The 72089-nt window shown below is 34.2% G+C and overlaps 5 protein-coding genes and 3 pseudogenes across 8 annotated transcripts in view; 3 read left to right on the top strand and 5 right to left on the bottom strand.

The window, feature by feature from the left end:
* LOC120169105 (probable LRR receptor-like serine/threonine-protein kinase At2g16250) overlaps positions 1–1365 on the bottom strand; it is a 4749-nt gene extending 3384 nt beyond the window's left edge. For 2 of the 3 annotated variants that reach the window (XM_039177322.1, XM_039177324.1), the window contains exons 1-2: positions 851–1365; positions 1–732 (exon numbers count right to left, since the gene is read on the bottom strand). The exon at positions 1–732 is cut by the window's left edge. In XM_039177322.1, the coding sequence (XP_039033253.1) occupies positions 1–680 (680 nt within the window). In that variant the 5' untranslated portion in view covers positions 681–732; positions 851–1365. The remainder of the gene's footprint in view (positions 733–850) is intronic. The other variant, XM_039177323.1, reaches the window with a different exon arrangement.
* A 20676-nt stretch (positions 1366–22041) lies between these two features.
* On the top strand, positions 22042–25160 carry LOC120169106. The gene is made up of 2 exons (XM_039177325.1): positions 22042–23332; positions 23932–25160. The coding sequence occupies exons 1-2, from the start codon at positions 22238–22240 to the stop codon at positions 24985–24987; spliced, it is 2151 nt and encodes a 716-aa protein (XP_039033256.1). The 5' UTR covers positions 22042–22237; the 3' UTR covers positions 24988–25160.
* Positions 25161–25234: 74 nt separating this feature from the next.
* On the bottom strand, positions 25235–26803 carry LOC120169109 (CBS domain-containing protein CBSX3, mitochondrial-like). The gene is made up of 6 exons (XM_039177329.1): positions 26590–26803; positions 26243–26495; positions 26080–26161; positions 25940–26013; positions 25801–25861; positions 25235–25377 (listed from the first exon to the last, which is right to left on the bottom strand). The coding sequence occupies exons 2-6, from the start codon at positions 26483–26485 to the stop codon at positions 25235–25237; spliced, it is 603 nt and encodes a 200-aa protein (XP_039033260.1). The 5' UTR covers positions 26486–26495; positions 26590–26803.
* A 523-nt stretch (positions 26804–27326) lies between these two features.
* On the top strand, positions 27327–28040 carry LOC120169108. Its single transcript, XM_039177328.1, has one exon. The coding sequence runs from the start codon at positions 27404–27406 to the stop codon at positions 28022–28024; it is 621 nt and encodes a 206-aa protein (XP_039033259.1). The 5' UTR covers positions 27327–27403; the 3' UTR covers positions 28025–28040.
* A 188-nt stretch (positions 28041–28228) lies between these two features.
* Positions 28229–29286, top strand: LOC120169037 (annotated as a pseudogene).
* Positions 29287–29393: 107 nt separating this feature from the next.
* Positions 29394–31377, bottom strand: LOC120169107 (tubby-like F-box protein 5). Of its 2 annotated transcripts, none has more exons than XM_039177326.1 (5): positions 31137–31377; positions 30705–31059; positions 30538–30646; positions 30299–30431; positions 29394–30209 (listed from the first exon to the last, which is right to left on the bottom strand). In XM_039177326.1, the coding sequence occupies exons 2-5, from the start codon at positions 31050–31052 to the stop codon at positions 29546–29548; spliced, it is 1254 nt and encodes a 417-aa protein (XP_039033257.1). In that variant the 5' UTR covers positions 31053–31059; positions 31137–31377; the 3' UTR covers positions 29394–29545. The 2 variants fall into 2 exon arrangements, with proteins under 2 accessions (XP_039033257.1, XP_039033258.1); XM_039177327.1 differs by having other exon boundaries at positions 30538–30625; positions 31137–31376.
* Positions 31378–53661: 22284 nt separating this feature from the next.
* Positions 53662–54452, bottom strand: LOC120169035 (annotated as a pseudogene).
* A 15527-nt stretch (positions 54453–69979) lies between these two features.
* The window catches only part of LOC120169029, a 2251-nt pseudogene continuing 141 nt past the window's right edge, over positions 69980–72089 (bottom strand).

Below are 72089 nucleotides of genomic sequence, written 5' to 3'. Positions count from 1 at the left end.
ACTCGAAGACCTTTTAAAGAACCTAAACCAGGAGGAATTGGCCCAGATAAGTAATTTGAACCAAGGTCAAGCCTTTCAATGTTTGCAAGAGACCCAAAACTTGAAGGAATTGACCCAGTAAGCGAATTTCCCGAAAGTTCAAGAAATTTTAAGTTGCTTAACTGTCCCAGTGCCAAAGGAATAGAACCAGCAAGATTGTTATTACCAAGATACAAAGAAGTGAGTCGACTCGAGTTGCCGAGTGAAGCAGGGATAGAACCGGAGACATTGCATGATCGGAGATCAAGAACCTCGAGATGGACCAACTGGCTTCCGAACAAATCGGGTATTGACCCGGGAAGCGGGAAGCCGGAAGCATTGAAAGAAACTAATTGGGTCAAATTAACCAAAGAATCGACATTGAACCGGGGGCTCAGCCGTCCGAGTCTGGTTCTTCTTAAACCGGAAACGGTGATGTTCCTGACGGTGCCGTTTTGACATTGGACGCCGAACCACGATGTGCAAGGGTCCGCCTTGATCGGCCATTCTTTCGCTCGGAGACCCAACGATGACCGAAGGTCGAGCAATGCCCACCGTTCGATTTGAGAACTTATCGAAACTCCCTGAGCTACCACGCACTGGATCAAGAACAAGATTACAGCTATAAACAAAATTGGTAGCCCATTTCTTTGAGCTTCCATCGGTAATGTGAAAGCTAATTAATCCTCATGAAGCTCTTTAAAGGCTAAGTCTCTGAAAATAATACAATAAAAATAAAACTATTAGATTTCTATGTTCTCCATTACCGTTACTACCAAAATGAAAAAAATAATTGAACTTTTTCTTCGTCTTCTTCTTCGTAAATTCTTACCTCCAATCACGAGCTATGATTCTGCACTCGATGTTGTTCCTTTGTTACCGCCGACCCAAAATTAATAACTTACCAATAAAAAAGATTAATTTGAACTGCATGTGATTAAGTCCAGAAACAGAAAAAACGTAGGATTTATAAACGCTAATCTTCAAGATTAAGCCAAGTAGCTAACATGCTAAAAAGGGTAGTTGTCTGCTTCTAGAGAAAAAAAGAAAAAAGAATGAATGATGGCACGAGCTTTTAAGAGAGAGGGTCAGAGGACATTAATGAGGGAAAAATAACATTTTTTTCGCCGAACCGCCGGATCTTTTGCCAACACTGCGTCGCTTTCGCTATCCACCGGAGCTATTTAATAAAACTCGGCCTATCAACGAACTCTAAAAGATTATCATTACTAACGCAGCAAGCAAGCAACGAGTTTTTGAACCAGATTTCTGCTTCAATGGTGGATGGACTTTTATGATTGATTCATTGACGTGGAAGAAAGGTTGCGCCCCGGCCTTGGTCGTGAATGTCCGCTCGGGTAAACTACAAATTTGCCGTGGTATTCATATAAAAACAAGGAATCATTTCACGTCATTATCATTCAATATGTTTCACGATCAATCAAACAGTGGAATTCTTCTTTTTACTACGTATTTATTTGATTTGGATTAATTTTGGTTTACTCCTCTCTGTTAATCATTTTATTTTAGTTTAGTCCTTTTACTTTTATAATATCATTAGTAGATCCAAAGTTGTAACTTTGTTGGTTCTAAAGTGGTGATCTGAAACTTTTTAAATAGCTTTAAATATTAGATTAATATGTAAATTTGTTATTAATTTAACGTGATTGAATTAATGTTCACGTAATCTTAATTATATGCCCGAATAACATTATAAAGAAATTCCGTATTAACTAGTTCATCTATTATATTATATGCTTGTTTTATAATATTATTTTTAATAATTTGTTAATAATATAACAAATTATTATCTAATACATGAACTTTTATTTGTTGAACGTAATATTTGTTTTGCTTGCTACTACTATTCTTTTGCACATAGGTAAACTAACATTTGAAATATGTTTAGAGATAAGGAAGTCTAGGTGAAAGTTGGTGTACAATGAAACGCACAATTGAACTTTGTGATTTATTGTACATTTATATCATGATGTGTTCTATTAGAAAGAGTTGGTAAGGCAGATTGTTAGCAGTAATTTAATATTTTAATTTTGGTATAACCACGGGTATTTGATCTATTGATAGATTAATTCGGATCGGTTATTACAGAGGCAAGGTCGACCCTTCTAACCCAGTTTACTCCATTTGCAATCGTCAGGATTTGAACCCATGACCTTGCTTAAGGGATCTAGTGTCTCGTTCCACTAGACGAACTGGTTAATATCGCTACTCTATAGAAATTCAGTTGGTCTTATTTGAAGATATTACGACCTTTTTTTAATAAAATTGATTAGTACCAACTGGGGGTTGGTTTAAGTGGTAAGCAGTTTGATATCGCTTAAGCAATGTCTCGGGTTTGAATCTTTGTGTATGCATAAAATCCCTGCTGGAAGACTCATCCACCATAATCAGATATATGATGCATGTCGATTCAAATTAATCAAGACATAAATAAAACTGATTAGTGATTTATTCTTCAAAAATTTTATTTTCTTATAAAGTTCACTTCATTTTAGTCCTATGTAACCTTTATTTGTTCTTGTAGTAAGTCGTAGATTTTTAGGGTTTGATTTGATGTTGTATCCCCAGTTGGTGTTTAATTGTCGATCTATCCCTATTTTGGACCGTCAAGTTTATTCTTTTTTTTTATTAGTAGGGTTGACAATCATCAATAATTGGATGTGGTCGAATTGTAATAAAATTAATTTATTAACGTGCCATTATTGTTATATATATTTTTTATGTTACTATAGATAATGTTTTTCTTTTATCGTAGATATTGATATTTGTTTATATCCATAAGCTTTTTAAGTTTTTTGGTCGAGTTATTAACACATTCTTTGTGTGATTCTGTTTTATCCCTTAATAGTTAATTTGTATACTTTGATGATTAAAGCAAATGACTACTTAAAATAATTCAGTGTACCCTAAACTTGTAAATTATTCTTTTAACTGTGATATATTTATTCTTAATTAAAAAGAAACTATACTAATTATAAATTCCTATATTAATTATAAATTCTCAATTAAAGTTGTGAATTTATAATATTATTATTATTAGATCTTGAGTTCGAACAGTTACGTCTGTAGTGTGTATACATGTTGTTAATAGCGAAAAAAGATTTTAAACAAATATATATTATAATTATCTCGTACTATAAAAAAAAGGGACAATAAACTAAAAATGCTTGCAATTTGGAACTATAATAATATAAGTAAATTTCACACATAGCAGAGACTAAAACCACAGTTATACTTGCACGAACGAACGTATCTCAGCGATTAAAGAAATCGTAGTTTTTCCTAGAGGTCACGGGTTCGAGCACCAACAGCTGTAACAAGGGTGATTGAGAGTTCATTATCAAATGATTGTTAATATTTAGAACAGATACTACTTTGTGATCACCTTATCTTTAATAATAATAAAAAAAACCCACTGATATACCTTTTAATTTTGATTTTGTTTTCATGAAATGAATATATCAATGGAGTTTCTTTCTTTTGGCCCACATTTGCTCTCGTCCAATCCGGAGTTGTCACCTTGGATTTCTAACTTTAGAAATTTCAATTGGATCGTTTGTGTTTTAAGTTAGACGTCAATATTTTGTGATATATATATATATATATATATATATTGTAAAATATATATATTTTTATAGTTATTATGCGTTACATATTGAATTTTTAAACTAAAATATAATAATTTGTTTTAGTTTATCCATCAGCTTTAGCATTAAATTAGTTTGAATTTGACAAGATTATTTCTTTAAAACTTATAGATTAATAATATTTTTACCAACAACCAGTTGGTCTAGTGGGATGAGGCATTAAGTCCCTTAAATAAGTTCAGCGGTTCAAATCCTGGCGTTTGTGAATGAAGCAAACTGGGTTGAGAGGATCGCTCTCGCCTCTGCATTACCCAATCTGAATTAGTCGATCAATAGATCGGATACTAGTGATTAATTCAAAAAAAAAATAAAGGTAACCTACACTATTTTTCACTAAACTTTACTTTCTTATTTCATTAATTGTTTTTTAATTTTTTTAATTTACTCACTGAACTTTCGAATTGCTTATGTGTTGATCACCTTGAATTATTTATTATTATTTTCATATGACATGATATTTTATTATTATTATTTAATATAAAAATAATCTTATTATTGTTTTAAAGGTCGATGGCGGGTGATGATTATTTTAAGTCTTTTTAAATTTAATAATAAAAAAATATTATTTTATATTTATTTTAAATTATTTTTCATATTAAATATTAATAATAAGATGTCACATCATACATAAATAATAATAAAATAATCCAGAGTGATCAAAACAAGAGCAATTCAAAAATTCAATGAATGAAAGAGAGTAAAATTCAACGAGTAATTATATAATTTACTCTATTTTTAAACACATCATAGTTAAACCGGCAATTAAAAGTAAAGTGACAATTAAATTTATAGGAAGACATTAATTGGACGGCTTAATAATTTTTTTTTGAAATTAAAGGATTAATGTAGAAATTCTCCTATAGTTTAGGGGTGCATAATGAAGTTAACCTTTGGAATTTCATTATGCAAGCAACTATCGGGATTTATGGTCAAATGTCTAATCCAAAGTATTTTTTCCATCAACAATAATTAGACGAAATAAAAAAATAACAATAAAAAGAATTATAAAGTGAAAAAACAGATAAGATAATGATTGACGTGGCAACTTTCAACACGGATTCCGACGTGAACCCCCCAGCCAACGCGTTTCATATAATTTTTTTGGTTAAGAAAATAATTTCAGTAATAAAAAATGTCTTATAATATACGATTTTAATCAATTTTTTTTGAATTTGTCAAAATGACCAACTAAATCAAAATGCGATCGATAATTCGCAATGCGATCTCCGGTATCGCAAATCAGTTTTCAGATTCGCAACTACCACGACCACGACCACGACCACGACCCGACCCGAGACGAGACGAGCGGCGGCGGCGGCGCGCGAGAGTCCCCCTTATTCTCTATCACTCAACAAGGAAGTGGGAAAGCCAAGCCTTAAATACCATTCCCAATAGTGTTTCCAATACTATGTAGGATTGAGCATTACCAACCATTGTTCCCAATACTATGTGATTATTCAGGAAACAATTAACAATCATGCACCTTAAAATAACTGAATCAACAACCAATTGCATTAGTATTATACGATTAAATATGTCATAATTAAAAGCCAATCTACAATCAATCGTGATTATTGCAATTTTAAGCAAAACATTCAAAAAAAAACTTGCATCACTCGCGAGAATAAAAAAAATTGTTATCGTGCAATTACAATCAATTGAAAATAAATTAGAATTGCATGAAAACTAAACGAACCACAAATACTTTTCATACAAATATTAAAATCATTAACTATAATTCACAAATAATATCACTATTTAAGGCTCTATCCCACATAGTATTGGGAACAAGTGTTGGTAATGCTCAATCCCACATAGTATTGGAAATACTATTGGGAAATGGTATTTAAGGCTTGGCTTTCCCACTTCCTTGTTGAGTGATAGAGAACAAGGAGGACTCTCGCGTGCCGTCGCCGTCCGTCTCGTCTCGTCTCTTTTCGGGTCGTCTCGGGTCGTGGTCGTGGTCTTGGTAATACGTGTATTCGACACGTTCGCGTGAATACTATCTTTTTAGAGAGAATTCTTAAGAAACAAATGCAATACCACTAGTCGTTGCGATTTTGGACTATCGCAACGAACTTAGAATAAATCGCAACGCGAACTTCGACTATCGGAACGAATTTGGAATACATCGCAACGCGAACTTCGACTATCGCAACGAACTTGGAATAAATCGTAACGCGAACTTCGACTATCGCAACGAACTTGGAATAAATCGCAACGCGAACTTTGACCATCGCAACGAACTTGGAATAAATCGCAACGCAAACTTCGACTATCGCAACGAACTTGGACTATCGCAACGCGAATTTGGAATAAATCGCAACGCGAACTTGGACTATCGCAACGAATTTGGAAAATCGCATTGCGATAGTCGATGTTCGCGTTGCGAATCTGGAAACTGATTTGTGATACCGGAGATCGCGTTGCGAATTATCGATCGCATTACGATTTAGTTGGTCATTTTGGCAAATCCAAAAAAAGTTGGTTAAAATAGTATATTATAAGACATTTTTTGTCACTGAGATTATTTTCTCTTTTTGGTTTAACTACACGGATTATCACTTATGTTTATTTTATCTACTTTTAGTCGTCGATTTCAAAATACATAAGATATGGTCATTTTCGTTCTTATTTAATTAAGATGTGATCATCACAAGTTAATTTTATTTAAATATTTTTATATAATCTCACATTTGATTCTCGTTATTTACATATTATCTCAATGTAGTCATACTTTAAATTTATTAAAATAAATTTAATCATTCAATAAAATGATATCACTACTATGGGTTTCACGTGTCATGTCGTCTCGTGTCATGAGTTACCATTCTTTTAGAAGACCAAATTTAGTTTAATTTATATTATTTTAATTTAACAAAATAAAGTGGTGGAAAATAAATATATTAAATTAAAATAAAGTTAATCCTCCAACCAAATGGTGATACGCGACACGACACATGACACCAGTGACAAGTGATATAATTCGGTTGGAGAATTAAATTTATTTTAATTTATTAAAAACATGACTAAATTGAGGGAATATATAAGTAATAGGAAACAAATGTGTGATTATACCAAAATATCACATCACATATTATGTTAATTGTTAACGAAAGTTAAACCGTGGTGACCACGTCTCAAATAAATAAAAATAAAAGTGATCATATCTTAATTAAATAAAAACAAAGACGGTCATATCTTATGTATTTTTGAAATCAGTAACAAAAAAATAGATAAAACAAAAACATAAGTGATCATTCATGTAGTTAACCCTAATTTTTTATGTAACCTAAAGTATTCCAAACTTTAATAAAATAAAATAAATAAAATAATTTATTCCAAACTTTATCCTTAATAACGACAAGTTATTAGCTCATGTGTAACATCAAACCCCACTTTCTTTTATATGCTTAGTCAATATTAGGACTGAATTTAAATTATTTATTTAATTTAAAATCGTTCACATGTGAATGATTTATTGGTGAAATATAGATTTGAAAGCAAAAGATTTGTTTTTAAATGAGAAAAAAAAAAGAGACTTCACATTATTTTTTTCTTCAGCCGACGTTATATAATTTTCGTAGATATTTTCACTCATTTATCTATATTAATATTATTTATATTGCAATTATGTTTAAAGTGTATATATTTGTAATTGCCAAAAATAATAATAATAACATTGAACTTCACAGCTTAATTTAAATAAACCTTTATATTCTTGCTAAATCTAAAAAGGCCCTCTAACCTTTCACAAGTCCTAATATTTAATGCATCAAAAAAAAAGTCCTAATATTTAATTATTCAAAAAATGGTCTTAATATTTAATTTACACATAAATAAACAACAATCGGTATAATAATTTTGAGTAAGAATTTAGTCCAATACATTATGATTTATTTAAAATGCAGTAAAGATATTCGAATCGTTTTTATTCTTTGAAGTCTCGGATTCGAGCTCCACAAATGTCAGGGTGTGAACGTTAAATACCAAATGATTAAGAGTCGTCTATAAACATATATATTATATTATACTTACTCTAGATTAATAAAAAAGAATTATTACTCGGTGGTAATAAATTGTTTAGATTTAGACAAACAAATAAAGAAAAAGAAGAATGAAAATTACGGGTCTAAGGTGCCACTAAAACAAAAACGGAAAAATGGAATAAAGCTACGCGTGAGACAGTTCGATGTGGGCCAACCCATTTGGCGCGAACGAAAGAGCCGAAGCCTTATCGAATCATCAACAGTGTCCACGTGGTATTATCCGAAGAGCTGAAGAGTACTACCTACGGTAGCCGCCACGAAAATGAGAGCATGTTCTTGACTTGGTCTCGCCGGGTAGTTCTGCGGTGCGACGCTTAAAAAACGGTTAATATATAACGTGATCGGTTAAATAATTGATCGGTTAAAATTTATACCGGTTATGTTATATTATTTAACCGGAAATATTATAAAGTACAATAACATACTAGGTAGCGCTTATATAATGTAATAGGTAGCGCTTATATTTATCTATTTTATAAGTAATCCGGTATATTTATACCGATAGTATTGCAAATTTACCTATTACATTATATTATATTAAAAGTGTCCATACTTTTTATAAAAAGGATCGATACTTCTTTTAAAGTTATGTAATTTATGTTTCAATTTTTTTTACTAGTGTTTCATGTTTTTCACCTACAATATTAATTTAATAATTTCATTTGCACAAAAAATTATTTGATTATTTGATATTTTATAAAATATTATTTAGAATTTTTAATTTAATAATAATATATATCGTAACGTAAAAAATAAATCATTAGACGCCTATAATTACTAAATTAATATCTTAAAACTCACTCAAAAGATAACCTTAAATTAATGTTTTCCACAGTGAAAAAAGTATTGACACTTTTATAAAAAGGATAGACACTTTACAATATAACCACTACCTATTACATTATATAAACGATACCTATTACATTATATAAGCGCTACCTATTACATCATATTTTTACCTATTATATTGAAAGTGTCCATACTTTTTATCTCAAGGATCGACACAATTCCCTTCGAATAGGTCGATCCCTTACTCCGATCAACGATCCAAAACCTATTTCTCCCAGCACATTCAACTGACCCTTCTCCTTAAGGTGTTTAATTAATAAATTCACCCTTTTAATGCTGCATCTTGTCGACACTTCCTACATTTTTTAACAATATATAATGTTATAGTTCTTATATATTTTGTATCAACGTATTTACAAGTTTAATGAATACCTTATTTTCATGTGCTTTCCTCCGTTCTTTGTATTCTTTACTATCATTCCTTGACTGTGTGATGTAAGGTTCCTTTTCAGCATCACTCATTGAATTCCATTTGGACCTCACATCTTTATTCACCTAATATTAAACATAAACGTTTCTTAATCAATACATTAACACTAAATACTAATACTACTCAATGTTAATTTCATTTTACATACCGAACCGCTCTGTGTGCCATCTCCCTTCATCCTTTTGCATTCAGCCATACTGTTAACATTTAAAATTTATAATCAATTTAAAGTTTATCGATACTTTAATCCAATTACCATTTCAACAATAATAACAAAAGGACATTGATACTTACTAGAAGTACATATATCCACCCTTTGGTTGCTTTCGAGTCTCGGCCTCAATTTCAAAGTCATCTGCTCCACCAACAATTTTCCAACCCATTGACTCCATTTTTCCTTCATATATCAGTTTACGCAAATCAAATTATTTTGTTACATACACTTTATTCAATATACAAATATAGATAACTACTCTTGTGGTAAAACGGTTTTCTTCAAAAGAATTTGAATGGCCACACCAAAATGTGTCGGCACATTTATACAACCTATAATATCATTTTCTACCTATAATATTTAATAAAAGTATCGACATTTATATTTTTCCTTGAATATCTATTTCTACCTGCAATCGGTCCCAAATGCTTCCTTACTCCAAAACCCCAAACAACACATAAAAAACCCTATCGCGATTACTGTAATAATAAAAAATTAGGGTTTCGACAACATACTTTTCGATTCGACTGCAGTAACAAACAAACAAACTTCGCTTTAGAAACGCCTTCTGAAATGCAGCAACAATTACGCTTCGATTTCAAAAACTCGTCCGTTCTATCTTTTTTCAGAGGATATTTAGCTATGGCCTTTATATTTTCATCGGATATATTATTTATATTTAATCGATACAAATACAAAAGTGTCGATACTTTTATGTCAGGTGTCGATACTTTCGAAAGGATAATTACCTATTTCTTTGAAAGTGTCGATAATTTATTACACGTACTTACGAAAGTATCGACACTTTCAATATATCCGGTATCATTTTACCGGTTTTATCATTTTGATACCGGCTTTATCATATTTTTACCTGTTATATCGTTGTGGATCGATATATTTTTTTAAAGTATCGACACATTATAGGCGCTATAACTGCTTCTCTTTTAAATTCACAAAGTGTCGATCCTTATATAAAGTATCGACACTTTTAATATATCCGGTAACGTTTTACCGGTTTTATCATTCTTTTACCGGTTTTATCATATTTTTACCTGGTATATCGTTTTGGATCGATACATTTTTTAAAAGTATCGACACTTTATAGGATTTAAAACTGCTTCTCTTTTAAATTCACGAAGTGTCGATCCTTATATTAAAGTACCGATACTTTAAATGTATCCGGTAGCGCTTGACCGGTTTTATCATTTCTATACCGGTTTTGTCATAGTTTTACCTGTTATATCGTTTTGGATCGACACATTTTTAATTTGGATCGACACGAACCGGTAGCACAATTTTTTAATATTTCTTCATGACTTAGACCTACTTTTATAAGTATGAACACTTTTATAAAAATGATATATACTTTTTTTAAAGTTATGTAATTTATGTTTCAATTTATTTAATAGTGTTTCATGTTTTCCACCTACAATATTAATTTAATAATTTAATTTACACAAAATATTATTTGATTGTTTTGATATTTTATAAAATATTATTTAGAATTTAAATTTAACAATATTAACCAAATATAATAATAAATATGTTTTCAACAGTGAAATAAGTATGGACACTTTTATAAAAATGATATATACTTTTTTGAAAGTTATGTAATTTATGTTTCAATTTTTTTAATAGTGTTTCATGTTTTCCACCTACAATATTAATTTAATAATTTCATTTACACAAAAATTATTTGATTGTTTTGATATTTTATAAAATATTATTTAGATTTTAAATTTAACAATATTAACTAAAGATAATAATAAATATATTTTCACAGTGAAATAAGTATGAACACTTTTATAAAAATGATAGATAATTTACAATATAACAGGTAAAAATATTACAAAACCAGATTCATTATGACAAAACCGGTAAAATTTACTTGATATGTTAAAAGTATGGACACTTTTATAAAAAGGATAGATACTTACCGATAACCAAAGTTTACCGGTTACCAAATTTTTTAATAGTTTTTCATATTTTCTACCTAAAACATTATTAGTTGTCAACATAATAGGTACCGCTAAACCGAATTTATTAAATACATTTTAATGTATCCGGTAATGCTGTATATTAACCGTATATTAACCCGCCTTTCCTGAGACATTCCCGGTCTCGCCAAACATTTCCCGACAAAAGTTTTGAACCGTTAGAAAATTACGTATAATTATACAATTAAATATAATAAAGCAATAATAATACCTTAAATCTTATATTTACGAATGACAACGGAGCAGGTTTTGCTCTCCTGTTTCTGTCCCCGAAATGAGTCCCCGTCCCATTTTCCGTCGGGTTTTTATCGGGTGCCCTGTCGAAGATTTTTTTACCCCGTCCCCGAACCCGACCCGAAATGTTGTACCCGAATTCGAGAAAAACCGAGCAACCGTAGTTTTCATAAAAAATAGAAAAAATGATCACAAAAAATGAAAAATTAGTCTACATGGTTTACAATTCAAACTACATTCACAAATTCAAACTCAATTCTAAATAATTGTCTAAAATCCAAAATAAAACACATACATAATTAAATACAAACTTGTTCCGATATTCAAATCATACAACGAAGATGCATATGTAATATTAAGTCAAAGGGGATAGCAAATAAAAAGGGGAAAGTGGGAACTAGGTTAAATGTTTTGTTTGTATTATATATAATTAATATAAAAATCCCCGAACCCGAAAAAATCCCCGAATTTTACCCCGGTACCCGATCTAATATTATTCAAACCCGAACTTAGTCGGGTTTCCCCGTCGGGTTCAGATCGTTCTACCATTCCTATTTACGATAATTGTTTTAACGAAAAGTAGGGATGATGTGAAAATTTATGTAGAGATAAATTTTTAAAATTTTATATTATAGAGATAAAATTTTAAGTAAGACGAATTTATAAAGTTCTAATAGAAGTAAAAAAATAAATTATTAACAGAGAATATAAATAAAAATTTAAAATATATGTGTCGTAACCGTCTTTCGGTTGGGTCCCGGAATTGGGCTTCGACTTGAAAAATGTGGATTGGAGTCGCCACCGATCATTTATTTAAAACAAATGGGTTGATCGGATACCCTATTTCTTACCTGATCTAAGTCTTTCCAAAGATGTGTCGGGTTCGGGAGTCAGTTACGGTCAAGGAAGGATTAGCACCCTTGAACCGCCCTTTCGGTACTACGTAATTTCTAGTTGTCTTTGATTAAGAAAATTGCAAGTTAAATTAAAAAGTAAAATTTGATCCGAATTACTTACCCTTAATGAGTTGAAAGCGTACTCTTTAAAAGTCCAATGATGTATTAGATGGAAAAATGAAAAAGAAAGTAAAAAGGAATAAAATAAAGAAAATAAACATAAATGCAATAAATTAGAGAAAATAATACATGCAAAGAAAAATGTAAGCAAGACAAAAAAAAACAACTATGAATAAAGATATATATAAATAAAATGCATAGCATAAAGGAAATAATAACAATACAAAAGAAAATGGAAGACTTTAAGAAACAATAATAAAGTGAAATTTATCAAATAATAAATTTACATAACATGTAATAATAACGATAAAGAAATAATATAAATAATAATAACAATAATAACGGAAAAAGAATAATAAGAAAATGAAAATAGTATAAAAAAGAAAAATAGTAGAAAAACATATATGTATATATATAAATATAGGATATATAAATATAGGATATAAAATAGATAATATAAGTATATATATATATACAATACTAATTATATAAATCTATATATAGTCAAATTAATAAAACGTGATATGCATATATATTTATATAAATAAAATAACATATGTAAATAAATAAATAAAAATTAAAAAAAAAGAATTGAAATTTAATAACCAAATTGAAGTTCGTCGGGATTAAATTGAAAAGGAAGGAAAATATAGTGGCCAAATTAGAAAGAAAATTCAATGTGAAAATTAAATTTTGGGTCCAAACGAGGTCTTTTGAAATAGAAAGGGACCGAAACGCGATTTACCCTTCTTATAACGAAAACACGCAGGTCGTATGGCATTGGGTCGGGTCGATGGATCGAATCTGGGCTTACTATATAACTTAAAAAAACAAAAAAAAACCTTTATTTGTTTCATTTTGAAAACCAGAGTCATCCCCTTCTCCCATTTTCTCTATAATGTTATTGAGTCTCCAAGAACAGGGGTCGTGCGCCACCGCCTCGCCGCCGCTCATCGGCGGTGATCCACCACAAAACCCGCCGTTTTTAAAAATCATTCTCTTTCCACAGTCCAAAAATCCAAGTGGTTTTTCAAAAATCGGCTTAAAAAAACGCAGATCTAGGAAATAAGCTTCGAAAAATAAAGGTCTCACTCTGTTCATCGGCCAAAAAAATGTTTTTTGGGGTCGTTTCCAAGCTGAATCTCCTGCAATATTCAACATGCAAAAGTGAAAGAATCGAAAAAACGAAGGTAAAAGGATGCTACCTTTTTATTTCTCCTCAAACTCGTTACAAATGCTTCGAGATTACAATCTATTTACTCGTATTACGTATGGTAATTTCGTGTCAACCATCTCTGGTATCTCTCTGTGTTTCGTGTGATTTTCTTGTGGCTTTGTGTGCGTGTAATCGTGTTTCTTTCGCGTACCCCCTTTGTGCTCAGTTTACATCCATTTATAAGTAAAAAAAAAATCCTATTTTTAGGCTATATTGAGCGTTTGATTCCGAGTATAACACTGATGCTTGTTGTTTGTGCGTGCGCCGGGGGTTGCTGGACTGTTGGAGGAGAGTGACGTGCGGCCGTGAAACACGGAGAGGAAGGCGTGAGGCGTGAGACTCTCGACCATGGGTGATGACTCCATGCGGCGCTGGTGAGCAGATGGGGCTAGGGTTTCCAACCAACCCTAATCTAAATCAAGTTATGGGATCGGGGTGCACTGTTAGGTTGTATTTTTTATTTGTATTTGGGCCTAAGGCCTGATCCTGTAAATAAAATAATAAATAAATTAGTATATAATATAATCAATCATATATTATATATAATATATTTTATAATAAAATGATTATGGACGAAAAATGTGTGTATACAATATGATGATTTAAAATTTTAAAGAAAGTGTTTAAAATTTTAAAGAAAGAGTGTCTCAATTGTTCTCCTTTATCCGTGTCGAATGGATTCTCTAAGTTAATTAAAAATCTTATAAATTACTATTATACGTAGTTTTCATTATTGAATTGATCTTACTGGTTGATAAACACTAGAACTCAATTAGAAGTTGTTAATAGTTATAGTTAAGTGGAAATGTTTCTATAGAAATTAATCTCGAAGTTAACTCTAAATTTAGGGTTTAAAAGCGGTTAAAAGAGATTATTAAGTTTATAAAAAGATCCATCAATTGAATAAGCCATACCTTTTAACTTTTCTAATAAACCCTCCACCTTTTAACTTAGGATAAAGTACGTAAATAATCCCCATGATTATAGAGCTTAACTATAGAACATTATTTTATTGAGTATTTGATTATTAAAAGTTACAAAACGTCAACTCGGCTATTCATATGTTCTAAACTCGTCATTTTGTATATTCAATCCATTGTTTAATTTTTAGATAATTCGGTTCAAATATTAAAAAAAAGTCGAATAATCGAATAGGATACATATCAATGAAAGTGTAATTTGAGATTATTCAAAAATCCCAAAAAAAATAGCTCTGAGTTCTAGGCCCAATCCCCAAGCGCCCCACGCGCCACTGCCCTAGTACCGCCCCAATGCCCCTAACCAGCCAGTTTTTATTTTTTATATTTCAAATTTCAAATTATTTGTTTTTTAAAGCTTATAAATATTTTTTTAAAATTATTTAAGTATGTTTCGATAAATATATAATAGAAGTATAGAATATATTGTATAAAATTATAAAATATTAAATTTTAAGTTAAATTATTTATTTATTTATTTTTGAACAGGAATTGCCAATCTTATTGCATGTAAAGGAAGTGTCAAACACCCAGAAGAAGTTCAACAGACTAACAAACAAAAGCAAAATAGCTAACGAGCAAAAACAAAGCCAAAACAAAAATTAAAACCCAATAACTAAAGGAAAAAACGATTGGCACTTCAAATCATTACTGAAGAAGTAGAAAAAAAATGTGATACACTCAGTTACAAGGAACCAAATAAAAAACTCGAGCCTTTAATAGGTTTCTGCTTCCCAATGATGTCTCATCTTCCAACGCATGCGTTGTTGTATTGCCACTGTGATGTGTGAAACAGGAAGAGCACAAGCGAAGACAAGTTGCATGACCCTTTATCTCATCCATTATAACACTACTTTCTGAGAGATCAGTCTTCGGTGATCGCAATTTATCAATGACCGATTTAGAATCACCTTCGACTATGATATCCGCAAAACCCAAATCAATAGCAAACAAGACCGCGTGGAGAGCAGCGATGGCTTCTTCCAAGAAACCAAAGGTAATTTTTTGCACACATCTTCTGCTCGCTCATAAAATAAACCCACAATTATCTCTAATAACAATTGTTGTGCATGCCTTGTATAAACCGTGCATCAAAATTAATTTTGACTGTTGGAGCTTTCCACCAGACAAGGATGAGCTGTTGCGGACCATAAATAATTCTATTTGTATTCTCAAAATCATTGCACTAAGTCTTAACAAGGGTAAGCACATCCTCCTTCCTGTGTCTCTTGCCTTGATGACGCTGTAAATTTCTCGCATACCATAAAGCCCAAATGGCTACAAGAATCTCAACATGTTTATTTACTGAATATTTCAAAAATAAAAAATTCAACCAGGCTATAAAATCATCTGCTAAATTAAGACCGAACCACGAATACTGTAAATCAGACCATGCTAATTGCGCTATAACACAATCACGTATGATATGCAGTCCATTCTCAGCATATGTATTGCATCGCGGACAAATGGGATTATTAACAACTCAATTTTCGTACAAACATTGTAAGGATGGGATGCAATTAAGAATGAATCGCCATACCTGTAATATGATTTTTCTTTGACAAAAACTAGCCCAAATGTGTTTAAACACGACTTTCATTGTCGGCGACACACTCCCCTCCTCCAATAACAGCCTATATCCACTACGAACACTAAAAATCCCCGATTTCTCTCCACCCTAAATTTTTTATCGTGTTGACTATAAACAGAGAGTGGAATGTCTAGTACTAGCTCTACTTCCACATCGTTGAAAATTTATCTAATAAGCTGCTCCTTCCATTTCATAATGCTATCATCAATTAAATCCGAAACATTTTCTACCGTATCGTCCCTTGATGATTCAACAAATCTCGGCTAACTTAGAGGGATCCAAAAATCATTCCAGATAGAGATCATCCTCCTCGATCCCATATTTCAACGTAAGTCTTTCTCAAGCAGCCCTTTGCGCTACAGATACTCCTCCAAATGTATGAAGGAGCCCAACCAAGGTGAGGGGATTAAAAATCACCTGTTGGGAAATATTTTGCCTTCAATAGTCTTGCAAACTGCGATGGTGGATTTTGAAACAACCGTCAACTTTGTTTTGCAAGTAGGACGATATTAAATTTTTATACATCTTGAAACCCAAGTCATTCATTTTCCTTAAGTTTACATAAATCTTTCCATTGACACATGTATTCCGCATTTTTCAACAGATTTTTGCCACCATAACCGAGCCATGATTCATTCCAGCTCCATACACAAACATTTCGGCAACAAGAAACACGACATGGCATACAAAGGGATCGCCTAAAGAACGGACTTAATAAACACTTCTTTACCTCCCTGTGAAAGGGCTCTGATGCACCACCCCTAACTCTAATCTGAAATCTATCTTGAAGATAAACAAATGCCACTTTTTTTTATTTATGCCAACTATGGTCGGTAACCCCAGATATTTTTCTAGGTTCAAAGTACTGAGACTCTCATTATACATCGAACATCCCCTCTGTTTTCTTCAATTACATTTGAGCTAAAAAAGAGAGTCGGCTTATCAAAATTGATTGCTTGACCTGAATACTCTCCATATACACGAAGAATCTCCTTGATTTGAACGACTACAGTTGTCACTGCCTCTCTAAAGATTAGATTGTCATCTGCAAAGAATAGGTGAGAAATCGACTGAGCAAATCTATTAATACGAACACCCTAAAACAAACCCAGATCAATAGAAAAACGATGCAAGGAAGATAAGCCTTCACTACAAATTACAAATAATTATGGACTGAGGGGATCTCTCTGTCTCAAACCTCATTATGGACTAAAAGAAGCATCGGGCACCCAATTTAGAACAACTGAGTATGTAACATAACATAAACAATTTCTTATCATTTGCACTTAATGAGCGAAAAAAACCATTTTCTCCATTACTTCCCACAAGAAACACCACTCCACTCTGTCATAGGCCTTGCTCATGTCAAGTTTCAATGAGAAATATCCCTTTTTGCCCTCCCTTTTGTGTATAAACAAATGAAGTAATTCATAGGTTATGACTATATTATCTGTAATCAGATGCCCCGATACAAAAGCACTATGAGTTTCGTCAATACATGAATGTAAAGAGCTCTGCATTCTCTTAACCAACATCTTAGACACAATCTTGTAGAGGATATTACAGAGACTAATAGGACGAAAATGAGCCATTTTTGTTGGATTAAATATCTTTGGTAACAATACAATGTGATTATTGTTTATAGTTCTCATATCAAAACGTTACCCCAGAAGACTAATGTAAAAATCAGCAACTTCACCACCTATCAAATAACAAAATCGTTGATAAAACAACTCACTAAGTCTATCCTCACCCACTGCCTTAAGTGGGCTTATCAATTTCACCGTTTGCGAAACTTCTTCAATTGTAAAAGGTCGAAGCAACTCAATATTCATGTCAGTCGTAATGCTAGTGGCTATTCCATTCATAATTCTATCATCCATCAGCCTCACATTGGATGTGAATAAAGTCAAGAAATAATCTCTAGCAACATCTCCTATTCCAACCTCTGTATCAATAATTAAACCATCATCCATTTCGAGGGCTATTATTTTATTCTTACGTCGTATATTGGAAGAAAAATGATGAAAGAAAGTAGTGTTGTTATCACCAAACCTTAGCCAATTCACCCTGGCACGTTGTTCCCAGTACAATTCAGATTTGTCCAACTCGAGATTAAGTTGCAATTTTATGTTTATTATTTCACCCAATACCTTGTATGTTGGTTCTAATTCAACCATGGCCTTCAATTTCATCTTAAGAACAGTAGCAGTGAAACACCTCTTTTTACATATCCCTTTGAACCACTCATCAAGACTATAACTCACGAAATTGAGCCTTTCCGACAAACAACCAATATACTTATTCCATAATTGTTGTACTTCGTCCTCACAAGAGTTTTCCAACATCCAAGAAGCCTCAAACCTGAAATGACACCTACAGAGCATACCACCATGAACAACCGTTTCTAGTAACAAGGGACAGTGTGATCCGATAAAAAATGGTTAAGGTGTCTTAATTCATAGTATGGGAAAAGAGTCTTTCACGTAATATTTGCCAAACCCCAATCCAAACATTCTCTAATATTATTTTCTGCCGTGCGACCTCTCTCCCAAGTAAACTAGGTGCCCGTGTACCCAACATCCATAAGATTACAACAATCTAAAGCCTCACGAAAATTAGCCATTTGTATTTCATTACGAACGAGGCCAAATTCCTTTTCAAATGTGAACAAAATTTCATTAAAGTACCCAATGATTAACCAAGAGGTATTTTGGTTATCATCGAGTTGTCGTAGAAGATCCCATGACTCTCGACGACGATTCTCCTCTGGTGCCCCGTAAAACCCAATACACTGCCACTGGAATCCGTCTGTATCAGTTATAAAAACATTAATGTGCGACCTAGAAAAAGATCTCAAAACAACATCACAAGTGTGCTTCCACGCAAAACATAGCCCTCCATTAGAGCCTTATGAATCCACTTATATTTCATTTACAAAACCCCATGACTTTCGTACCTTCTTCATCCATAAACCTTGTAACTTTGTTTATATAAAGAAAACAACCTGAGGATTAATGTCTCATAGATCCTTCCGGAGACGTTGAACAGTCCGGGTCATCCCCAACCTCCAGATATTCCAACTCAAAAGTTTCATTATGCCCGCTAGCCTGATCATTCAGGCCTGTCGATATAACTTCACCTCCAGCATTTAATTCTACAACACCAGACGAGGCTGCTGGACCGTTTCTATGTCGCTTTACATATTCTGCATGTAAATGCTATTCTCCTCATCCACCGCCACCATTGTGACATCCCCAATATGTTCTCCTCTCCTACCACATTAGCTGCCGGGAAAGATCGAGACACCCAAGATTTTATTTGCTCTTTGGCACCTAAGCCCTGATATAAAATCTGATTAGGATTAGCCACCCTAGATGCCCCGACTTCTCCATTCCCCTGTTCCTCACACAACCATGGGCTCGTAGTAATCCCCCTCATTCGTGGAACAACACGAATTGAATCATCCCACAACAGCGCCTGATCCTTCTTATCATGCATAATTCGAAGTGGGTAATATTTTTCACCATGCCCTAATTTACCACACCTAAAACAAAATAATATCAATTGTTCATACTGAAATTGAGTATAAGTGAAGGACTCGTTTCGCAACACAATCTTTTTCCTTCTCTTTAAAGGTTTCCGAGTATCCAACAGAATTCTTACCCCAATGCTCCCTTTATACTCAACGCATAAGTGAAGAATTATACTCTTAGTTTTTCGTACTGAAATTGAGCATAAGTGAAGGACCCAACGCAATAGCCGCAGAATTATACTCAACAAATTTACCAATAAAATTCCCAAATTGTTGTGCAACATGTTCAGAAAAATACCCAACCGGTAGGTAATTGATTATAATCCAAAACGCACCCCAATTTAGCTTCACCGTCATCGAATCTTCCCCATGTTTCATCCTGTGCATGACTAAGAGATGAGAATTAAAGTGTCATGGACCATCCATTTCTATTCGATTCACGCCATCCTCATGGAATAACCGAAATAAAAATCTACTATCACCCAATTCAGTGATAGAAATCCCCCAATTGGTTGCCAACTATTCGCTAAAGTCACTCTCATTGCCTGAAAATTCACCATGCTCGCCGACAAGAAACATCCCACAAAATAATGATCAAAAGAAATAAAAGTGAGAGATGGCGATGAAACTAGGACCAGACTAACCTTCTCCTCTTCACCCAGGGTCAAATCCTCTAAATCACGCAGAATTTCCCCCATGTCAAACCTACAAACACAGAAATCAGACTTAAACAACTGATAAAACATAATTTTAAGTGATCCAAATTTTGGATCGAATAATAATATCCTTATCAAAAAATGCATACCCCTAGTTTGAACATAGAGCTATTTTAGCTTCACCTCTTGAAGAATAAAGAACATTTATATATTTTGTACGATAAAACGATATAAGAGAGAATTTATCCTCTTTTACTGTCACTATTTGGGTCATAATAAACATATTTTATTAGTCTACTAACTGCTTAAGGGTTCTAAATCAAATTTATGAAGATTAGACATTTTTCGATAAAACAAACATTATATTTTACGGATCAAATATATATTTAGGAGGTCAAAAAATAATAAAGTGAAAAGTCTAGGATTCAACAATTGTCGAAAACAGTGGTTAACGATGATCGATGATGAAAATCGACAGTGACCGATGATGGTGATGAGCGGTGATCAATAGTGAGAACTTTGATTGGATTCACGGATCAAATATATATTTTATCTAAAGATTAATAATTAAATTAATATTTTATCTAAAATTTAAGTTAAAATTAGTATTTTGTTTAAAACTTAAAGATCAAGTTAAAATTTATCCATTTTTACTAACATGTCCTATCTTCAAACTAATTGAAGTTAACGACTCAGCGACAAAATCGAAAATAAAATGGCCAAAAACGTAATTTTTGAAAATGGATGACCAAAATAAGACATACCAAAAACGAAATGAACAAATCCTGTGATTTACTCTTAATATTTTGGAAAGAAAAAGAAAAAGCCGTTTAGAAAACTCTCCCCCCCCCCCAAAATAAAGGCAAAAAGAAAGCCCAACCCCATTAATTGAATTAGGCTGCACCGAAACTGTCCGTTTGCCGCTCTACTAGGGGTGTAAATGAGTCGAGTCGAGTTCGAGTACTGTTGAGCTCGACTCGATTCGAAAACTTTGAAATGAAGTTCGACTCGATTCGAAAACTCGCGAGCTTAAAATTTTCAAACTCGAACTCGAAATCCTAAACTGAAGCTCGTGAGCAGCTCGAAAAGGCTCGAAATAAAAAAAATTATTAAACTTAACTCGATTGAAGCCTCAAACTCAAACTCGAACATAAACCTTAAATACAAAAAATCTTATTGTATTTTGTTTTATAAAAAAATCAATACATAAATATTAATATTATTAATAATTTATTTCTAAAAAAATAAAATCTTAATATATTATATTTTCGAGTTGCTCACGAGCTTTTTGAGTCGAATATCGAATAGCTCGTTTCGGCTCGTTAAGAACTCGAGTCGAGCTCGAGCTCAAGTCGAGTCCATTCGATCCGAGTATTTATCGAACTTTGATCGAATCAATCTCAAATAACTCACAATCTATCTCGTCTCATTTTCATTCCTACGCCCTACTGACTACTAATAATCTTCTCTAACAAAAACAAAAAACAATGAGTAGCAGAAGCCCTAGTCATCTCATCTCCCCTTCCGATCTGTCCCTCTACTAAACCCTTCAAATCTAAGCCGTCCATTTCAACACTTTACTTTCAGGGCAAACTTCGTCTGCGCCCGCGCCCACCTTTCTCGAGAACCAAACAGATTGGCTCATCTCCCTTAATCGCCTTGCTTCATTTCACCCCTAACTGTTTATTTCCCAGGTATTTGCATTTTATAATCAGTATTTTCATTGGTCTTCTTTAAGTTTCTGAGGAATTCGGCATCAGTTTATTGGTTTCTATTGTAGAGTAAACATGAACTTGAAGCATTCAGTTTTTAGGAAAACAATCAATAATTTATCAAAAATCAATGCAAAACCAGATTCTGTTAAGTCCAAGGGTTTGTCAACCATTTCAGCCGCAATATCTCCATCCCTCCATCCAGTAAGTAGCGGTCAAAGCTATGCTTATCTTCAAAACCCTAAAAACCATATACCCACTTGCCCTTTTCTTAGATATATTCACTCAACCCGAGAAACTAGGCTAAGTTATGCTGGTGTTGAAGCAAAACTTGTGTCTAATGACTCTGATGATGAGGAGGATGGAACTGTGAACGAGTTCTTATCTCGATTCATTTGGATAATGAGAGGGAAGTTAACTGAAGTATACACGGATTGTAATAAGGAGACAATTGATGGGATGCTTTTAGTTATTGTGGAGAAGGTTGTGGAAGAGATGGAGAAGGGTGGTATTAAGCAGATGGTCGGTTCGACAGTGGGGATGCCGTCGCAGGAATTTAGTGAAGATTTATGGAGGACTGTATGGGAAGTGAGTAATATGGTGTTGGAGGATATGGAGAAGGCGAGGAAGAAGGAGAAGATGAAACTGTTTTTGCAATCGGATGAAGTGAAAGAAATGTGTAGGTTTGCGGGTGAAGTTGGGATTCGTGGGGATTTGTTGAGGGAACTTCGATTCAAATGGGCAAAAGAGAAGATGGAGGAGAAAGATTTTTATGAGAGTTTGGAACGGTTTAGGCATAAAAAGCAAGAGAAGGTTGGAAATGTTTTAGATAAACATGCTGTTGCAACAGAGGATAAACCAAAGGTTGCATCTCTTCCGAAAAGAAAGGGAAATATTAAGTATAAGATATACGGACTTGATATGTCGGATCCTAAGTGGGCTGAAGTGGCTGATAAAATCCATGAGAGGGAGGAAATGATTTGGCCTAAGGAACCAAAGCCAATATCTGGGAAGTGTAAATTGGTCTTGGAAAAAATCCTTTCATTAAAAAAGGAGGATGATCCTTCACAGCTTTTGGCTGAATGGATAGAACTTCTGCAACCAACTCGTGTTGACTGGATCAATTTGCTTGAAAAGTTGGAACAACAAAATCCCGACGTACACTTGAAGGTATAGTTTTTCTCTTGTCCGGCCCGTGCCTTCACAATAACTTGCTTGATACTTTCCTGTTATTACATAATTTATAAGTCTTATTATCGATTATCGGTATTGAGTTTTTGTTTTTCTATGCAAGTTTGTGATATATTATAATATATGTGTGCGCAAGTTCATAGCTATGTGTTATTGTTGAAACACTTTTATCTGCTCATAACAGCTAGAGAATCGGGCCTAATACCGTAAGTTCTTTCCTTCTGAATTCCTCTTTATTATTACACTCCATCATTGATATTGTTGTGCTTTTCATATTGATCGTTTTAATAATATTTTTATTTTGAAAATTATCAAGTGGCGGTATTAGTTGAGTTTTGCGCTTAATGGAAAGGGTCCAGTGAATTTGGTTTCTAGGCATATGCATTTCTATTTCACGTTTCATAAATTATATGTATATTTTTAATCAAAATTTCTCTAATTTTAGGCTGTATTTAATCGGAAGTGTTTTCTATTCTTGATCTATTTGAATAAGACATTTAAAGATGAGCATTTGCGTTGTAAAATGTGAGTTGACCAACAAATTCTGAACTTGTTATTATGATGTTGAATATTCATAGATTGCAGAACTGGTCCTGCGTGAAGAATCTTTCCAAACAAGTGCTAGTGACTATACCAAACTGATTGATGCATATGCTAAAGAGACTGATGTAGAAGGTGCCGAGAGAATCCTTAGGAAGATGGTTGAAAGTGGCAAAATGCCTGATAGTTTAACTGCCACAATTCTTGTTCACATGTATAGCAAGGTGGGTAATGTTGACCGTGCTAAAGAAGCGTTTGAAAGCTTGAGGAGCTATGGCTTCCTGCCGGATATGAAGATCTACAGCTCAATGATAACGGCATACATTAATGCTGGTGAACCTCGACGTGGTCAGTCTTTGCTTAAAGAGATGGAAACAAGAGACATCAAACCTTCGGAGGAGATTCACATGGCTTTACTCCGGTCTTTTGCTCACAGTGGTGATTGTATGGGAGCTGTTCAAATTGCGAATACCATGCAGTTTTCCAGATTCCAACTTAATAAAGAGTATTTTTCACTACTTGTTGAGGCACATGGGAAAGGTGGTGATCCTGATCAAGCTAGGAGCAACTTTGACAACATGATAAAACATGGCCACAAACCAGATGACAAGTGCACTGCCAACATGATCGCAGCATATGAGAAGAAAAATTTATTGGAGAAGGGCTTAGACCTTCTCATGCAGCTGGAGAAGGATGGTTTCGAACCCGGGATAGCAACATATTCTGTTCTCCTGGATTGGTTTGGCAAATTGGAACTGGTTGATGAGGTCGAACAACTATTGGGCAAGATTGCGGAACTTGGTGAAGTTCCTCCTCTAAAGGTCCATGTAAGCCTCTGTGATATGTACTCGAGGGCTGGAATCGAGAAAAAAGCTCTTCAGGCTCTTGGAGTTTTGGAAGCTAGGAAGGATGAATTGGGTCCCCATGAGTTTGAGAGAACTATAAATGCACTTGTTGCTGGCGGATTTGTGCACGATGCTCGAAGGATACATGGGATAATGGAGGCGAAGGGCTTTAAGGTATCGGAGCAATTGAAGATGGCCTTAATGGCATCTCAGACTTTCAGCCAGAGAAGAAGACCCTCAAATAGATAACCTAGTCGTTAGAATCCTTTGCTTGCAAGAGATGAATAAGATGGTTAGCTAAATTTCCCAGTACACCCAGTAGCAAGTGGGTATGTAATTGATGAACTAGTGAGATAAAGCTCTGATTGTTTGTTTGTCAACCTAATTTCTTTTGAGGCATTGAACATGGCTTTCATTTTTTTTTATTGATCTACTGTTGCAATGCATTGCACAATTTTCGACGTTATTGATTTATACATTTAAAAAAAAAGTAATTTTAGTAGTAATCTCCTTTGATGAAGCTGTTGAGTCGGTTCAATTCTCCATTTTGTTGTTCCACCACAGCCCGGACAACGTCTACTATAGAAACCATGCCCACTAGTCTCCCATCTATCACCGGAACATGCCGTATGTGATTGTCTGGTTGCCAAATCAAAGTGAAACTGAGTTGATATGCTCGAATAAGTCTAAAATACAATCGATTAATATAAGGTTAAAAAAATAAATCGGTTGTAACGGAAAAATATTACATTAGAATAAACTTATTAAGAGGGTTACTTTTTAGAACAAATTGGGTAATATTTTATTTTGAAACCGAAAATATTACGTTCTCCGTAACAAATCATAAAACTTGCGTAATTATTGAAGAAATTTTCGGTTGTAACTGAAATTAATACCATTTGTATAACTTTTAGAGAAGAAAACTACCATTTAAGGTCAAAACTTACTACAATATAACATTTTAAGTTAAAATTTATCGTAAATTAACTTTAGGTTAAGCCGTTGTATAACAAAACTACAAGACATTCTCTCATAAATTACCATCCAATACACAAACCTTACCTGTCATAAGTTGCATTGCTTGAAGAATGCTTGTATCAGATTTCACCGTGATTAGCTTCTCCTGTTTCACAAATGCCAGGTCTAATGGTAGCAAAAACACCAATAAAGAAAAAAAAGTGTTTGGAAAGAGAGAAAATACCTCATTGGTCATGATTTCCCCCACTCTCGTGTATTTTGGCGATCTTCCTTGCCCAATGATCTTCCTCAGGTAGTCTACCAAGTTAAGACGATAATTATATTCATACTGAAACTCCTTGTTATGCTAATTATTTGTTTTACCTCTTTCAGTGATGATCCCTGCAATATGTTGTTGATCTCCCGGTTTTAACACCACCAATGACCCAATGTTGTGTTGTGCCATCTGCAAAACTTGCTTCCTTTTAATAACAATATTCCACAGCAGAGCAGAGGGTGGTAGTTGTAATGGATGCATGGTACTTACATTCTTCATGGCATCATCGACATTGTCATTGATGCGACACGAAATCCATGACCCGACGGTCGCTTCACCTTTTGTCATCAACACATCTGCTACCGTCATGTTCTCTAATCCCTTCTCTTCCATTTCCATGGATTGAGAAGACATCATGGTTTTACTGCTACTAGTGCCTCCTGAATGCCTTATAATTGCTACCTTAATCCTTTCCTGCCAGCATGATCTTAGTCCTTGGATCAGCCCTTGCATTATGTTGCCACTGTAAACCAATGATCAGTTACAAACATACATACATACATATAACTTTTAAAAGTGTATATATATGTTTTACGTTGTAATTCAGAATTGCATACCTTAGAAAAGAAAAGCAGCTTCTATCGGTACTATGGAAGTTGCCTTTGACAATTGACAATGAAGCTGATGGCCCTTTCTATCCAAGAATACTGCCTTGAAGTTTCTTAAATTTAAGGAAAGGAATTCTTGCTTGATTAACTAGACAAAGGAAAACCGAAACCTTGCTCTGCTTTTGCTTTTTCCGGGAAGGTTCTTTTCCTTGCTTCCATGGAATTAAAGCATGAAACCAACAATACATGTTGAACGGATCTCTACGCTTGTTTACATTGCAGTATTATTGTTATTAGATGTAATTGAGGTTTCAATCCTTCTGCTATTCTGAAATCCAAGATTCGATCCCTCTACTTATAATTCAGCATAATCTGATCCCTCTGTTAGTATATACCAAATCCCAATTGATATAAATGTTTACTGCTGACTTTAAAATGAAATTTTCTTATAATAAAATACATGCCATCACGTTAGCCATAGTTGTTTTGCTTATAACATTATAAGAGCAAATGGATCAAATTATGACAAATTTAAGTAGAAGAATTCAATCTCAAATTTTAGGTTTGTAGAGGAATTAAAACCATAATTAGGCCAAATTATGACAAATAAGGCTATGTTGATCTTATCCTTAAAGATGCTCGTGAGAGAAACATGACTCACGTGGGTGGAACTGTGATTTATGCCTGTAAGAAAAGAATAACAGAGATATGGAACGTAAGTAACTATGCCTATGAAGGCAACAATGAACAAACACCAGATGCTATCCCTTTCAGACAAGACAAGATACAAGCTTACTTTAAGAATCCAGAATGTTTCATAAAAATGATATGCCCTTTTGTAATAGCAGGAAGAAAGTTACATTCCAAGGCATCAGACTCAAACCTATATATGCATACCCCACACCATATGGAGTTTTATCATCCTCAAACACCATCCATCTTGATTCTCATTCATTGTTTTCTCTTCTTTCTTTCCGATTTCTTGCTATCATACATGGGAGAGCAGAGGCAATTTCTCTGTTTTCGACTCTCGTGGCTGTCATCAGCTGCGGCTGCCCGTCCTGTAGCTGCTGCACATCCTGCAGCTCAAACTGAAACCCCTTCCCAGCCGAAGATTACGATCCCTGTCCAACAACCACCATTTCGGCCTGCAGGGACTGTCCCAAAACAGACCCCTCCGACCCATGCTCAAGCACCCACCCGAAAGAAAGAACCTCAGCCGGTATCAGCATCTCGTGGAGCAATTCAAACTCTGGACACCTCGCAAACCCGAACACCGTCTTGGGTACCCAGACAAGCAAGGGCTGTCTCGGTCCCTCCATCTCGCATTGTTTCCCAGCCACAATCAACAGAACAGACAGTCTCCAAGCAACGATCTTCATCCCATTTGACATCTCCGCCAACAGGCCAAACATCTCCGCAGTCTTCTTCTCCATCACATTGAGCCAATCAAGTGAAAACATTGTCTCCACCAAATAAATCTCCAACAACTGAGACGAAAAAAAGTTGCACCAATTACTGGCACAACTACAGAAACACCTTCAGCATCATTAAAGCCGAAAGGAAGGGCAGAAAGGAAGACGGATGCGGAAGAATGCAGGAAAGAAACAGCAAAGGCTTCAACTCATGAAGAGCCCAAGTAGAGAACAGTTACTAAACTCCTTGCTGCAGCAAATGATGGTGAGATGAAAACCAGAGAGCAGTTAGAGGCTGCCCCGGAGATAGGAAAACGGCACCAGCAAAAGCAGGAAGGAATTGGAACAAAGAAGAGATTGACAACACCAAGCACTGATGAAAAACAAATGAAAACTATGCTGAATCCAAAAAATGAGAGCACACCAAATAAAGCTCATCAAAAGCATGCCTCTTCAAATTGGAAACAAGTTCCCTTGCATGACGAGATAAGGGAAGATATTTCTAAGTTTGTTCATAAAACTCACCACAGGGCAGCCACAGCTGCCTACAGAACAACAATCGATCAGTGTTCTAACCCTTGCAGGTGAGGATAGAGGAGCGTCTTTTCACTTGGGTTCAGAATCAAGCAAAAAGTGTGGATTAGTGCACATTCACCGGGGTCATAAGATCAACCCAGATGACAGCCCTGATGCTACCACTGATGGAGAAGGAAGCTCGAGGGGAAGGACGCCTAAGGATTCAGCAACCAAAGAAAATCCAGCATCAAGAGCATATGTCAATAATAACATACAAAGCATCGATAATTCAATTGTGTCTGAAAGTTCAGTGAATGCACAAAATTCAGGTGTTCATCTTGAACTTTTACACAATTTAGCAGAATTAATCAAGTCCAGTACAAAGGCAGAGCATACTGAACCACGCAAGGCTGAATTTAATATTACATCAGCGGAGAAGCTTACACGTGAGCCTACAGCAAGAAGAAGATGCCTCAGAGCTCTTTTTGCAGAATCAAGTGACTCAGACCCAGATAATCCCATAAAGCCTCGAAGACATGGTTGCCGCTACAGCTGTGAGGGGAAGAACAAACAAAAGGAGAAAGGGTTCTATGGTAACATAAATTGCAACTCTGTAATAAATACTTACCAGTTTGCAGACAGCATAGGCAAACAAGATATAGAGAATGACTATTATACACACAATAAAGATGTTATATTGTCCATAATCAAGCTCCAGACCCATAGTGCCTTCTGTATTTTCATGATTTATTGGATATTTCGTAATATTAAATAAATATAAAGGCTGCAGAATGTGATGAAGCTATATGCTCAGAGGGGATGTTTGGTCCTCTGGAGTTTGCCTTCCAAAAATATCTACAGATACCCAAATTTAGCAGATGTTTGTAGTCCTAATTACAGAATTGTAGAGTAACAAAGGTAGTTGCCTATGAAATGGCTAGCCTAAAGTACAACCAAAGAGAATATTTACAAATTACAACCGCATTGTAGTGAACGCTAGAATGATCGTGCCAGTACAAGGAACAAGAGAACTGTTATTCACATACAGGTTTTGTGTCAAAGCTGCTTAAGCAGATTGCAAAGGCTTGAAAGGCAGAGAGTGGATAACGATAATCCATGGTGAAAATGTCCTTGCCAATCTTCCCGAATTGCAGAATCACGTTTTCTTGTTCAGCTACTGTAACATTTTGACTAGGCTCCACAGCAGCAACCAACTGAAAATTCTTCACAGAGGCCACCGTAACTCGTCCTTTAAAATTTAGGCACCAACACTGCAATTGTTCATGCCATCTAGGAACTTTATTTTTCAAGACTAAGGGTGCATATGTCATTGACTTAAGTGTGGTACAATTGCCAGTTGAATCGGATCCAACTTGTGGTCTTATTCCTGTTGAATCTAACAAGGAAGAAGAATGCTCAAGGCAGTTTGTAACTGCCATAGGTGTAGGAGCAATTTCTCTTTCTTCAATGGCTGAGACGGGGATCGAGTGCATGGTACACTGCATTCTCCTTGGACCTCTCGTGCGAAGAACATTGAGCTGATAAGATATCTTGGCAGTGTTATAATTATTCATAGTTACCCTCGAAGGCAACTTTTCGAGACGAGTTTTTTGACATGATTGACAACAGGAGCGGACTATAGAATCTTCCGGAGGTTGACTGTCGAAAATGTTGAACTTGGTCCCCAGGAAATTAGATCTGTTAAAAGCTTCACTCTTAAAATTTAACAAAAGAAAGAACCAATCAATCCTTAAGAAAGTACTATTTTCACACATCAAAAAGCTTACCTGAGTTTTCCAACATACTTGTTGCTTGATCTAGAGAAATCATCCCCAACTAAACATATAACAAAATCAATACCAGTAGCCCTTCTGACCTTTTTTGCTGCTAGTAACAGTTTACTCAATTCACCTGACAGAGCTATATATTCGTAACATACAAATAAATATCACTTATGAACAAATTACCAGGTTAAAACCGATAGTTTAAAGAACCAAAAAACACATTTTCAAGAAGAAAAAATTACCTGGACTGAGACCCATATACAATCGAAATGTTGAAGTTGAGCTATCCCTTCTAATAAAGCATTGAATCGGCGTATCCCTTGGCCCAGGCTTAAAACAACACACAAAACACTAAAAAGAACCGATTTTGTTTTTCAAAAATAAGGGCGAAAAAAGAATTAAAATTTACCTGCTTTAAAGAGATTGGGAAAGTTAAGAATCCACAATGTTCAGGTGTCTTAACAATGTGTTTCGTAATTTCCCTCCATGAGCGACAAACTGAAGCACAAGCAACCACATCTCTCCTTCCAGGCCAACATTGTTCCCTTGATTCCACTCTTTGGATTATATCTACGAGTAATTCCGGTGGCAAATTTTCCCACTGACGGTGCTCGATTTGTACAGTTGAAGAACCAGGTGAAGAAGAGAGAGAAGCTTCTGGAGTAATATGGGCTTGACCCCGCCGAAGCTTATGTCTCGTCCCTGATTTTTCCTTTGATATCTTTCCAATCTCCCGAACAAAGCTTTTAAATGGCATTTCAGAGCTAAACAAACGAATAATGAATCACAGGCGAAAATAAAATGTAGGTATATAAAGAACTTTTTGGGTTTTGAAATTTACCTGAAAGATTGGGGTTTGGAAAATTTGTCAGGAATATGCAGAATGGGGAGACAAATTCATTGGAAGACTCGAAATATGGGATGTACACGATCTCCCATCAAAGAGGGAATCTGATGGGACGAGAAAAGCTAGAAAAAATTGAACTATTGCTTTGAAGCGGTTTGATTGTTCATTGTTTTCTCTCCAGCTCCTCCCATCTCCGTCGTTGCTAACACCGGAAGCTGCTCTGCCATTGCCAGGATCACCACACAATGAAGGTTCTGCTTTTGTTTCCCTTATCTCTCGTTGATACTCATTTAAATACAATTTGGTTTCGTTTTTCTTTTTTGTTAATTTATAATTGGCGGGCTCTTACGTGTTTATTAATTATTCACACACAGTAAGAATAAATTGCGGCAATTTTATCGAAAAATCACATTTAATATAAAATATTAATTGTAGATACTCTTTCTCTAAATATTATTGATTTATCGTATTTTTTTAGAGAGATAATAAATCGTGTTTCAGGAGACGCATTTTATGTACGTAGATGAAAGGTGTGTTTTAGAGGCTTCGCTTTCATGAAGTTTTATCCGAACTGATGCCACAGTGGAAAGGAATATTTCTGATGATGCGCTATCGTGGGGAAATTGTGAAGGCGTGTTGCGGGGCGTTCATTCTATTATTTATCTTCAATTATTGCCCTTTAATTATTACCCGACTTCTCCCTTAAATCACAGCCAACTCATCTCTATTTTCTATAAATACCTCCGAATGCAAATATCAAACCACAACAAAATTAAATTCATATTATTCCTTCTATAAATTCATTCTATTAAGCAAAATAGATTTTTTGTTATATATTTTAGAAGATAAAACTATCTTTTTATTATATTATATTTATTTAGTATTTAATTATTTACTAAATTTTATTGTATTAATTATTTTTTATTATTTTTTGTAGTTGTAAAATGAAAAGCGGGGTGTTACGATTAGATAAGGATCATATCTCGTGATATTTTATCTATAGGTAATAATATTAAATTGTATTATTTAAATTATTGTGATAATTTTTTAGTATTAGTTTATATTTTAAATTGTATATTATTTATTTAATTAGGGGAATGATCGTATATTATAATCATTTATTCGTTTTTACAGATATAACACTCAACACTAAAAATTTCATCTACTATATCTCTCAAACTTCGCAAACCGTCTAACTCTCAATCTTTGAAACTCTCAAACTGTAAATCTCAAACTCTCAAAATGAGTCGTATTTCAGCTATTGTTTATTATGATGGAGAAATTCGGGAAGATGAAACCGGCGTTGTTTATGCACCAAATCATTCTATCACCTTATCCTTCAAGAGAAACATCACTCTTGAGGAGCTGATCACTAAAATTTCAAAGAACGTTCATGTTGGAAGTATTAGAAGACTATCCTCACTTCAATACAGATTTTTCAACTACACTATTTTCGTTAACTTATACAACGTTCGAACTCTCCAACGATGGCGATGTTGCTATGATGGTCGATGCTCATAATCAAAATTCAGGTGATGTTACACAAATGTATGTCACATTTGTTGAAGTGTTTGTGGTTCGTGATATGTCATTTTGCTCTCACTATGGGCTGGTTGAACAAGCTGATCAAATTGACAGCCCAACTCAAGTAACGTGTAATGATTTTACCTCGTTAATGGCTAATCCACATCCTGGTACCATCCCATCAAGTTTAATGGTGAGATATTCATTAGCAACTTGTTACGATCTCCACCGATGTGACTGTAACATCCATATCCCACATATGTCTCGAAATACAAGTCAAATATGTCACATAACAATACAAACATTCACTGAACTGAAATGCTTAAAATTTTGATTTGTTTTAAAACACTCATATTTTAACTTAAACTATTTTTTTAATATCCTAAAAATTATAAATTAATGTTTTATAGTAGAAAATAAATCCATTCGTTAAACAGTAATTAGACAGTTTAGTGTATTTTCGTAAATCATTTAAAACATTATATATATATATATATTACTCATGCATAAATACTGATAAAACTAGACTAAGCAAAATAAAATGGTCATAGTTTAGTATTACAAACCTTTTTAAAATAAATTCAATAAAGTAAACCAATTATATAATGTACATGCCACTAATAAGTCAAAGATAGGATATCTTATTGATACTGTCGGTAGATTTGATTTCCAAAAGATGCTCAGAAAGCCCCTCTCTTCACGCCCTTTTTCTTTATTCAAACCTACACATGAAAATCATCACGCGCTAAGTAAAACTTAGTGAGATAACAACATAATTAAAGTGATATAGAACATAAATTTCGTAAAGTATTATAACATAAAACTGTAATTTTAATAAAAACTTTAAAACTTTCAAAGCGAGCTATTCAAGTTGATTTCCCCTTGAAAACCTGAAAATCATCCTCTCATGATTTTATCAAAATTAATGTAAATCAACATAAAATATCATAACAATTCATATTTCTTTCATTCGTACATATTTCAGAACTTTAATTTCATTTTCATATTCTTTTCTTTCATATTCATGTCATAACTTTCATATTTATTTGTATAGCCTAATATATATGTAAGAGAATACAAGGTACGTGAGTAGAACATAAGGTACACACTGGGAACATCACGACGACAATCATAATAAAACATATAATGCACTCCAAGTGTAATCATAATATGAGCACAAACAGTGCAGATAACTGAAAAATGATAGCTGATAACTAGAAAGTACTCAACTTAATGGCATGTCAAATGTACCTACGACTCTTAATGCAACATACAATGGGTTTATTTATCATAATATAATTAATTAATCAACGTTTGAAAATCATAAACCTAAAAAATTCTTCATCATAAAATCGTATTTGGACAGTTCATACACTAAATCACTCATAAAACTTATTGAAAATATTATATAAATCATCCATAATTAAAAGTTATAAATCATACTTGAAAATAAAATGAGGTTGACTTATCGCAAGTCATACTCAATCATAATAATTAAATAAATAAATTGAGTTCACTTTGAAACTTATTTGTAAGTTAAAATATAAGTCTCATTAAGTTTTAGATTTAATCCTTTGCTTTCAAATGTTTTAACGACGTAATTCGTCAAAATTTCATATTCTGCAGTTTGCACTACCTTTAAAGAAATGTTATTCTATATTAATATACATACTTAAAAATTATTCTGTTAGTATCAATGAAAACTAAACTCGAATAAAAATCTAACCATATAAGGAACTTCTTCTAGTCCAACTTGTACGATTAATAGCAAATTTTCAAAGTTGACTGACAGAAGCTGTTTTGAGCATAATCTGGTGTCATGTTTTCTGGCCTATCATCGATTAAAAAATTCATATATTTTTGTATAAGCCTCGAAATCAGTAGCCGTTTATTCTAGACAAAACTAGATTGATATACGAATCCATAGGTATAAAATTAATCCTCTAATTATTTCTGTATAATTTATGTTGAATTTCTAAACTTACTGTTCGAACCATAATTTCTAGACAACTTTACCTAATTAGTATACTTAATTCCATAATTCTATAAGTTTAATAAATGAACATATAGGCTAAAATCACAATTCACATAATATTAGGACTTAGTTCTTACTGTAGTAACTCCGTTATTGGCTCATCGCAAGCCAACGTTTGTGTGATGTCATAAATACAAATTAAATGCACTCACGTTTGCCTCTCTATCGAGCCTTCTCCTCGATAATCTTCTCAATTTCACACTTTTTCTTTCCCTTTTGAGTTACGTTGACCACTAGATTTATCTTGGTCTGACAACGTCATATAATACATAAAATATTTAAACTATATGTTAGTATAGAACTAATATAATCTAAGGTTAAATATAAAATTCGATAAAAATAAAATTAATACTTAAATCAATATAAAACTAAATCGTACTTCCATCATAATTTCAAACTTCTCAAAATATTCCTTAAATTTCATAAACATTAATTTCATCATCAACCCTTCAACTTTTGCTAAATATATATAATTTAAACCACTAATTTTGAATTCTTTCTAGAATTAACCTTAACTTTTCATTAAATTCATAATAGCCCTTCACTATCATGATCATGTCATATTAATCACATAAAATTTTCAGCACCTTAATAAAATATTCAAATCAACACTTAAACATCTAAAAACTTGCAATTTCATCCTAACTTTCTTAGACTTTTCAATTTCAACCTTTCACCTTACCAAACTTGCAAATCAATCCCCAAACTAATATTTAATTAAAAAATAACATACTAATAAAAATTTCCAGCATTGTTCTATTTTACCCAATTGGTACTTTCACATTTAATAAACTTGAAATCAAGTCCCTACAATATTGAGACTTTTCGAGTTTTACCCTCAACTTTGCCTAACTTGCAATTTGATTCCAATCAACTTTCTAACTTAAATTTCCAGCATTTAATCATTATAATTCAACATTTAGTACATCAAATTTCACATTTATACATTAATGTCCCAACATTCTCAAAACTAGTAAATTAGCCATTTTTTAATTTAAGCTTTCAAATTACTCCAAATTGATCTCTAATTCACATAGAACACTTCTAATATCAATTCTAAACCATAGGAAAGTTTTCAATATTCCCCCCTCCCCCCAAATTTTCCCCATGGTTGAATACTACAAGGCATGGATTCCATGATTTCCTACTTGATTCAAGCATCAATTCAACCTCTAAACAACATTTCTAAACTTCTAAAGTCAAACCCCTAACATAATTAATCCAAATCAAATTTTCTTCAAAATCCTAGGTCATGGCCGAATAGTCTTATACCAAATGTCAAGTGGTTTTAATCATCACACATGCCTTAGAATTAATCTCCAACATCAAGAACATAATAACCTTTCATCAATCTTTCAAAATCCCTAAACCCTATATAAACCCTAATTTCCAATTTCATGAAATAGACATGTTCACCATTTAATATCTATACCAAAAGATAGATAATTTCATGTAGATTAATTCTCTATTTCACAACTTAGTCCAAAAATCAATCATGTAACCTTAAAAATGAACATGAAATTTTTTTCTTACCTTGTATGGAGACTCACGGCTTGGAGGGAAGAAATGGCTGAAAATTTTGCTAGTTTTCTTGATTATTCTAGTGTTAGACTAACTTTAACACATGGCTTAATGTTATAATTTAATATTAAATTTAATTAATGAGAAATCCTTATTTTACCATTAATGAACCTTGATAATGACAAAATACCATTGTATTATCTTCCATTAAAATATTCCATAGTCAAAGATGAATCAACTTGGCTTTGACTTTCTACTTTGGCTATGCAATTTTTAAAAATTGCATTTTAGTCACTAAATTTTCCACTGTTCGGTCAAATCTGAAAAATTACATTGATCTATTCTAAATTTATATGATCTAAAATACGAAAAATAATATTTTCAACACTTATCTAGCATTCTTCAAATTTTCGTAAAATTTTGGTTCGATCCGATTATCCGATTTTGATATCGAACTTTATCTCTTTATAGCTTTTAACACAAATCTCGTACCGAAAATCTGGCTACCATGAAAATCTTTATTTTAGGCTAAACTGTTCTGGCAAAAATATATAACTTTTCAAAATTATAGTTTTAGTCTCTAAACTTTTACAAGTTTATACTTTAGCTACCAAACTTTCGAAACTTACATTTTTTCACTAGCAAGAATTTAGGGTATTACAGTGGCTCCACGAACAATTTGTATGTCAACATCGCTTCGAATTCAAGGGGGAAGACATTTATTTGCCTATTTCTTTGACCTGAATATAGAGATGACATCGACACAACAATCTGTTCAATACCCATTTGACACGATGCCTTAAAGTTCCAGGGGAGGCATTCAAGTGAGAGCTTTTTCGACCTCAATATGGAGATGCCTGTGATACAACACTCAGTTCAAAACCCATATGACACGATGCCTTCAAGTTCAAGGGGAAGACATTCAACTACCAGCTTGTTCGACCTAAATATCGGTACCACAAATGAACCCTCATCTCTACCAGATGAATCTTTTCGTGAGCCAGGTGTGAATGATGTTGAGATTGGACTATTCGTTGAGCCCGATTCACCACAATTCAACATGGAATCTGATGATGATGATGTAGATTAAGTTCTCACAAATATGGTACACACCGAACCTCCAACACACATGTATAAAGCACGTAATTGATTAGATGCCACTCGACAATAGCATAAGATATCAGAGGCACAATCGCCTTCCATACGGGTAATGGGCTACTCAAGTGAGGTAGGATATAAAGTCAATTTCTTCAGTAGAATAAGGATCCCATTGGAAGTAAAACACACACACACACACACACACACACATATATATATTTCTTATCAAAATAATGTTCTAATTATATAACGATAATTAAAGATAAATATTAAAATTTAAATACGTACCTTTGTACCAGCCTTTTGATCAATGAGTAATCGAATTTCTTCCAATTCGTCTGGTATATCTCGATATTTATTTATTGTAGATGACCACCTATTCAATGTAAAAAATATTTAATTATATACTCTAAAAAATTATTTATTTACAAACATATTATTGAAATTACCTCAACAGTAACGGGAAGACAAACCAACCTTTCACGACTGGACATAAAAAGAGTATATGATACCACACCCATGATTAAAGAAGAATGAGACATCTGCCAATAACAGTTTTCTTATAATTAATTGCCCAACACATTTTCCTATATAGAAATGAAAAAACTGTGGATCCCCAACTCAAAGTATCGACAACTCAAAAATCAATGAGGTAACGCAACCACATACAATATACTTGGTTACAAGATTTAAAGTGCATATAGATCACTCCAATGATTTGTAATATGTATGACCGAGCAAATTTTTCTGCATGATCCATGGAACAATTTCACTCAACTGTGGAAATTTCTCTTAACTGTCGAAATTTCTCTCGCAACCACCGTAAAGGTATTCAACCAACGTTGAAATTAGGCTGGATATCTCCAAGATACTCCTGGCACAACTAATGTCAATCACCATCTGCCACACCAGAAATAATACCTCCATCTACCGGAGCCTCAACTGGATGGAAACGTCCTCCAGCGTAATTAGTACACTTCCCACACGAAAGATGGAATGCGTGTGCCTCTGGTCTCCATCTCTCAACTAGTGTAGAAATAAGGTTAGGTTCGAGTTTACAATGTCCTTTATGTTTCACTAAGTAACCAAATCCAGCCTCGTTTAAATATAGCTAGATAGGACGCGGTTTCTCTAACTTAGCATTATGAATAAATATTTCTAATATACGATCATTCCTCTAATTAAATTAATAGTATACAAATTAAAATATAAACTAATACTAAAAAAATAAATTAATAAAATATTCACAATAATTAAAAATACACAATTTAATATTGTCACTTTATCAGCAAAATGAGTCGAAATATGATTTCTATCTAATCGCAACATCCCGCCTTCCATTTTACAACTGTAAAAAATAATAAAAGATAATTAATACAATCAAATAATAAAATAATAAATAAATATAATATAATAAAAATATTTTTACCTTCTAAAACTATAATCACACGAACTTAAAGCTTGATAGAAGGATATAGAAGGAAGAATGTGAGTGATTTTGGTGTAGGTTGAATATTGTAGGAGGGTATTTATAGGGGTAGGGGACGAGTGGTTGGCGGTATTTATGGGTGATATGTGGGATTTAAGTGGAAGACGACCCCTTGCAACGCGTCTTTCCACGTGTCACAATTTTCCCACGAAGGCGCATCTCGCCTTCCATTTTACAACTGCAAAAAAATAATAAAAGATTGTAACACCCCAACCCGTATCCGACCCGGATACGAGTCCGAGATGTCACATTGACTTTTCAAAACAATTTCCTTACAAAATAATCTAACATTTGAACTTATATTAAGAAAATACTATAAAATACTATTAAATTATGCTTCATTATAAAAATTTGAAAATAATATGTATTTGTGAACAGTATTATATGGTATGAACAATATCGTGAATAGTAATGAACAATACCATGAACAGTGAAAAATTTCAAATATAAATTATGTATCGATGCACTGCTACAGTGCATCGATGCACTGCTACAGTACTTTCGTAAAATATGTATAAATTCATAAAAATCTAAGCTTCCATCCGTATAAAATTACCTTTTACATAAATATGTTTAAAACATTACGAAACTCTATCATATGATTTTAACAAAACCGATTAAAACATATCGTATTCAAACCTTTATTTACATGCCAACCACTATAAGTATTACAAAATACATGTTATCCAATTATTTTATGATCTGATCTTTGGAAAGAATAACTGACCTGTCTTGCTTAGCTTTTATCATTCTTCCTCTTCTCAGAACCTACGTGTGAAACAATCACACGCTAAGTCGTTGACTTAGTGAGGCATATAAAACATATAATAAAAATAATGCATTTCATATCCATATGAACATATCTTCTGCTCATTCAATCATGTCACATATGATTCCATGTAAATAATAATAACATGATAACATGTAATAATGCAAACACTTTTATACCTTTTTGTAAGTCCATGTACATTACTGAGAACTCAAGGTATTCGAATACATTGAGGTTGTGCACTATTACTGTCACCACAGCTCGTATGGGTCCCACTAGGGGCATATAAATTTTGTCACGAAGGACCTATGTATTGTATTTGTCCCGAATGACCACTCCTTAAGAACCATATACATATTCCAATGGATCAAATGTCTCTCAAAAGACCCTATAAATGTTCCAAAGGATACATATGCATCCCGAAAGACCACGTAGAACCCTCGACTCTTGGCATGCCAACTATACCTATAACTCTCGTATCATATACCATGGACATTATTCTTGTGTTTCATATGTTCATGTACTCATGTCATTTCTCTTGTGATCGCATATACCTTTTCTTCTGTCATATACCACATATATACGTAAACATCTATGTCATTTCATATAACATGTAATACATATTGCATATAATCATGTATATCATATCATATATCTTATGTTTTATGCTCTTATATTTATGCAGATCATGTAACATATATATAATAACCTATACCCATTTCATGTATTCATGCACATATAAGAATCACAAATCAAATGACATTTTAGGAGTCACTTCTTACCATAGTAACTCCATCACTGGCTCATCGCAAGCCAATGTTCGTTCAATACCATAAGTACAATTAAAATTTGCAGTCATCTATATCCCCTTGTCTTTACCTCGATCAATCATACTTGTCAATTGATTTGTGATTTAGGTAAAGACAAGGGGATATAGGTGAGTGCAAATTTTAATTGTACTTATGGTATGATTAATCGAGGTATAGATGACAAGTTAAATTCATCATCCAAATTTATTTAAACATTTTTATTCAAAATTTCACTTAAAAACCCATTTTCTTTAATATGTCATAACTCCTTTATCTTTTGATTTTAAGATAACTTAAGCTTTCCTTAAGCTTAGTTATCATCTAATGATCACAACCCAACCTTTAATTCAACAAATAATCAAGAAATTCACCTTTGCTTGTTACTCCATTTTGAACATAATTTATGTTTTCATAACTCGTTTATATTAATATTTTGGGTAAATTATGCATTTAGTACCTAAACTATTAGTTTTGATCCGTTTTAGTACTTAAACTTTCACTTTTTCAAAAACATACCTAAAGTTTGGTTTTTGTTTCATTTTAGCATCCCGTTCAAAATTTAATGTTATTTTTGAAAAAATGAATCTTTAGGTACTAAAATGGACCAAAATTGATAATTTAGGTACTAAACGTGTTAAGTTTTTAACGGCGGGTACTAAAATGAAATCAAAACTAAACTTAGATATGATTTTGAAAAATTAAAAATTTATATACTAAAATGAACTAAAACTAGTAGTTTAAGTATCAAATGTGTAAGTTAACCTAATATTAAAAAAACAAATAGAACTGTGATATATTCCATAATTAAATAAAATATTATTAATATTATCTTGTCATATACAGTTAGGATAAATACATTCATGACTATTATGAGTAAAATATAACAACGAACGACCAATGATACTTAGATGAGTAAGAGTATAAACAGTTGAGACAATGACATGCAGAGAAGATAACCCTGACATCCCGAACACTAAACATAGAGGAAGAAAAACTTAAAATTATTTCAAATGAAAGAATGAGCACTAACCAAACGATATCAGTGATAAAGGAATTGTCATTAGTCTTTGAAATTTCGAGTTTAAACGCCATGAATATCAAGAGCGTAACTGTTTAATGCCAAATGGTTGCAATCTCCTCTAATTAAATATCGTATACAAACAAATAAACAAACAAAAATTAAACATCCAGAAAACAAACAATAAAAGATCTCGTAGAATTACAATCCAAGAAAAAAAAATGAATGAAATCGTAAAATTCACAGGTCAAGTAAAAGACCAACGGAAGACGCTTATACCACAGAAAGAATCAAGAAAAAAATATATTATATTATAAATATTAAAATATAATTGAAAATGAATAAAATCAGACAATAATTTATTGAAAATTAAAGATATTAGACGACGATCAACTGACAAGAAACATGATAGGAAAATGACCGAAGAAAGTCATCACCGCTACTCTTGAGAAGAAATGGCGATACCCGCCAAATGCAAAAGAATAGTAACATATAAATACATTTTAAAAGAGGATTAAACCTAATTTTTAATCATTCAATTTACGTTTAAAAGGAATTTGGAAAATACATGTTAGTTTGAATTTATTAAGTGATTTTAGGAGTTAGAAAAATATTATTTTTTAGTTTTTTTTAAATTTAAGCTGTTATATATATGTAAAATGTGTATATATTATCAATGATAAAAAATTATAAACACATATTATCTTATAATCATCTAAAACTATTTAAAAAAATGTTATATATTTTTTTCCTTTTACAATTTTAAATTAATTTCTTTTTGAAAAATTATAAAAGAAATAAACTAAAAAGTTTTAAAAATTTGAATTACATAATTTAATAACTTATTGAGCGACTCAGTGGTAAAAGAGAGTGTTGTTTTCCTTAGAGGTCTCAAGTTCTAGTAGCTATGTTTGCAGGGTATATGTATGCAATCAATAGCTAAAATAATTCTGAACAAATATTATTTTATAATCATGCTAAAATATTATGAAATGCTTAAGGTATATAATGTTTAATATTATCAATATTAGTAAATTTAAAATCATTAGTAGTAAAGAAGTCCCTAGTGCACTATCTTGGGGCACTACGCCCGGTTAGCAAAGAAGTCCCTAGTGCACTATCTTGGGGTTGGCCATAACTTAACATGCAAACGTTCCCCTGTTCTACAGTGATTCAAGTGTCCGTCTTATTTTTCGAACGTCACACAAGACAAGTCTTATGTTTTCCTACGTTATAGGGTTACTAAGTGAAATTTAACTTGTCAATATCGTTCTCACTTGATGTCTTATTGAAGAATTAAAGAGTGGTTTGGGTCCCTCAAAGATGTTTCTAAATTTCCAAATTCCCTTAATAAAGAAAACTGAAGTAGTATCGATACTGACTCATCAGTATCGATACCAGCTCAGGAGTATCGATACCCCTATCTGAGTATCGATACCCTTATCTGAGTATCGATACCAACAACTTAAAATTAACCTTAAGAGTAAGGGTAATATCAATACCTCTATAGGGAGTATTGATACACAACACTTGGTATCAATACTCCCATGAGTATCGGTACCAAAATGGTAGCTGGAAAATGTCTCAATTCACTCAAGAAATAACTTCTCTTTACCCCTTGCTTTGAAACCTTCTCCAACCTCTTTCACTAACATAACATAGAAATGGTGTTACTCGCTTGTTTATTAGACATTTATGAATCTAAAAACACTTTTTAACTTCTATCTTACCCCCAAGGCAAGTTAAAATCCCTTAGGACCTTAGACCCCCACTAAACTCATTTTTAGTTCAAAGCCTTAAACTTAACATATGGTGCTTGGAATGAAGCTCTTGGAGAGGTGAATAACATTTTTTACCTTAGTTAAACCTAAGTATTGGAATCCTTAATGCTTCAATCTTTGTTTCACTTGAAAGAGAGGAAAATGAAGAGAGAAAATGGAAAGAAGAGAAAGAGTGTTTGGTGAGGTAAAGTAGATAGTAGTTGACTTGCTAACATAGAAAATAAGAGGGTTTTAGCTCTTGATTTGAAAAAGTGGGAAATTTACACTTTAAGTCCTTTTTTTTTGTTTCTTAATAAACTTATCCCAAGATCTAACACTTGGCCTCAACCAAGCCCACTTCCTTTGGGCTCTATTTAAGGGTCTCGGGTCAACCCGAACTATTGTCCCGGAATTTGGAGTATTACAAATATCTCTGATTAAAATAATAAATAATAAATGATTTTTTTATAGATCTAGATGGATATAAGATAGTTTTTGTCAAAAACATTTAACTATTTGATAGTGAACGTTCATATTTTTATATGCACGATGCTCAAATTCGGGATCTTAAAAGAAAACAAGAATATCTTAACTATTGAGATCGTTTGATTCGTGTGAAAAAATAAAATAATTATTTAAATGTGACAAATATTGTTATATATATATATATATATTTATAAATAAAGAAACACATGTACCTTAATATGTTTCCGACAGGAAGTCTAACGTATAGGAGCTCTGTTTTGAAAATCGGATCGGACCAGCCGGTTCAACTGGGAACCGTTGCTTAGTTCGGTTCAATCTAAACCGGTTAAACCGCTATTAGTGAACCGGTCGGAACCACTGAACTGTTCGAACCGGGCCGGCTGAAAACCGGAAAAACCGGGATTTTGTTTTTTAAAAAAAATTAAACCAAACAACGTCGTTTGTTAAACGAGCCAAGTCGAACTCGAGTATTGCTGAGCTCGACTCGAACTTGAAAACTTTAAAAGTAAGCTCAACTCAACTCAACTCAAACTCACAAGCTAAAAATTATCAAGTTCAACTCAAACTCGAAATATAATATTGAAACTTGAACTCAAAAAGGCTTGGACTCAAAAAAAATTTAGAAGCTCGATTGAAGCCTAAAATTCGAGCTTGATTGAAGTGAAAGAATAGTTCACTCAATGCTCACCAAAAGGCTCCATGATTTTGAATGTCAAATTACCTCTATTACTTATAAAAGTTAGTTGTGATGCGCTTCTATGTTTCTTAGCAATGTGAGATTGTTTTGTTCTCATATTTTTACTCTTTAGACTTTTGGGATGCTCTTCTATGTTTCTTAACCATGTAAGATTGTTTTAAAAAAAATTAAACCAAACAATATCATTGTGTTATGATTTTTTAACCCCAAATTTATTTTTTAATTATAGTTATATAATTATATTTATTATTTAATATGTTTTACCTTAAATATTATGTTGTAGTTAATTTGAATCATTTCGTTTCACTTGATTTTATGGTTTTTAACTTATATATGTTATGACTTGCTTTGAATATGACTTGTGATATAAAAAATTATTTTTTATTAAATATTTTTGGTTTTTTTATTTAATTTTTTAAATAATTAAGACGTCGTCCGATTCTTCCGACCGATCGAATCGGTTCAACCGGTTGAACCAGTGAACCAGTAACATGACCAGTTCGCTAACCGGTCCGGTTCTGAAAACATTAATTTTAAATTTAATTTTTTTATAATGTCTCATCATTTGATTCATTGATTATGTATAGAATTATACAATACCAATATATTAAACTATAATTTTTTTTTAAAAAAAATGGATAAATCAAATTGGTTTCCAGTTAAAATGGTTAACTCAAATTAATTAAAATTTGAAAATTTTGTAAGATTTTAAGATTTGATTATTTCAACTCTGGATATTTTGAGTTCAATTATTTGAATTTTCCATTTGGATTTTTGAGTGAAATTATTTTAAGATTGATCACTTCGGTTAATTGTTCAAATCATTTTGATGTCTTCTTTTATATTATTATTTTAAATTTAAATTATTATTTTAAAGGCTTAATGCCTAAATAAGTACACAAACTATGTTTTTTGTGTCAAATAAGTGCATACATTTTTTTAGGTCAATCTGGGTGACTAACGTTACAAACGTTAGCACTTTAAATGTTTGAGCCGTCAACAGTGTTAATTTTTTACATTAAGTGATGTATCACAACCTGATAATTTTAAAATTTTATATAAAATTAAAAAAATATAATAAAATTATATATATTTTTAAAAAGAAAATACATAAATTTTGAAAAAAACCCTAAACTTTGAAAACTTTCATTTCAACCCCTAAACCCAAGTCGACCACCGTCCTTTGCCATCGAAGAAACTCCACCCGACCTCCCCTCCCCCTGACGGTCAAAACCCCTATGAAATCGTGACCGATCAACGACCGATCGACGACAAATCGATGTTTTAAATCCCACGAACTCTAGGATGAAAATCTACGCGATTCCGATGGTGAATCATCAACAACTACGACGACATATAACTAGGATGATAGCAAGGACTACGTCGGCGGTGGTGGTCGTGGTCGAAGAGGGCGGTAACGGCGGATTAAAGTTAGGATTTGAGATTTTGGGACTGTTTTATAATATAAGAAAAGTTAAGTTTTTTTTTATAAATATAATAATATTTTTTTAAAAATAAAATTTAAAATTATCAAGTTCTGACACATGTCACTTAACGGGAAAAACTAACGTCGTTGACGGACCAAGAACCTAAAATGCTAACATTTGTAACATTAGGCACTGGATGAGCCAAAAAAATATAGGCACTCATTTGGTACAAAAAGTTTACTTTTTGGACACTTATTTAGGCATTAAACTTTTTTTTTAATTTAAATTGAATAAATCCATAGTATTAACATTTTACAATTAGATGGGAGTAGAATAAAGTTTGTTGCTACATTAAAAAATAGACCAACCAAACATAAGGGTCCACCCACCAAACGGCGAAGCTAGAAGCACCAGAGGCGACCCCTGACCTGACAGCTGAAAACTGCTGGTAGTGATCCTAATAGTATTACTCAAAATATCTTTCATGACACTTTTTTCCTTTTTTTGGAAAAAAAAAGTTGATAGGAATTCGTAGACTGAATTAATAAAGTTTAGTGATGGGGAGTGGGGTTTACATTGCTGGCGACAAACTACAACTAGATTCTGCATATAATTTGATGGAATATTGGAACTGAAAGTGGTCCTCCATGCTTCAATGGCTCCCCACCTCAATCACCATCCCATTTTCCGATCAGGTGAACAAATAATTTTATATTTAGAAACATAAACTTTAAATTATATTAAAAATTTCAAAGATACGAAATTATATAAAAGTCTTCAATGGTTTGAAGGTAGTTAAAGTGATGAGTTAGGTGGCTGTCTACATTGTAAAGGAAAAGGAAACTGCCCTGCTTCAGTTGTGAACCTTCTAGTTTTGGGACATGAAAACAAACGAATGAGGACGAGGTTTAGAATGAGGTCAAGTAGAAGCAAAGCAAAATATTACTAAATGTTTCATATGATCCTTGGGGGGAAGTGAAATGTGGAAACCCCCCCCCCTTTTCTTTCATGCAGGGAGTGTATGGCATTAGCATTTGTTTGAAAATAAATGGGGTTTTTGTGGTTTGGAAGTTTGCCAACAAGTAGGAAGGATGCCCGCGTGGATATCATGTGGGTGCTTTGTCGACAATACATAACTTGATCGGACCTGGATAAGATTGGGTTGTTAGGCTATTAATAATGTGTATTTGTTTTAAATACTCTCAATCATGTGACAATGTAAACTCAATCATCATGGTACCAACGACGTTCCTTTAACTATTGAGAAAAACTAGTTTATGCTTAGGCTCGTAAAAACATTGATGATGAATTTGGCATTATTAGTTTAAAAACCTCAAAATATTCATATTTAGATAAATAATCCTCAAACGACATTAATTGAAAAAAATACATTTTAAATTGCATACGTATGATTACCTCACATCCTACAAAACGTAGGTCAATAGCTTGCTTTCTATAAGAAGCAAGACTCCTCCAATGTAGAAACATTTTTCACATAATACAATTTAATATTAGGTTAAGCGACCTCACGTTATACCAAATGCGAGGTACACGAGATACTGAATCATTTCAGTGATTTATCGCATGTAGTATTTAAGACACATCGCGTTCTGTAGGACGCGAGGTAAATAGATTTCCAGCCCACACAACAAGTGTTCGTACGCATGTTGGAGGGATATTTTGGGTAATTAATCTAAACATTTTCGTAATTTATAAGATTAGAGGTGTAATATTAAAATTTATCTTTTAGTTGATGTCAATATCAACACATACGAGATATTGTAAGCATATTAAAAATTGCGTTGAAAAAAGTTCTAAAGTTTGTTTTGTGCAATAAGAAAAAGCTAAAATGGTTTGAAAGACATATTCGAGAGGTTTTTTCAGGTAGTTAATATGAAAATTTTCATAATTTATAAGATTAAGGCGTATTATTGTAACTTGTCTTTCAAATGAGAGTAATATCGACACATACAAGATATTGTAAGTGGGTAAAAATCTCTAATTCTGCAAGCGTACTTAAATAGTGTCGAGACGTTTCTCTGCCCGGCGACGGAGAGTGCAAATAGTACACCTCAAGGGGTGTAACTAGTCTCGAAAAAGTAAGTGTTTATCTTCCTTGAATCAAATGAAACACCAAGTTGTAGAGTTGCCACCAATCTTTTAATTTGGTGAGATTGGTCACCAAAATGTCATATTATTCTAATAATATTCCTAAGAATAATATTAAAATAATACAACTCGGGTCTGCTGACCAGAAAAATAAGTTCAGGGGTTGGTTACGTATGGGAAAGGATTAGCACCCTCACAACGCCCAAAATTAGTACCAGTGTTTATTAATTAATGCCTTTGCAATAAATAATGAATTTGTATTAATTTACAAATAATAAATAAATAATTACTAAATGATATTTAATATAAAGTTATCTTTATATATAAAATATATTAATATTATAATTAATATTATAATAATAATTAATAATTAAAACATAAAATAATAGTATTAATTAACCTAATTCGAAATAATATTAAAACTATGTATTAATTATATAATTTACCCTAAATCATAATTCGAGACTAAAATAGAATTTATTAATATTTATGGGACTAAATATATAATTTAACCTATATATATACTAAAATATAAATATATAAAATGAGAAAGCCAAATTAAAATACGTAAAACCTGATTTTGGTGATCAAAAGTGAAGAATACAAAGCTTGAAGGACCACGTGTGTAGTTTACCCATGCTAAAATTACAAAGATACCCTCCCAAAACGACGTCGTACGAGGGAGGGTTTATATAGCCCAAAACTGACCCTAAAGGGCCAAAATCTCTTATTTCTTCTCTTTGGCTTCTCTCTAAAATCCCTCATCGGTGGGAGACCAGTCACCGGCCGACAGCCGGTCGTCGTCGTTTTCTGCCGCCATCGACCACCACCCACGGTGGCCGGAATTTTACAAACTGGCTCAAAATGTAGATCATAACACCCTTAACCCAAATCTACCCTCCTTTTTTTCTCTAAACATCTTCCAAATCAGTCGAGATCTAAAATTTTACCTTCGGTTTCTTCGACTTTCCGATGACGTTCAGACTTTGATGATGGTAAGTTTCCCTTACTCTCTTCTTTCCTCGCTTTCGCTACTGTTGGTGTTGTGTGTTTGGATGCTTTCTCTCTCTCTGTCTCTCTTTCTTTTCTTCGTTCTTGCTCTCTTACTGTTGTTGTTCTTTGCAGGATCGGGTTTTTATAACCCTCAAAAGTCGGCCGAAATGATTATCCCTACTGGTGAGTCACCGGACCTACGGTGGTGACTCACCATAGAGTGATGCGTTGTGCGGCTGAGACACTCCTTATGGAGTCTTCTACTGAGTTTTGGTGAGGTGGCAGCGTCGTGGCAGCATGCGATTGGAGCACCTGGAGGCGGTGGCCGGAATAGGCCCTAGGGTGGTAATGATACCCTAGGGTTCTTGCTGGTGCCTTGTGGACCCTTGGATCTGCCTCTGATCGAGTGGTTGTGGAAGAGCGGCGGTGCTGGAGATGAGATGAAACCCTAACTGCTGATGGGTCTTTTCGCGGGCCTGCTGGATCTGGGCCTGAACTGGTTGCTTGGCCTGGATCAAATCTATTGGGTTTGAGTCTGGATCGGTCTCTAGTCTGATTGTAATCGAGCCTGAATTTGCTTTATAACTGAGCCTTTGGGCTTTGTAAATAATAATAACAATTTATAGATTATTAATATTATATAATAATAATTATATTATAAAATGTCACTCGGACAAAACTACTGTCGACAAATAGTAATCGCGTCACTGCTAATACAATCATATAGATCTCTTTTGTGGTAGGAAATGGATAAAAATAAACACCTGCAACTATTAACCTGGAATGGCTAACCTTGCGTGTCTTTTTGTTGATCAAAATCAGCAAATTATCCCATGCTTGATCAAAGATCATTTTACCATTTGGTGTTTGGGTATATCTTTTTTTCTTCTTTCTTTTTATAGATGTAAACAATACTTTTTTTCTCCAACTTTTAATTTCCTCTTTCCTGGCCTTTACTCGTTCTGGACTCCACTAAATAAGCTCCTCTTGGGTTGGGCAGTTTAATACAGCCGCTGAGCTTCAAGCTTTTCATTTCCCTTGCTTTAAAGAAGCTTTGTCCAGGACATGTTATTTGGGGTCGTATACGTATACAGGAAGCCTTAGGCTGGGCAACTATCTTAAGACTTACATTTTCCCTTCTTTATGTGGTGAACTTTCTTTCGTCAACATTTTCCTCAAGTAGGCTGTAGAAAGCTATGGAACGACTGCTTACATGAAGAAAAAGCTAACATGGTTTGATAGACATGTATCAATACATACGAAACAACACAATAAAGTTTTTTAAAATATTATTTAATTTTTCATTTCAAGTAGTACAATGAAAAAAAGCACAATTAATTGATACGAGTGTTTGATCGATTAGGACATTTATTCTTCATGTGTCAGAGATTCCTACAGATAGAGAATAGCCTTGGTTGTCTAGTTCTTTCTTGATGTTCGACTAAATCCTTGGCACATTAAATTTTTGTGGATCGTGGATGACCCTTTTTTCGTGTCATAGTGCAAAAACTGGCCATATTGTAGGATCGTCATCAATTTCGTTCGGATCCCTTTCATTTTCAATGAGAGAAAACTCATATTGATTAACATTGAATAAGGTTTCAATATGTTAATAACATTCTTTATTTATTACAATAATGTTTATTGTTATTTTATTATATACTTTAAAATAAAAATATAATGATTACTTAATTCATAAAATATAATGATTATAATATTTTATTATATATTTTTAAATATACTTTACAATAAAAATATAATGATTATTTAATTTTATAAATGACTTCGCGTTACGTAAACCTCGAGATTTGTTCAAAAGATACGATACTTCAAATTCTCAGGAACACCTAACGCGGGGTCATTTATGCTAATATTAAATTATTTTCTCTGAAAAGTGTTTTCTCGTTGGACAAGTCTCGAGCCCTTTAGAACGTGAGTTCTTGACACATGTTTTGTAGAACGTGAGTTAACTCTACGTACGTAATTTAAGGGTATTTTTCTAATTAATGCCGTTTGAGGGCATTTATCTAAAAAAAATGAATTTTCGGGTGATTTTTTTTAATAAAATGCCGATTAATTTTGGGTATCTCAACCACTACTTAATTCAAAACTCATCTCTACCGAAATATAGCCCCTACTTTACCTAATGTCTTTGATTACATGGCTAAATGGTTTGGTCTGTTTAATCATGACAACGCTTCATTGAGTATATTATACTAAAAATAAATATAATAAAAAACATTAATTTTTAAGATTAATTATGTATTTAGTCATTTACTATTAATGTTGTTCTATTTTAGTCACAACTATTTTTAAAACGTTATATTTTGGTTATTCACCATTAAAAAATTAATAATAATGCTAACATGTTGTCATAAGATTATGTCGCGTCCATATATTTTGAGCGGATCAAGCTGGACGAACATATTAACGGAAATGAAGACGATGAACATTTTTTAGTTTATCATTCCCACTCAAGAGTGGAAGAGAGATTATGATATTTTCTTCCAATAGCAGATTTTCATGCTGTAGGCAACGGAGAAAATAGAGGAAGGGGCAGAGAGTTGTTCAATAAGACACCGAGTTCGTGAAGGTCACTAATTGTTAACAGTCAAGAGACCATGATGAGCAACTGAATAGAGGGGTTTTGTAATGAAAAAACAATGGAGAAAATAAAGTATACATGGAGGATATTGTAATAATTGTTTTTTTTTTCATCAGTAGCATCCACTAAGGCTAAAGGCAAACGGAAATTGCGCAGTTTTAAGGCAAGTTGGAGCAAGAGCAAAAGCTATGAACTTTGTAAACAAAGTAGATGAAACTGTTGAACTATATATTTTCAATAGTTTTTTTAGCAAATTGTGTTGGCAGCGTGGACTTCGTCTCTGTAGTACACGATCTAGATTAGTAAATTAATAGATCGGATATCAATAATTAATTAAAAAAAAGTTTTTTAGTAAACTACAAGTTTGAACTCCTTTATTTTAATTTTATCCAATTTTAATCATGAATTTTGAAAAGTTATATTTCACTCACGTTATGAATTTGTTATATTTCGTTCATTGAGTCGATAACTTTTGTTATGACGTGACATATTAAAAATAATTAATTTTTAATTTGATTTCTAAACTTTAAATAAAATATTAATTTGATTTTAGAATTCGATCGAAGTCTCCCATCGTCAGTAATCACTTACCACCATCACCAGTCATCGTTGACAGTTATGCCCAGCAATTAAACTAAAAATTTTGAAAGGTAAACTATACTAATGACCACATAACTATAAACGAATTCTATTTTAACCACCGATCTTTCAATTTATTAATCAAATCACTTAATTGTTTTCGGCCTATAAATAACAAGGCCTTTTGTCATTCTGAACCTATTGGGGGATTCTCTTTAGTATTTATTTATTTCTTGAGTTCTAGAAGAGTAGTATACCAATGTCCTTCTTAATGTTTTGGTATACGAATTCTTGGAGAGAGTGTGTTAACTTCAAAGGTGTTCGTTTATTATAGCGATTACATCCATCAAAACGAATGTCTCTAAAATAATGATTTATCACGATACAATATTTATTATTTATGTAAGGCTTAATTATAAAACAAATGCTCAAATTATACCGTTTTTTCAAATAGGTGTCTAAACTATTTTTTATTCATCCAGATGCTTAACATTTCAAATGTTACCACTTTGAGTATCTAGTACATAATGAATGTCAAATTTCACTGTTAAATGACACGTTTCACACACACATATACATATTTTAAAAAAATTAATTTAAAAAAGATTAAAATTTTAATATTATTCCCCTGTGCTATTTCCCTTTCTCTTTCCCCTTCCCCTTCCCCTTCCCCTTTTTCAAGGCTTCCAGCTTGATAAGGAAATATAGGAAGGAGAAGGGTGTGTCGATGTTACAACCAGGCAAATCCAAGGAGTGGTGTTGCCTGATGTGCCTGAAATACTCGATGGTCCCAATGAAGTAGGCTAAATTCCTCATCCATTAAATTTAGGTATGCATTTAGAGGTTTAGGATGACGACAGAGGCGATGATCGACTAGTGGATGGATGGTGACAGAAATGATGACCGGAGATAACTGAAGACAACTGAAAATAGGGATTGAAATTAGAGATTTTAGGGTTTTTTTAATTATAAAGAAATTATCTGTCAGCTCCCTCAACTAACCATAATATTCTCTCTTGGAAAAAATCCATCACTGAACTTGCTTGATACCGATTAAAAACGAATTTAATCTATATGCAATGTACACTTGCTTGGAAGGTTTATCACTGAACTTAACTGATACTGATTAGCTTCCCCATTGCGTTTTGAAATACCTTGCTGACCAAGCTTTCAAGTTCTTGAAGCAAGCTCCAGTTATGGGTGCTCAATCCAGGCTAATGCTTTCATTTGATTCCAAGATATGCCTTTCTTCACGCCATTCATGTCAACAATCAACTATGCAAGCAAAATAACTTGCAGGCACTCTTATCAGCTAAAATATGGGGAGAAACGGGCTAAAACCTCAAACGATGAAAAGCATATGTAGTTAATATTACAATGGATGAAGCTTGGAGGAAGAAGTTCAACCAATTTTGATGTGGAACATAGTTGTCCATGCATATTAATCGATTATTAGAGATTAAAAAAAAACTGGGATTCCAGACATGTATACATGTGATTAATGATTCTTCCATTCTAAAAACTAAAACAAAGAAAACTGGAACTTGAAAAAGGCTGCATCTTTCTGGTTCCCTTTCCAGAAAAAGGATGAAACAACCCTTTAATCTGTCAATAAACTCTTGCCAGTGGGAGCCGTCTTCTTCCCATAATACTTCTGTTGAAACCCAAAAGGTAAAATATGAGATACGTACTATACATATATATTGCAATGATATACAAGTTTTACCATAAGTGAGATCCAAGCTCTGACCTGCTTCCCAATGCTGAATGGAACATATTTATACTTGATCATATGCATTATCTGACGCTTCATGGTGAGAACAAATAGAGCAATCCAGTAGAAGAGTAATATGGGCCAAAAGACGGGAACATCAAATATAGAAAAGAAAGTCATCACGAAGCCTATGCAAAATGCTTTTGTTATCGAGTACCTGGAAATCATTTTGCCAAATATTTCAATGAAACAAACACCCCATGGATTTTATTCGTAGTAACAATCAATCAAAAGATGGAAAAAAGGGGGTTATTTAAATTAACAAAAATTTGAACTCTGGTAGTCGGCGGATGAAAGGCTTGAATTCATCGGAGCCTCTGGTTGGCAACGAGACTTCGTCCAAGTACTCGAGTTCGAGTTCAGGATCAATCTTGGGTGACAAAAAACCGATCAACAGATTAAGCATGTAAATCCCAATGGCGTAGGATACGATGTAAAAGCCCTGCAAGAGGTAGACGCGTAGGACGTAAATGGCTGCAACGGCAAGCGTTCCTAGCCATCTTTCGGTGATATGCGGCGTCGAGCGATCTAAACAGAACTGAAACGTTCGAGAGAACTCGCTCTTCCACTTCGCTATCGGCGCCAGCCGTGGCAGCTTTGTCCCCTTATCCTTCCATTTGAGACGACTATAATCAAATGTTAACACCTCTAGGAAGACGGAAACAAAAATCAAATGGGAACGTGGATTTAGAGAGTTCGTGAAACTGTAAAGAAAATGACTCCGAGGGTTGGCTTTGATTGAAGATGAAGTTAGGGTTAATCAAAGAGATGTTAATGATAAACAAGATTTTAATGCCGGTTTTAAGGAGAACAGTAAGAAACAAGAACATGGCAAAATTGCAGGTAGTTCACAGTTACACGGGTTGCTCGGTCCGTATCTTAAGCATCAAAACGCACCATCTTGATGACGTTTGTATGAAAAAATGAACCGGGATGGTGGACTTTGCCATAATGAGCCTTATTTTTACAGCCTACGGGCTAACCATGAACTTAACAATCTTAAGAATTTGAAATATCTAAATAATTCAAAGTGTTATATTGAATCACCCAGATGACTGCCAAATTTAAAGCATTTTCATTTTAAATCCAACGTTTACACTTTTCAAAGCATCCATATCGAATAATATCGGAGCATAAAAGCATTCATACAAAATCAGAGCTATGAATTACAACATAGTGTAAATCAAAATAATAATAAAATTTGATACTAGTAAGGTTTTATGAATACATATGTCCAATAAAATAAATTAAATATTATACTCTAAAATGAAGATATGAGGAATCCCTCGCCGACGATACTTCTCTAAAACGAACACAAATCTATCAACATGCACACAGAAACTTGGTTTAGCATAGCAACTTACACAAACATAATATACGAAGGGTATCATATCCGCAATAATACTCAAACTATTCACTTGGGGAGTATATGGAATTGACAAATTGCACATGTACTAGTTGTGAAACAGATCAAATATTGGGTGTTCAGAGCGTTCTCCCGACCAACACTCATGATCACTAAACAGATCGAATCGAAATATCAAGGTTCAATGAAATTCTCCAATCCCTGCTCATAGCCGCTAATCAAGCATTGCTCGAAGGTTGTGCACCTTCAAATTATCAACAAACTATTCATTACCCTTACGTTCACGAACTCGGCGTTCATTTTCTTTAACTCGCGGCCGATTGTTGTAAATCTACAAAAAGACCCTTCGACTGTCGCAGATTCTACCTTTTCAATTTTCGTCGTTCGTCGTTGGATGATGTTGCCTTCACAGTATGATGCTCAAACCATCATGGGCAACATGTTTACCGTTAAAATTTTCCGACAGCTATCGAGAATGCCGCAAACCGAGTTCTCATTTATCACCGACATCTCTCTCTCTCTCTTAATGTTGTTTATTTGCAGGTGGTCGTGGCATCAGTCGCTGGTTGTTAAAGGCGGCGAGAGCAGCTGCTGGTGGCTGAGGTAGAGTGCTCGACAGCCAGGCTATTTGAAATCCCCATGTTGTTGCTGCTGTGGGAGTCCACCGCGGCTCCCATGATTTAAATTTGAGAAAATAACCTCAGTGACCGAAAATGCCTTATAATATACGATTTTAACCAATTTTTTTGATTTGCCAAAATGACCAACAAATTCGCAACGTGAACTCCAATTTCACAACCCAGTTTCCAATTTCGCAACGCGAAAATGTAAATCGCAACTCGAATTTGTAAATCGCAACACATAAGTCAAATTCGCAACGCGATAGTCAAATTCACAACACAAAAGTCAAATTCGCAACGCGAAACACAATATTAATTTCGCAACACAAATGTAAATAGTATTATCGCAAATCATAACCTAAAACCCTAAATCACAACTCAATCACATCTCCATCTCTCACTCTCTACGACGACATCTGTCCCCATCTCCGACGAAATCCATCCCATCTCCGACGAAATCCGTCTATCTCCATCTCTCAGAGCAACCCTCACAACCATTCACGGTCAGAAATGGAAAATCAACCACCGATGGTTAGTTTTTTAATCTCTTATTTTTATTTTGAAATTTTTGTATTATTATTAGATTTTTCTTACATTGATGATAAATTTACTGGTAATTTCAATATATATAAAGATTAACCATTTCACTAAGATTGCTTAGTAAATTCATTCGGTTGCTGCCAATACTACTAAACTGTTTAGTCTTTAACCCTGTGAAGTTAGTATTTGTCTTTGTTTTGGTGAAGAAATGCAATTCATTCAAGTTTCAATTTGCAGAAGAATAGTTTTTGAAACTTAAATTCGCAACACGAAAATGAAAATCGCAACACCAAAATCGCAACGCGATTTTAGTTTCGCGTTGCGAATTTAAGTTTTAGAAACTACTCTTATTCTGCAAATTGAAACTTGAATGAATTGCATTACTTCAACAAAAAGACAAAACAAAGACAAATACTAACTTCACAGTGTTGCTAATTTAAGTTTCAAGAATAAACTACTACTCTTTATGTTGTCCTTGAACATACACTAAACTTATATGTTGTCCTTTTAAATGTTTATATAAGTGCTTACTTCTGGAATGTTATTTGATGCATTTTGTGAACTATGATGGAATAATGACAGCATGTGAATACCGTGCTAGTTTGAAACATATTTGGCTTTGTTTTCACTGTTTAATATCATGTCTGTTTATAGTGTATAATTTGTAGTTTTTGGTATATCTAACTTGGTATATTTATTGTTTTTGTAGAATTTTTTTTCGGCTGCATTGACCTTAAGGAATAAATTAAGCCTAGCCACTAAAATTGTGTAGACGCTTACACCTCTACAAAGAAAATTGTTTGAGGATACTTGCTTCGGGCCATGGTTGAAAGTACAACATACGGGTGGAGATGCTATGTTGACACATTTGTTTCTTCAGACCATGACTAACGATCTACCCTAGAGGATACAACGTGGTGATGAAGAGATATGGTTTCATTTTCCTCCGGCACCGACGTATACTTGTTTTGGGCGGGAGGAGTTTTGCTTAATCACTGGTCTACGCTTCGGACACGATGAAGTAACCTGGTACACTAGTCATATCTCCCGCCCATCATGGTTATCTCGGGTTTTTCCTGAGCTGGCAAAGTCGAAGCGGAGTTTACACGTCAACGACTTGAAGAGATTATTTGTTAAAGATGGTTTTACTTGGATGGATAACCTTGATGTTGTCCGAGTATGCCATTTATTACTTTTTCATACCGGCTTTTTAGGCAAAGAGGGAAGACAACCTATCTCTGAGGACCTAATATTATTGGTAGAGGACTTAAATGCATGGAACTTATTTCCGTGGGGTTCATATCTATGGAAAGCTACCTGGAAGAAGTTGTCGTCTGCCTTTGAGGACCGAAAAAGTTTACGGGGAGATGGTTCTAAATACACTTTGACAGACTTTACTTGGGCCTTTAAGGTAAGAATTTCTATATAATGTTTCCAAAATTATAATTAATTATTTAAAAATTACTAATGTTTGTGTATTATATTGTTTTGTAGATTTGGATATTTGAGGCTTTCCCCAGCATGCGGACATATGTGATAAAAAGATCAAATGATATTCCTAGGGCTATTACTTGGAAGAGGATCCGCATGTTGGATTGGGAAGAGTTACTCCCATATACGACGATGAATTATGTAAGTTAACACACAAATAATACCATATATAAACAAGTTATTACTAGTACAAGTTTAACTTTATTTGAGCTTTTATATTGTTAGGAGGCCAACTATCCATTACAGAGGCTGACACCCACAGAGGCTGAGCTTGCCACTGATTGGTGGCAAGTTAATAAGCGATTTTTTTGATGGGACAGATGATGAGCACCCCCCATTTCGAGAGCCATCACCTGATCGGGCCGATTCTACAGCTCGACACCCGGAGCCATCACCTGATCGAGCCTCTTCTCCACCTCCACCATCACCTATTCCATCACATCATCGAGCCTCTTCTCCACCATCACCTCATGATAGACGACCGACAAAGAGGCCACGACATTTATCTCCCTGATCTCCACCTCCACGGGATGAGTTAGGGGAGTTACGTGATGAGGTCGGTACTTTACGTGAAGATAATAGTGCATAGCGTGAAGAGGTTCGGTCTTTACGTGTTGAGGTGGACTTTTTATGCGATGACAATGGTGCGCTACGTGGTGAGGTATCTACTTTACATGATGAGGTTGTCGCTCTACGCGAGATTGTTTCATCGTTGTAGAATGAAGTTCATACTCTACGCAATGAGGTAAATTTGTTTAATACTATACTAAAAATGCAAATAACCTTTTTTCGGCATTATTTATTTATTTATTTACTGATTTATGTATTAATTTATTTTCAGTGGCCCGATAAGGTAGATGTTTTACGTTAGGTTTTTCTTGCACGTCGAGGTTCATGCATCAGACATCGTGCACGTGCCATTACGTCTCCATTCACCCCACTAGTGCCAAGACTCCGTAAGAAGAAGCCCGATGCACCTATCATCATTCAAGAGGTGCCTCATATCGTTCAAGAGGCCCCTCTCATCATCGAAGAAGCCCCTCCCACCGTTCAAGAGGCCCCTATCATCGTTCAAGAGGTCCCGCCCGCCGTTCAAGAGCCCGATTCATATGGCGTAATATGTCAACATATTGATAAACTCCCTCCCGTGCCCGATATGATGGATGCGAGTTGGCTTTCGTATGTGTTAACGGCCAGTGCCATTCCTCAGCAGGAGAGGGAAACACTACCAGACACAATTACGGATAATACCCTTTGGGCTAAGACCGCAGTTGATTTTTATCTACATGAGCGGAGCAAGGGGTGTTATTCTGACCTATGCCAACTCGACGATGTTATTCATTTGTTTCTTAATCGATCTTGGTGGGGTATTTTATTAGGGGTTGAAGATAATGGCTATCTCGAAAGGGTGGTAAGTCTTATATTCTTCTTATATTGCATTTTGATTAATTTTTTTTAAATTATTAATAAATTCACTAATATATGTAATTTTTTATAAAACAGCATATTGATGCATGGATGTCACGTCTTCTAATAGTAAGGAAATTGAGGAAAATAAGAAATACTCGATGGACTATTATACCGACGTCTTTTCACGTAGCTCACTTGAAGGATCCGAGAGATGCTTCATATACGTTGGGTAATGGAAAAGCTAAACTTTATCCTGCGTGGTGGGAGGTCGATAAGGTTAGTATTTATTTTTTGAATATTTTAAAGGTTTTCATAAAATTTTATTTGATAAGGTCGTCATTGGCTTCTCGTCGAGCTTCAGCTCCCATCCCTGAAGATAATGGTATATGACAGCATGTTGAATTACATACCATTTTCTGATTTGAGAGATATTATTTGTAAGGGATGGAGCGCTCATTTGGCGAAATACTTGGACGCGATTGATTATTGGACTAATTCCGGAAATAAGAAGCCAAAAAAGTTCAAAGTTACAATGATCAGAGACGATACCGTGCCACAACAAACGGAGGGAGCTAGAGGGGATTGTGGTCCTCTTGTATGCATGTGCTTGGAGCGTTTGACGACAGGAAGTAAACACCTTCTACCTCCCACAGATAGAGATAGAGCTGCAGTAGGCTTATGATTTCGGTATTTTATGGCTCGAGCGATATATGCGAGACGTTGCCTACCTGCATCTGCTTGCTAAAAGTTTGCATAAACAATTGGTAAGTTTGAGCAAGTGTTGTTTATATACTCTTTGTTGGTTTGAAAATGTTTGGTTAAGTACCTAGAATTCAATAATTTGTTGTTTGTTGGTTTTAGATGTGTAGAAAGTGTTGTTTGAGAAAATGTTTTGTTTCTGCAAGTTATTCCTGACGTGAGCTGCGTGAAATTGATGTATTTGTGCATAAACAACAGTCTGGGGTACACTTTTTTTGCTTGTTTAATTGAATTTTACATTGAAAGTTGATTTGTTTAATTGATGAGGAAATAAGAATTATTTTTTGCTTGTTTAATTGATTTGTAAAAGTTGATTTATTTAATTTGATGTGTAAATAAGAATTATTATTTTTACTTGTTTAATTGATTTGAAAGGTAAATTCGCAACGTGAAAGTCAAATTCGCAATGCTTATTTTACATTCGCAACGCGAAAGTTAAATTCGCGTCACGATTTTCGGTTTACGATTTCGCGTTGCGAATTTGACTTTCGCGTTGTGAATTTGACTTTCGCGTTGCAAATTTGAATTTCGCGTTGATCGCAATATACAACATCAAGTATACAACATCAAACACATTCCAAGCTATAAATACAAGCTAAGGACACTTGAAGAAGCAAGAGAACAACTATCCAAGCAATCAAATACAAGAGAAAATCCCAACATGATAACAACTGAATAGATTATAGAAATATTCAAACTTAAGTTACTAATGAATGTCTAACTGAAAATGTATGCATTCACACATAAAATACACATAATACAACGTTTACATTTAAAAATTACCTAAGTTAATAAGTCCCAAAAGGTGAAGCCGGTTGTGATTGGGATTTTGATTTTGATTGCAATTTTGATTTCCTTTTGCTTGGCACCATATGAGCTTTGGATTTTGATGAGGATCCATTTTTTGGTAGAGGAAAATATGATTGTGATGGCACTGGTGATCCACATGTCGATATCCAAACATGATAAACATTAGATGATTTCATTCTACAAATTGTAAATTAATTTACTAAACAAACGAGCTATAAACTATATATCATCACTAACTTAGAGAAGAACATACCTTTATTAAGTTGATAGTTGATAATTTAGGAGAGAAATCATTGAAAAACTATATAGAAATAAAATTATGTAAAAAAAATGCATTCCGAATATTATCCATTTCATCCAGCTCATGAAGATAGGATAACCGTTAACCGAAACAGTCTGAGAGAAACATAGCTGATGTAGAAGCAGCTGCATATTTAAAATCTCGAAGGCGGTCTATTTGGTTCTCAAACATTTAAAGCATCGAAAATATTTCGGACTTATGATTTGGGTGATACTCGGAAGCATTTAGGACTTATTATTTTTGTTATTATTACAAGTTGTAGCCCTCAATTATCGGGATTTTTAGTTGCCATTTGTTGCATTTCTCGTATACCACACAAATCATACGCCCGAAACGTTTCTGACGCTTTAACTGTTTGAGAACCAAATGCATCACCATTGAGATTTTAAATCTGCAGCTGCTTCTACATCAAGTATTTTAGCTAAGATAGGTTTGGTTTAGGGTTAAACTACCTCAGTGAGCTGACTGAAATGGATAATTTCCGAAAGGCATTCTTCGGATATCCAATCTTCCTGCTTGTTAACCAAAAATTACGATGGTCGGGATTTCCCTCGCGTTTAAAGTTGAAAAAAAACAATGGAAATTAGGAATAATTAATGATAACATGCATATTGGTTAAGTTATTTCATTGAGTAAGTTGTTGTTTGGATGGAACAAAGGCTTGGGCTAATATTTATAGTGGAGCCGAAATTTATATTGAAATTCAAACTCAAATTGAAATTTAAATTCAAACTCCAATTACATATGAAATGAATTTGAAATGCAGTGTTAAATTGAACATGGAAATTGCATAATTGATTCATACTATTCAAGTAACATGCTTTATGAACCATCAAGCTAAAAGACAATATTGATTGAGTTCAAAGCTATGTTGTGAGTTGATGGGGTTGTCACACTTGTCACATGGTTGGAATAAAGTACTCACATGGAAGAGATAGATTGTTTTGTTATGCACAACCCATCTCATCTGAATGAAAATATATATACAATATAACCAAACCAAAACATACATACACAACAAATTTATACATAACAATGTTCAAATAATGTACCCACAAAAACAAAATTAATCCGATGAAAAAGGGTTACCCATAACAATGTTCAAATTCACAACGCGAAAGGTAAATTCGCAACGCGAAATAAATGTTGCGATAGTCAAATTCGCAACGCTTATTTCGCATTTGCAACTCGAAAGTCAAATTCGTGTCGCGATTTTTGGTTAGTGATTTCGCGTTGCGAATTAGACTATCGCAACGCTTATTTCGCATTGCGAATTTGACTTTCGCGTTGATCGCAACATACAAAATCAAGTTATATACAACATCAAACACATTCCAAGCTATAAATACAAGCTAAGGACACTTGAAGAAGCAAGAGAACAACTATCCAAGCAATCAAATACAAGAGAAAATCCCAACATGATAACAACTGAACAGATCATAGCAATGTTCAAACTCAAGTTACTAATGAATGTCTAACTGAAAATGTATGCATTCACACATAAAATACACATAATACAACGTTTGCATTTAAAAATCACCTAAGTTAATAAGTCCCAAAAGGTGAAGCCGGTTGTGATTGGGATTTTGATTTTGATTGCGATTTTGATTTCCTTTTGCTTGGCACCATATGAGCTTTGGATTTTGACGAGGATCCATTTTTTGGTAGAGGAAAAGATGATTGTGATGGAACTGGTGATCTACAGGTCAACCTTGTATGACCACTCTCCTTGCACCGACTACATGTCGATATCCTCTTCACTTCACCCTTAGACGGTATACGATCATGATTTTTTGGTCGGCCAGGTAGCCTGCTGTCCATGACTGGTGGCAAAACTATTTGTAAGTCATCTGGTATGTCCCACTCAGAAGGATGTGGACATGGGTAGACAATCTCGACATAAGTCTGTCGATATACTTCTGTAGTGTAGCAATCCATAGCGTATGCGCTTGAATCATCTTGGTTTAGATGAAGAGCAACTTTTATAACATGGCCACGTGGATAACCAAATGTTTGTCATTTCTTACAACTACACGTCTTTGCATTTAGATCAACAAGCCCATTTAAGTTATTATCCAATACTTCAAACAAAGTGTTTGAACATGGTTCAACTCTCAATGACGTTGACTTCACAACACGTTTCGTTATCTTTTTTTCAGTCCATGATGTAACACGACGTTCCAATGTTCCTGTAAATTTAAATAAATAATACTTAGTAAAATATATGATAAGTTACGAATTTAAAGAAATAATACATGTATGGTTTTTTTTTCTTGTAGTACCACTGTTGAATAGAGGCTCGAAAAAACTCCATAAACATAGTAATGGGTAATTTCCGGGAATGATGACTTAGAGCGTTGATTTGATTCTGCACTATTAGACGTCATGAAACCATATCTTGCTCCATGTTGATGTACTCTTGACTATCTTTCAAACCCGACATCTTCTAGTGTTTGAGCACATTGAGGCAAAACACGTCTTAAACAATTTATATGCTTATTAAAATCCATTTCCCGATAAGCTTTTACAGCCTTCCAGTATGTCCATTTGTGATTTTTTATACCAGCAGACCTTGATTTTAGATTTCTGTACAAATGAACACCACAAAGTCCATGAAAAGCATCTGGGAAACACCTTCTAACATCGTTGTCAATTGAGTTTGCCCTATCGGATATGATTGTCAGATTGCTAATAGGACCTATGCAATCCCTAAGATACCCCATAAACCATGTCCATGAATCAGAGGTTTCATATTTGCCAACCCCGTAAGCTATTGGCAGTATCCCATTGTTAGCATTCATGGCTACTGCTAATAAGTTTACTCCAAGGTATCGATCTTTCAAATGTGCTCCGTCAACTATAATAACTGGGCGCTTGCAAGTAATAAATGAACGAATCTACAAAATCATATACACAAGAAATATAATCATTTAAATGTGAAATGTATGCAACTAACAAAAATGAGTCAACAAAATTATAATTATTTACTAACCGCAGCACCAATGGCGATAAACAGCAACTCAAAGTGTCCATCTCTATCTGTTTTTGATATGAGTTAGACCCGTGATTTTTTAGCTTTAAATTGTGACAATAAGCCGGCAGTTGGGAAAACGATGCTTTTGGCGACCCCCTCAACAATTCCAAGGCATAATATTTGGCTCTCCAAGCTTGAGAATATGAGATACTAATCTTGAACCGAGCATTCATATCAGTCATAATTTCATGTCCCCGTTATACCCTTCCATTCAAAAACATCAACTCAGCCAGAAAACCACCCAACACCTTTTTGTTTGCCTGTCTATTGTGAGGAAAAACTTGGGTTCTTGAACATGTATGTTTATCAATAAAAGTCCTAACTTGAAACATTTCGCAATCTTTTATCCTCTTTGGAATCATACGCCACGTACGGTTTTTGTCAATCATACACTTTGTTTCGAAACGATCTTTGCTTGATTTGTTAACTTTTAGTTGATAGCCATCTTCCACACATTTCGTATACAAAGCTATCTTCAAGTCTTCCTTTGTATCAAAACAATAATCTTTCTTGATATGAATAACTTTTGTGTAACAATCAACTGCTATCTTTACCAACTCTTCTTCTGGTATCTGAAGTAATTCTGGCATATTCCAGTTATACTCCCGTGGTATTTTCTTCTTTTTCTTTTCTTCGGGGACTTTTTCTTCTTCTTTTTCTTCTTCAGGGTTATATGAATTACAGAATAGATGTTCAACATGTTCATTCACAGTCATAACTTCCTCATCATTATCATCAACAACATCTTCCTCGGCATTGGCTGTTTCATCATTAAAATTTGGGTATTGACCAATATCAAAATCATTACATACAGGGTCTGTTTCTTCTTCCATCACATCATCAAAATCCGAGTATTTACCAAGATCAAAGTCCGGGTATTGACCAAGATCAAATTTTGAATACTGACTAGTACTCACAATTTTTTCTGTTGGCTCATAATCGTCTAACTGGTCAATACGAAAATCGGAATTTGGTGCTGAAAGTTGATTGGGATTTGGATTAGAAAAAGGTTGTGGGTTTTGAGATTGTGTTTGATATTGTGTTTGGTATTGGAAATGTGGTGAAACAAAATTTTCTTGGTAATGAAATTGTGGTGGAACCATTAAATTTTGAGGCTGATAACAACGTTGTACATTGTGAGCACCATAAACTGGGGTTGAAGAACTTAGTTGATTACTGCCCGCTACTGACCCAACTTCACTACTTCTAGGTTCAACAACATACAATGTAACATCATCTTCTTGCGAAACACTAATGTAAGCAATGAATCGTTCAACATCTTCATTGTCGGTTAACAAATAAACTTTACATTTTCTCTGATAAGATAGCCTAAATCCACTTAGAGGCTCTAAATTCAGTTTCTTTGCAACACGTAACATTAGAGTTTCATAAGTTAACTTTTTTAATGAAAGTTTTAGTTGAAGATTCATGGGTAAAGGCACATATTGTAAAACACCATGAACATTCTCCCATGACCCTCCAAAACACAAATCTATCCAAACATGATCAACATTAGATGATTTCATTCTACAAATTGTAAATTAATTTACTAAACAAACGAGCTATAAACTAGATATCATCACTAACTTAGAGAAAAAAATACCTTTATTAAGTTGATAGTTGATAATTTGGGAGATAAATCATTGAAAAATTATATAAAAATAAAATTATGTAAAAAAAATTAGAGATGGGGAAGGATGTCGTTGGATATAAGAACGGATTTCGTCGGAGAGAGTGATAGATGTAGATGGAATGAGTTGCGATTTAGGGATTTAGGTTATGAGTTGTTGCTGCTGCGTTGTTATATACCAAAACATTTGTGTTGCAAAACTAAAACCTTTTGCGAAATTAAATTCGTGTTGCGAATTCGAAAATCTAGTTGCGAATTTGAAATTCAGTTGCGAATTTGAAATTCTGCTTTGCGAATTTGCAATTCCGCTTTGCGAATTTGACTTTTGTGTTGCAAAATTTGACTATCACATTGCGAATTTGACTTCTGTGTTGCGATTTACAAATTCGCCTTGCGATTTACAAATTCGCGTTGCGAATTTGGAAATTGGGTTGCGAAATTGGAGTTCTCGTTGCGAATTTGTTGGTCATTTTGGCAAATCCAAAAAATGTTGGTTAAAATCGTATATTATAAGGCATTTTCGGTCACTGAGGTTATTTTCTCTTTAAAGTTTTAGTTAATTTGAATAATTTAAATTATACAGTTCAAATTCAAGTTAAGTTATTTAACTCGAATTATTTATTTAAATAGATTCAGAAATTCACATAAATTAAACCATTTAATTTGAGTTCAACATAATCTAAAAGATTTTAATTTCAGCCTGCAAAAATATTGTTAGGGGTGGGTTTCACAATGTGGGGAACCATCACATTTGAAAAAAGGGTTGCAATATAAAAATAAGTTGCAATCTATGACGCAAACATGGATATGGAGCATATTGAAAATATGTTACAGTCTAAAATATGGTACAAAAATAGGTTGAACTTATAATGACAATCATAAAATAAGTTGTTTGTTTGTGTAAAAAGATTTGCCACACCTTTTTGACTTTTGGTGAAAAGTTATCTTTTGGCTTGCGTGTAAAAAGTGGTGGGCATTAAAAAGAAGGGTAATCTATGTCAAATACCACTCATCTTTATACTTGGAATCGAAAATGTCACTGACATTTCAATTTTATCAATTTTAGCACGGACGTTTATGTTTCACTTCAATTAAGCCACCCTGCGTTAATCCGTTAACGACACGATGACATGGCGTGCCAATGCCGTGGCGGCGATGACATAGACTACTTTTTTAAAGTTATTTAGTCCACATAGCATCTGTATTACCTGAGAAAAGTTGGAGATTCGCCACCACAAAACTCCCATTTCTTCAGCACCACAAAACTCTCCTTCACTCTGTCGTCCACCGTGCACGGTATCATCCGTTACAAGAAGCTCGACAACCTCGCTCGCGATTCGCTCTTTGATGACAAAAATCTTATAGCGTACCTTCTTGTCTTCTTAATTTTCTTTGGTTTCTTCTTGCTTTGCCTCGTAGGCTTTGTTTCTAGTATAATTTTTAAGTTGGTGTTGAACATCTCTGAGGGGGAATCAGTGGAGAAGCTCCTCGAAGATGAAACAAGGGTTTATGTTTCTCTGTCGTTAATACCATAGTCTTCAAAGCTTCTGCTGGGAATCCACTCTCGGCCGGCGAGGTGCTCATCCAATTTTTCGGCGTCGTTTTTCTTTTTCTGCATCATCGTTTTTCTTTACCGTGTTGGGAGGCACTGGAAATCTTTCTACCTCCTTCGGGCATGTTCTTCACAAATTCCACCAAATGCCTCATAGTTGTCCCCTTCAAACAACCTTCTGTTCATTCTCAAATATGTAAATGCACTCAAACCATTACCAGAATCCGATCTACTGGTCGCCAAAACCTATGCATATCCACCAGCGTCATACCTCTCCAGTGTATTTTGTCCGACGAGTTCGACACTGACTGTCTTCGTTGCCATCTGTACTTGCCAAACTAATCCCTCATGCGAATAGTTTGCGTATCCAGGTTGTTCCCCATCTCTCATTTCCATGCAAGTAAAGTTGAAAACAACTTCATGTTTATTAAATTGTTTTGCTATTGGGAGGTAACCATCATGGTATCTGGTATTATAGTACCCAGCTGGTAGTTCAGCAACATGAGACCTTGTGCCGTAATGCCAATAAATTCCGGTAACTTTTGCCGACAGTTTTGCTCCTGTTTCATGGAAAGTTCCTTTTGTCGTAGCCGGAGCCATGGGTCATGTAGACGGAAGCCTTCACTTTTTTATCCAAAGGGAGGAATCTCTGAGTGAAGAGTTTTCCGTTGGGCATCTCGAAGTAAGACTTGGTGTTGCGAACGCCCTACGACGTGTAATACTCTTCATCTGGCATATCTCCCCAGAAATTCGCTGCCATTTTTTAACGATGCTTGAAAAAAAACTGATGATATTGCACCGTATAAGATGTTGTGACTGAGATCTAGAACTTGTAAGAACATAATATTGTCGATGTTGTCTAGGATATTTTTCCTCATCGAGAGCTCAACGAGAGATACTGGAAACGTTTATGGGACTTGGCCGAATACGTCGTTATCGCTAGCCTCGAGAAAGTAAAGCTTTCTGAGTGAACCCAGATTAGGAAACTCACCGGAAATGTAGTTTTGTTGGATTTCGGGTTGTTTGAAGCGTGTTAGGTTGTTAAAGCTTGAAGGAATTGGTCCATGGAGATAGTTGTTGTCAAGGTAAAGTTCTTTAAGGTGAGGGAGTGAACCAAGAACGGCGGGTATTTCAACGGTGACTAAGTTCCCGGAGAGATCTAGTCGACCCAAGCGTGTTAAATTGGAGAATGAGTCAGGAACTCAAGGCAAACCAGAGACGAGTGTATCACACCTGAGGCCGCAAGTGAAGTGGTCAGTGAAGATGTTGTCGCATGGGTCAATGGAGAAATCCCAGGAGCTCTATCAAGATCCGGAGCAATAGAAGGAGGGTCCACACCATTTTTCAGATCTTTGAGAACTTGTACATCTGCTGGGTGTGTTCTTGAATTTACTAAAAGCAACAACTTTGAGAATATGGTGATGAAAACAATATAATGTAGATGGAGATAAAGGGTACTAGATATCAATACCAGGGTTAAGCAATAATTTTATTTGGGGTTCAAACATTATTAATTGGAGTTTTAAAATTTTAAAACTTTTATAGAAAATATAACAGAAAAATATAATGTAGTTCAATGGTTAAGCATTTAGTTTAATTTCAAGGGGTTTGGAGTTCAAATCCCTCTAGTTGCATAATATTTCAATAATTTTTTCTAGCAAAACGACGTCGTTTTATCTTTATTGAGTATCAAAATAGTTGTGTTGAAACGACGACGTTTTGGTAAGGCATCCACGTCATCAACGTTACGGCCCGTCCATGCCATGTCATCTTCCCGTTAACGGATTAACGGCGGGGTGTCTTAATTGAAGTGAAACATAAACGTCCGTGCTAAAATTGGCAAAATTAAAACGTTAGTGACATTTTTGATCTTGAGCATAAAGATGAGTGGTATTTGACATAGATTACCCTAAAAACAATATCGGATTGAATAGGAGAGAGAAGCTCACGAGAGAAAAAGAAAGGAGAAAAATCAATTTTCTGAAGTTTGTACAACAGTGATCAACTCTTCGACCAGTGACCCATCAGTGATTCGATTGAGCTGATTTTTAGACAGTAGCTAGACAACAAGGTGTTATTGACTTTGTACGGTCGGATTTTTCATCTGAGTCTTGTAAAGTAAAAAATACTTGTTTTTCAACATCATGTGTTTTTGGTGATGTTCTTCTTTTTCTCTCTTTTACTAAACACTACTTATTATTAGTCTTGTTGGAGTTGTATGCTTGTTGAAGGTTGGATATTCTAGTCTTATACTTGAATTTTTGTTGATAGTGGAGCTTTTGATCGGACTCTAAAATCTTGTTGTTTTTACCATTGATTTTGATGGATTTTCCACAAAAATTTTGGTGCATCATTTTATTACTTTTGTGTTAGCCATAACTATTTACATGCATTATAGGGAGAGAAAGAACACCGATTGTGTTTCCACTTTGTCTCAGTTTTTCGGTTTCTTCCCCAACAAGTACCCACCGTTATACTTCCGTAACCGCACTGCACATCGGTTCTCAAAGAGACTTGCATCAAATTTCATAATTCTAATGGCAGTAACCTTTAAAATATGTCAACCAATTCAATCAAACTCTTTCGAGTATAAATGTAAACTTGTAGTTCAAAGTTTCGGCTCTGGCTAGAATGCATTTTTGCACCAATGGATAAAAGATAATTTTGCATAAGGAAATATCCAATACAATAACGTCTACGGTGACTAACCGAAATTTCCAAGCACCTGATAGAAAAACTCATCTAGAATGATGGGACGCTGGTTCTTCCATCCTCAAATATCCATTGGAGCCACGCCTTCGCCAGCACCAGCACCCTGGTCGGGCATGGGCTCGGCCGATGCCTCCTCACCTGCAGCAGCAGAACCTTCTTGCTCTCCCACAATCTCGAAGGCATCAATCATTTGTTGTACAGTTCCCTGATCCAAAATATGGAACGGCTCTCCAACCCCTACCACAGCGATTGTACATACAGAGCTTTTTAGGGTTTCTCCTTGCAAGGTCTCCCTTATTGCCATAAGAGCATCCTTTACCAGATCATCCCGTGATGCATCTGTAAAGGTCTCAAACCTGCGTTCCAAGTACGTCTTTGCAGCTTGAGAGCGTGATCCGATGGAAAAAGCCTGGTACTCAAAATAATTTCCACTCGGGCAATTATAATAGAGATGAGCCCCGGATTCATCCAAACCAGCTACCAACAAACCAACACCATAAGGTCGCTTCCAAGAGCGTTGGGTGCAGACCTACCACCAAAAACACAAGCATTTTCCTCATTTCAATTACACAAACAAATAACAGTGTTATGCTAGTTCTCAAAGGAAATGGTTTAACTTTCAAGAAATCCACAAGAGACAGTTTTTAACTTGTAAAACACTTGCTAGATAAATGACAGAAATGAAGATACACAAATAGTATTAGACCTTCAAATGTGTAATTGAATCAAGAAAATGCTCCTATTGGCAAATATACGAAAACTTGAGCAGCGAATTGAAAATGTAGAGAACATATAGAAAAAGAAACAAAAGAGAAACGTCAAAGACTTCCATATCTTTTGAAGTAACTATTGAAGTGGCGTGCGAAAAAGAGATCATATGCCAAACTTATAGTTTACTAACTATAATCAACCACAAAAACCACACATCATTTAAAGCAGTAGCATAAACAATCTCATCTCTTCATCAACGGAGTATACACAATCCATGTTAAGTTATCATGAGTTCTAGGAAAAATGCAACTTGATCACATAACATTAGCACAACTAAACATACGCACACGGGTGACGTCAATTAAAAGACATTGGCAGGCATTCATAACAACATTATCTTCAAACCATAACCATCCTTTTTACTTCTCCAACCGGCTTTGTACCATTCCCAGATCACTCGATGGCAAGGCAAACTCAAACTCTTATCCACAACATTCAAGTACTGCTAACTCAATAATGGAATATAAAAACCAAAAAATTGAAATTTTTTTCAGTTGCAAACATCTTTTATTTGCATAATAATAATCCTCATTATCCATTTTGCTTTCCTATATTATGTATTGGACATTCGGTTATCATATTACATTGCTAATCATCTACCACTTCAGCAACAATGCAATTGGGTAATGCTACTAACTTACACTTTATAAATTACTTAATCCATCATTCTTTCCCACTATAATATAACCTTCCATGCAAGGTAATTTTCAATCAGAATAGTATTCTGCTTAACTAAAATAACTATGATGGGCTTCAAATTTTGAAGGATTAGTTGTTCCAGAGCATTACTCGAAAGCCCCATACCTGTCAAGACATCTAAAACCTCAAAGAATTTCCCATTTCTAAAAAGCCCTAAATCAACATCACCAAGTTTAAGTGTTCAACTACACTAAATGATGGAGATTTAATTGAGAAATTAAAGACCTGAGCTTTATCGGCGAGTTGGACGACGAGTCGGCCCACGGGAAGCGGCGATTCGTACGTGAAGCTGTAGTTGATACACTCGTTCCGCATATACCGAGAGAGAACGCGGCCGTCGGCAGTGAGACCGGCGATGGCGACGCCGATGTGGTCATCAACTTTGAAGATCTTCTTCTGGTGAGAAGACAACTAGGAGTTAGCCTTGTTAACACAACCCAATACGACATTGGTCTTGGATCGGAGTCCGATCGCTGCCAAGCCTTGCTTCACGGCCTCCATCGCGTACTCCACTTGGAACAACCGCCCCGCTGGGCTCCATGTAGTGACATCGGTATCG

This window comes from Hibiscus syriacus, unplaced genomic scaffold (genome assembly GCF_006381635.1).
Source record: "Hibiscus syriacus cultivar Baekdansim isolate YM2019G1 unplaced genomic scaffold, ASM638163v2 tig00111745_pilon, whole genome shotgun sequence".
Lineage (NCBI taxonomy): Eukaryota > Viridiplantae > Streptophyta > Magnoliopsida > Malvales > Malvaceae > Hibiscus > Hibiscus syriacus.
The sequence above is the reverse complement of the archived record's forward strand: the minus strand, read 5'-3'. Positions and strand labels throughout refer to the sequence as shown.

Coding starts and splice junctions, on each gene's coding strand:
- LOC120169108 (XM_039177328.1), top strand. CDS start 27,404: ATGATATGCCCTTTTGTAATAGCAGGAAGAAAGTTACATTCCAAGGCA.
- LOC120169109 (XM_039177329.1), bottom strand. CDS start 26,485: ATGCAAGGGCTGATCCAAGGACTAAGATCATGCTGGCAGGAAAGGATT. Junction 26,162..26,242: donor TCGATGATGCCATGAAGAAT/GTAAGTACCATG, acceptor CAAGTTTTGCAG/ATGGCACAACACAACATTGG. Junction 26,014..26,079: donor AGGGATCATCACTGAAAGAG/GTAAAACAAATA, acceptor TTAACTTGGTAG/ACTACCTGAGGAAGATCATT.
- LOC120169107 (XM_039177326.1), bottom strand. CDS start 31,052: ATGCCATTTAAAAGCTTTGTTCGGGAGATTGGAAAGATATCAAAGGAA. Junction 30,647..30,704: donor TCCCAATCTCTTTAAAGCAG/GTAAATTTTAAT, acceptor GGTTCTTTTTAG/TGTTTTGTGTGTTGTTTTAA. Junction 30,210..30,298: donor AAGTATGTTGGAAAACTCAG/GTAAGCTTTTTG, acceptor AGCTTTTAACAG/ATCTAATTTCCTGGGGACCA.
- LOC120169106 (XM_039177325.1), top strand. CDS start 22,238: ATGAACTTGAAGCATTCAGTTTTTAGGAAAACAATCAATAATTTATCA. Junction 23,333..23,931: donor ATCCCGACGTACACTTGAAG/GTATAGTTTTTC, acceptor GAATATTCATAG/ATTGCAGAACTGGTCCTGCG.